The sequence below is a fragment of the Pecten maximus genome, chromosome 10, assembly GCF_902652985.1.
Source record: "Pecten maximus chromosome 10, xPecMax1.1, whole genome shotgun sequence".
Taxonomy (NCBI): Eukaryota; Metazoa; Mollusca; class Bivalvia; order Pectinida; family Pectinidae; genus Pecten; species Pecten maximus.
Genome location: NC_047024.1, coordinates 35,496,753 through 35,568,841, shown reverse-complemented (window position 1 = coordinate 35,568,841; position 72,089 = coordinate 35,496,753). Strand labels below are relative to the sequence as shown.

General features: G+C 36.5%; 2 protein-coding genes across 2 annotated transcripts; both read left to right on the top strand.

Moving 5' to 3' along the window:
- Positions 1-26,814: 26,814 nt before the first annotated feature.
- Positions 26,815-40,972, top strand: LOC117336039 (putative beta-hexosaminidase). The gene is made up of 9 exons (XM_033896375.1): positions 26,815-26,904; positions 29,125-29,811; positions 30,041-30,483; positions 30,947-31,756; positions 33,698-33,944; positions 35,382-35,649; positions 36,450-36,614; positions 38,198-38,246; positions 38,500-40,972. Exons 1-9 carry the CDS (start codon positions 26,847-26,849, stop codon positions 38,932-38,934), a joined length of 3,162 nt encoding a protein of 1,053 aa, XP_033752266.1. The 5' UTR covers positions 26,815-26,846; the 3' UTR covers positions 38,935-40,972.
- An 11,281-nt stretch (positions 40,973-52,253) lies between these two features.
- LOC117336659 (chitobiase-like) lies at positions 52,254-61,180 on the top strand. Its single transcript, XM_033897268.1, has 9 exons — positions 52,254-52,308; positions 53,656-54,354; positions 54,729-55,168; positions 55,542-56,348; positions 56,911-57,157; positions 57,949-58,216; positions 59,328-59,492; positions 59,667-59,715; positions 60,372-61,180. Exons 1-9 carry the CDS (start codon positions 52,254-52,256, stop codon positions 60,852-60,854), a joined length of 3,213 nt encoding a protein of 1,070 aa, XP_033753159.1. The 3' UTR covers positions 60,855-61,180.
- Positions 61,181-72,089: the final 10,909 nt, after the last annotated feature.

Genomic DNA, 72,089 nt, shown 5'->3' with positions numbered 1-72,089 from the left:
TTTAAGTTACAAAGGGTTTGTTTACCATTGTTAAATGTATAAAAATAACATGTTTGACAATATTAAATATGATAATCTATCAAAATGTTTTTGTTATTTATGTTAATATCATAATGAAAAACAGAACTATTGTTTAACGCGGAAAAAAGTCTCAATTTGTTGTGAAGCGTCACCATTGGCTGTTCTAATAATTGACTCCTCCCACTGTGTCCGACTTTTATATGATTTTTTTTATTTACAAAGAAAAAATATTGCAATCACAAAGACTTATAGAAACAACATCCGTAAGTGTAAATATAGGGATTGGATTTCACTTTTATGTTAACCATGCTTTTATGGAGCAATCCCTCTAAGAATATATTCTATGGGGCGCTAAATTAAGTATTCATATACATTCTAAAACCTTATAAAAAAATCGGGGTTATCGATGTATAAAAAAAAACCCCGATTTTTTTATAAGGTTTTAGAATGTATATGAAAACTTAATTTATAGTGTTGTGGTTGTTAACTGATGTCATATGTTACTCAGAAACCCGAAACCGAGCCTCTGTGGTGTATCTATCATTTTCTACCTTGGACAGATACAATACACATCTATCTTTAACAACACCTTGAAACAGGTGTATACATTCTTTTTTTACCTGTGCAGGTGTGTCCTTACTTTATTTTACTGAACGGTTGTGTCCTGCCAAAAAAGCACTCTGTTAAGTTTACAAGATCATTGTAACATGTTCCTATATAACAGCTTCTCCGAGGACATTACACACAATTCATATCATATCGATAAATAATGGAGACATTTTTTTTTGCAAAATTTGGCAGGTATGTAAGACAAATCGACGTCAAATTTGACCTGAAAGTAGCATGATTCTTGCTGCAACCTTCTGCTGAAATCTGACATTAAGTATATAATATCACAGAAACGCATTTCGGAAATAAAATAGAGTCACTTATCCAAACTCCCATTGGCCAGGTGTGTTATTTATGTTTGTCTTCTTTGCTAGCGAATCTGTAAACAAAGAGGTTGATAATTCTGAGATCCTTAAATCACTGTGAGTGATCGGGGAATTTTACAAAGCCATTTTAATGATTCACTGTTTGTGGAAAACGTATTTGGCCGATTATATAAAATATTAGCTATCATATTTGTAATCTCTAAAATAAAACGATAAATGTTATGTAAGAGTTAGCAGTATATATATATATATATCATCGGTATGTAAGACGACGTATCTGCCCCCCCCCCCCCCCCCCCCCCCCCCCCCCTCCCCTTCTATTATGAAATAACTGTAAGCGAAATGGCGTATGATATTTCCAGTATGAGACATGTTTTAAATGTCAGGCGACAGTACTGCACCTCGTCTCCCTCAAAAGATATTCCTCGTGATGATACATTGTTTGCTGATTTGGTCTCAACAGTAATTGCAAGAAAGGGCGGAACAAATTAACGGCTGTCACATTTTCAATTTGTGTAGAGATACGACAAGGTTTCCTGTTTGTTTTCGTTAACGGGATTACCATGGTATTCGCTTATGGCAGTACCTACCTTACGTCAAACTGTTTGTCTAGATGTAGTTTAGCTCGTGGTTTTTACCGAACGACCTTTGTGGTGTAGCTTGTGTATAACCAACAAAAGGAATCTGTCAGCCACCAGGAACAAACCTATGATAGATTACAGACAAACATCAGACTGCCATGTCTAGCAAACCTATAGACATAGGCTAATACGTAAGTCACAAAAGCTGTCATATATTAATCGTCTTTGTCAAATTAAATAGCATAGCCAAAAACACCACGGGAATTTTACTTTATAAATTGCTATGCCTTATAAATCACGGCAAAAGGAGCCAATTTTATTTCAAGTGTCAAATTAGAGAGCGAAGCTTTCAGCATAAGAGTTGGTTTTTTCACGTTAAAATAATTTCAATTTTGACAAATTAAATAGCATTACCAAAAAACAATTGAAATAAAATAAAAAGACAATCTATTTCACCTGAACAATAGCGTTCACAATTGTTAAGATATTGATGATGTCATCGGGGACTTCGCTGAGACGAGTATAAAATACATGCATATATGATTCGGATGCCGTCAGAAAATAGTAATTGTTAGAAATAGCAAAGAAATGAACCATTACTTTTGGAGTCTCATTGTAGTAGCTGGTGAAAACATCACTGAATAATACATAGGATGCCGTCGCATGACATCCAGCGCGGTTTTGAGGCGGGATCTACTTGTAGTAGTTGGTGACTACCTCGCCGAGAAAACATACGAGAGGCTCATCGCATGTCATCCGGTAAAGCATCTAAGAACACAATCACAACACAGACCAACTGTTTCTCAGCTGCCCACGCGAAATACAAACCGACACGGATAAGGAGTGTTGAATCGGGTACTTCAGATCGTCACGTGACGTTACATCGCTCTAACCGACTGAGCTATCGCGGCCGCACTGACAACTGTAAGAGATCTGACGACAGGACATTAACCCCGACCGACGTAGGAAATTGAGGTATCGATTGTGTGCTGTAAGTCCATTATGATTAGGGAGATGATTTGGTTACTGGACCATTATATTTAATCCTATAACGTTTATTAAACGTATCGAATGATTAGATTTCGACACTTCTTTCGACCGATATTGATCAGTCGCCCCTTGGATAACAACACTTTAGACATTTAGTAATCACCATCGAGTCCTATAAGGACAAACCAGTTTTATGATTCAATTTAAATATTTTTGGCTCTACTGTATCCAGTGCCATATATGTATTTAAACGTGCAAATATCGTGTGTGTGTCTTTTGTAGAATGATAAATCATCCTTTAATTTCTTCATCTCAAATTAATTATATCATCTCCAGATAAAGTGTTTACATGATATTAAGTTTATGGTCACGGTAACTTAAACATTTTCTTTTACCTTAAGTATTAATTTATATAATTCTGAGACGCTTGATTCTCTGAAGTAAAAATCCAAGTTAATCCAAGAGCTTTATATTTCAACTTCTGCTCAAGTTGCTTACTGTAGAGTAAATACGTTTAATAAGTATTAATTTATGTAATTCTGAGACGCTTGATTCTCCAAGTTAATCTAAGAGCGTTATATTTCAACATCTCCTCAAGTTGGACTCCAGGTTACTGTAGAGTAAATACGTGTTAACTGTAATATAAGGATTGGATGTCTATTTGGTTGATTTCATGAGTTGATGAATTGAGTTGTTCATCAAACATATATAACATTAACTAGGCCATATTCCTCGAGATGATGTCTCATAAGTAAAGTGATGCTTGTATAGGATACAAAAATTGCCAATGATGAAGAAACGGGGCTATTTTGTGTGTTTGCTTGTTTGCTGGATTTGTCGACCCATAAAAAAACCAAGGTCATTTTGAGGCGGGGGGCTTCTTGTACGTGTAAATGGCTTGCCCAGTGACACAACCACGACAGAACTGAAGGGTCCGTTTCTCGGCTTCCCGTGAAACACATACCAAGATGGGTACGAGGCGTCGAACCTGAGGATGCATTACCAGCTCTCTAATCAATTGAGCTTTCGCAGCCCCCTAAACAGGACGATGACATTTTCACATATAGTAACACGATAGACTTGTGGCGACGAAAAACATCAGATCATTGTAACACATAGCCTTGTGAAACGGAATGAATGAAATGAGTCTACTCCCACAACGAAGATATGGCGGATTTCCTTTGCTGTTCCATTCTCCTTAGACAGCAGCAGGCATAGTTGTATTATCGGATGAGCTGGGCGGATATAGTTATTGATGTAACTTGTGCTTCATTTAATGTACTATCTATACAAGATATATCAAATAGAGACCTTAAACGCTGTTACCAATTATCAACCTATCAATCCTGAGAGAGAGAGAGAGAGAGAGAGAGAGAGAGAGAGAGAGAGAGAGACAGAGACAGAGACAGAGAGAGAGAGAGAGAGAGAGAGAGAGAGAGAGAGAGAGACAGAGAGAGAGAGAGAGAGACAGAGAGAGAGAGAGAGAGAGAGAGAGAGAGAGAGAGAGAGAGAGAGGTCACAATACTATGGCTATGGGGAATATAATTAGGCTTATTACCAACATTGTGGGGAATACTAAAAACAGTAATCGGTTTTATGGGGATCCCTCTGAAACAATGAATATGTGGCTTGGACATCTGTTGTTAAATATATAGTCATGTTAACTGTTAGTATCACAATGAATCAGTGACTAGCTGGGTAACGGGTACATGTTGTGATATAGTCATGTTAACTGTTAGTATCACAATGAATCAGTGACTAGCTGGGTAACGGGTACATGTTGTGATGTAATAATGCTAAGTTGGGAAAAAATGTTGATAATAAATAAAGGTTATAGTTAGGATACAAACAGTAAACTAGTGACTAGACGAGATGAGTCATCAAGGTGTATGTTAATGGGAATCAAATTGTTTTACACCAACGTGACGTGTCTCCTTTTGACCGTTGACAGTAGTATAAGACTGCTAGGTTATGTTGATGTAATAAAACCCTGGATCCATACACGGTAAATGACATCCATGAAAGTGCAATAGTCAGAGGTCAAGAATACTGTATATATACATATGTATGTAGTAGTTTTCTGTGTACCTGGTGACTGATATCAATTTGTCAATAACTAATCCAGCCAGGCGCGTAGCCATCATACACTCCCGTAACTCCTGTGCATCATGATTTCCTTTTTTTTTTTTTTTTTAAGATTGAAATATATTCCGTGCACGTAAAATTCTACAACAATACTATCTTTATACCTGTATCACAATGAGGCGAATGTGAATCTGAATATAAATCAAACTAAAAACAGCCGAATCTGAAATAAAGTACCCATTCAATACACTCGTTTAAAATTACACGGCGGCCTGTATTTAGGTAGACCAAATATCTGAAGGACAAAAGAAAATTACAGACTGCTTCGGTCATTTACCTCGCCAGGACCTGTTGACCGATGAACCTAAATCCTCTGGGTCAGAATCGTTTACTCTGGCAAATTTTTACGTAATGATACCAATAAAGCACAACATCGGACACAACTAATTTGTTTGAGTTTCCTTCAAGGTACAACATGAAATGCTGCATTGTATCCTGACGGTTTTCAAGAGTTTATGCATTATCTACATTCTTGTATTGCTGTTCAGTTATTGTTAACATTCTTCAAGAGCAGACGACGACGACTCAAAAGCCAGATGCTTCAGTTGCGCCATCTTGCAGTTCGAGTTTACAACAGCATTCGTAACAAGCGAACATGTCCTAAGCCCAATGAATCCCTTATCAGCTGTTTGGAGGAAAAGTCCAATGATCTTGTTAAGGCTGCCAAAGAATGCCGTGTTATCATCGAGATTCTGCGAAGCGAACGTGCAGATGACAGTGACGAAGCGAACGTGCAGATGACAGTGACGAAGCGAACGTGCAGATGACAGTGACGAAGCGAACGTGCAGATGACAGTGACGAAGCGAACGTGCAGATGATAGTGTTTGCGATTCTCTTTATGAGAAGTCGATGGAATTAGCAAGGTCAATGATATGGAACCTCATAACCAGGTTGTGGCGGTAGACAACGGTGCCTGATTGGTCAGATGAGAAGATATTACAGATATATGCCTCATATGATGATGACATTCCTGCAGCTGAGGACAGGGAATTAAAACAGGGGGTTCAGCGTTGGTGTGCCAGAAGGGCTGTTGAGCAGGACAACCCGGATATGCTTACATCTGTCAGAGAACCTTGTTTGTACCCTACCATATACAGATGCATGGACATTCTCCTTTGTGTGATAATGTCTACGGTGTCATAGGAACATTCATTCAGCATTAGGCGCCAACTGAAAACCTACCTCAGGCCCACCATGAAGAACAGTACGATGCCAGCTCTTGCCATTTTGCATGCCTATCAGAAACATTTGAATTCACGGATTGCTATCATTATAGTGTTGGCCATGATATGTGGAGTATTAGTCGAACTTATATATCAATAAATGATGGCTATATTGCACTTTGTTAAAAATGGTAATAATTGAGCTATACACTTGGTATATTTTCAAAACAAAAAGGAAGTAACTTTGCTCTCATAACACGGGCAATCGCACCAGAGAGTATCAACATTTAATTTTATTTCCAGGGGGATATACAAGTTTTACAAACATCGTTATCATAGAAAGTGGAAGAGAGTGTACAATAGACACACAAGATAAAATACATTTAAAAACAGAGATAAAGTAGAGCAAACATGAGTTATATTGCATCATACAGCTGTTCCGTCCTTCTATGACTCGTCATTGATGTAATGGACATAACACAACTGTTCCGTCCTTCTATGACTTGTCCATGGTGTTAGTGACATCACAAAACTGTTACGTCCTTCTAGGACTCGTTAGTGACTTAGGGACATAACACAGCTGTTCCGTCCATCTATGACTCGTCAATGATGTTAAGGACGTCACACAACTGTTTCGTCCTTCTATGACTCGTCAATGATGTTAGTGACATCACACAGCTGTTCCGTCCTTCTAGGACTCGTTAGTGATTTTGGGACATCACACAGCTGTTTCGTCCTTCTATGACTCGGCAATGATCTTAGTGACATCACACAGGTGTTCCGTCCTTCTAGGACTCGTTAGTGATTTAGGGACATCACACAGATGTTCCGTCCTTCTAGGACTCGTTAGTGATTTAGGGACATCACACAGCTGTTCCGTCCTTCTAGGACTCGTTAGGGAATTAGTGACATCACACAGCTTTTCCGTCCGTCCTTCTAGGACTCGTTAGTGATTTAGGGACATCACACAGCTGTTCCGTCCTTCTAGGACTCGTTAGTGATTTAGCGACATCACACAGCTGTTCCGTCCTTCTAGGACTCGTTAGTGATTTTGGGACATCACACAGCTGTTCCGTCCTTCTAGGACTCGTCAATGATGTTAAGGACGTCACACAACTGTTTCGTCCTTCTATGACCCGTCAGTGATGTAAGGGACATCACACAGCTGTTTCGTCCTTCTATGACTCGTCAGTGATGTAAGGGACATCACACAGCTGTTTCGTCCTTCTAGGACTCGTCAATGATGTTAGTGACATCACACAGCTGTCCGTCCTTCTAGGACTCGTTAGTGATTTTGGGACATCACACAGCTGTTTCGTCCTTCTATGACTCGGAAATGATGTTAGTGACATCACACAGCTGTTCCGTCCTTCTAGGAATCGTTAGTGATATAGGGACATCACACAGCTGTTCCGTCCTTCTAGGACTCGTTAGTGAATTAGGGACATCACACAGCTGTTCCGTCCGTCCTTCTAGGACTTGTTAGTGATTTAGGGACACCACACAGCTGTTCCGTCCTTCTAGGACTCGTTAGTGATTTAGCGACATCACACAGCTGTTCCGTCCTTCTAGGACTCGTTAGTGATTTTGGGACATCACACAGCTGTTCCGTCCTTCTAGGACTCGTCAATGATGTTCAGGACGTCACACAACTGTTTCGTCCTTCTATGACTCGTCAGTGATGTAAGGGACATCACACAGCTGTTTCGTCCTTCTATGACTCTTCAGTGATGTAAGGGACATCACACAGCTGTTTCGTCCTTCTATGACTCGTCAATGATGTTAGTGACATCACACAGCTGTTCCGTCCTTCTAGGACTCGTTAGTGATTTTGGGACATCACACAGCTGTTTCGTCCTTCTATGACTCGGCAATGATCTTAGTGACATCACACAGCTGTTCCGTCCTTCTAGGACTCGTCAGTGATTTAGGGACATCACACAGCTGTTCCGTCCTTCTAGGACTCGTTAGTGATTTTGGGACATCACACAGCTGTTCCGTCCTTCTAGGACTCGTCAATGATGTTAAGGACGTCACACCACTGTTTCGTCCTTCTATGACTCGTCAGTGATGTAAGGGACATCACACAGCTGTTTTGTCCTTCTATGACTCGTCAATGATGTTAATGACGTCACACAACTGTTTCGTCCTTTTATGACTCGTCAATGATGTAAATGACTTAACACAACTGTTTCGGCCTTCTATGATTCGGCAATGATGTTAGTGACATCACACAGCTGTTCCGTCCTTCTATGACTCGGCAATGATGTTAGTGACATCACACAGCTGTTCCGTCCTTCTAGGACTCATTAGTGATTTTGGGACATCACACAGCTGTTCCGTCCTTCTAGGACTCGTTAGTGATTTAGGGACATCACACAGCTGTTCCGTCCTTCTAGGACTCGTTAGTGATTTAGGGATATCACACAGCTGTTCCGTCCTGCTGGGACTCGTTAGTGATTTAGGGACATCACACAGCTGTTCCGTCCTTCTATGACTCGTTAGTGATTTAGGGACATCACACAGCTGTTCCGTCCGTCCTTCTAGGACTCGTTAGTGATTTAGGGATATCACACAGCTGCTCCGTCCTTCTATGACTCGTTAGTGATTTAGGGACATCACACAGCTGTTCCGTCCTTCTATGACTCGTTAGTGATTTAGGGACATCACACAGCTGTTCCGTCCGTCCTTCTAGGACTCGTTAGTGATTTAGGGATATCACACAGCTGTTCCGTCCTGCTAGGACTCGTTAGTGATTTAGGGACATCACACAGCTGTTCCGTCCTTCTATGACTCGTTAGTGATTTAGGGACATCACACAGCTGTTCCGTCCTTCTAGGACTCGTTAGTGATTTAGGGACATCACACAGCTGTTCCGTCCTTCTAGGACTCGTTAGTGATTTAGGGACATCACACAGCTGTTCCGTCCTTCTAGGACTCGTTAGTGATTTTGGAACATCACACAGCTGTTCCGTCCTTCTAGGACTCGTTAGTGATTTAGGGACATCACACAGCTGTACCGTCCTTCTAGGACTCTTTAGTGATTTAGGGACATCACACAGCTGTTCCGTCCTTCTAGGACTCGTTAGTGATATTGGGACATCACACAGCTGTTCCGTCCTTCTAGGACTCGTTAGTGATTTAGGAACATCACACAGCTGTTCCGTCCTTCTAGGACTCGTTAGTGATTTTGGGACATCACACAGCTGTTTCTTCCTTCTATGACTCGGCAATGATGTTAGTGACATCACACAGCTGTTCCGTCTTTCTAGGACTCGTTAGTGATTTAGGGACATCACACAGCTGTTCCGTCCTTCTAGGACTCGTTAGTGATTGAGGGACATCACACAGCTGTTCCGTCTTTCTAGGACTCGTTAGTGATTTAGGGACATCACACATCTGTTCCGTCCTTCTAGGACTCGTTAGTGATTTAGGGACATCACACAGCTGTTCCGTCCTTCTAGGACTCGTTAGTGATTTAGGGACATCACACAGCTGTTCCGTCCTTCTAGGACTCGTTAGTGAATTTAGGGACATCACACAGCTGTTCCGTCCTTCTAGGACTCGTTAGTGATTTAGGGACATCACGCAGCTGTTCGTCCTTCTAGGACTCGTTAGTGATTTAGGGACATCACACAGCTGTTCCGTCCTTCTAGGACCCGTCAGTGTTGTTAGGGACATCACACAGCTGTTACGTCCTTCTAGGACTCGTTAGTGATATAGAGACATCACACAGCTGTTCCGTCCTTCTAGGACTAGTTAGTGATTTAGGGACATCACGCAGCTGTTCCGTCCTTCTCGGACTCGTTAGTGATTTTGGGACATCACGCATCTGTTCCGTCCTTCTAGGACTCGTTAGTGATTTAGGAACATCACACAGCTGTACCGTCCTTCTAGGACTCTTTAGTGATTTAGAGACATCACACAGCTGTTCCGTCCTTCTAGGACTCGTTAGTGATTTTGGGACATCACGCATCTGTTCCGTCCTTCTAGGACTCGTTAGTGATTTTGGGACATCACGCAGCTGTTCCGTCCTTTTAGGACTCGTTAGTAATTTTGGGACATCACGCAGCTGTTCCGTCCTTCTAGGACTCGTTAGTGATATAGAGACATCACACAGCTGTTCCGTTCTTCTAGGACTCGTTAGTGTTGCTAGAGTCATAACGTATCTATCAAAAGAGGTGACCAAAAAACTCTAAATAAGTCAAAAGAAATGTAATAATATTAAAAAATTATGGTGCAATATACCCATAATTCAAATTTAACAATTATCAGGTGTTCAATTTTGAATACGAAACGTTATGAACATGAAATATTCTTAACCTTGTCAGTATTTAAATGGATTAAAAAGTTACAAGCAGGTAACATTATACATGTATCTTATGTTGATAACATGTGCTTGTTTAACTTTGTGCTCGACTCTATATTTTCTACATAATCTGTACGCCTGTTACGTATTGTCGCACTTATTTCACTTATCAAGGACAAATTTATGAGTGCTACAAGGAAATAGATTTTGTTTGTCTCATAATCAAAATAATGAAAAAAATGTAGGGATTAATTTACATCACAACCCCATTCCCCCAAATCATATACACTGAGTATCCAAGTAATTTCAACTTGTTTTCGGTTCTAGACTTTACTTTAATTTGGCCATTTGTTGAATAAATGGTTTTCAATAGTTGAAATGACTACACCTTTTGTTTGTGTTCATAAATTATTTTTTCGCCACGTTTCCTTGACTGGCATTCGTAATTTTTATATATGAAAATTACATGTAATACAGATAACCGAAATATTTGATATAGCTGTAAAACCGATGATCATTCTTACCTAACAATTAAGCTCTTTAATCATATCTCACATATATATCTACAGAGGAAACCACGATAACTACAGTAGCCTATACTTTCCTCACTAATAAAGTCTGCGTCTACAGAAAGACGTTAAGTTCGAAAAAATCAATCACGTGAGACGGCGTAATTTTTGTCCGTAATACGTAAATATAAACAGTATTGCGCAGATAAGATTGATAAACTTTTGAAGACGTTTCAAGTATGACCTTAGACACGTAACCACTGCAATTAATAAACACTGGGACATGTTGTAAATCTGTGAGTTTGCAGTAAAACCTAGCGTTACTGGCGATGTGTGACGTTTTATAGCCGTAGGGCAGGCCTTAACAGGATATGGCTGTATGTTTAGGTACAGTACACTTCGTGTGAACATAAAAACACATTGTCTTACCACATTTGGCTTGTGTATTAAATGCGATTATAGCAAATCGATGTATTTATGTACTCTTTGAAACACTTGATTGCTTCATGACCATTAAAATGTACTCTTCATTTCCTATAAAACCATAGTCTTAATGTTGTTTCACGTGAAACCCCCATTTCTATTCTAGAGATTCATGACGCATTTCATCTGGTCTTGATGTCTCTTATTAATCTTTGTTTAGCTATCGACTTCAGCACCGAATTGATCAAGATGTACAGGTCATGTGGTATATGTTATTCTTATATATCGAATATGTGATAGTAGTTTGTGATATAGTGTGTCATTATGTGCGGGTTATGTAGTATAGTTTGTCCTTGTGTGCGGGTTATGTGGCGTAGTTTGTCCTTGTGTACGGGTTATGTGGTATAGTTTGTCCTTGTGTGCGGGTTATGTGGTTTAGTTTCTCCTTGTGTGCGGGTTATGTGGTGTAGTTTGTCCCTTTGTGTGGGTTATGTGGTAGTTTGTCCTTGTGTGTGGTTTATGTGGGATAGTTTGTCCTTGTGTGCGGGTTATGCGGTATAGTTTGTCCTTGAGTGCGGGTTATCTGGTATAGTTTGTCCTTGTGTGCGGGTTATGTGGTATAGTTTGTCCTTGTGTGCGGGTAATGTGGTATAATTTATCCTTGTGTGTGGTTTATGTGGTGTAGTTTGTCCTTGTGCGTGGTTTATGTGGTATAGTTTGTCCTTGTGTGCGGGTTATGTGGTATAGTTTGTCCTTGTGTGCGGGTTATGTGGTATAGTTTGTCCTTGTGTGTGGGTTATGCGGTATAGTTTGTCCTTGTGTGCGGTTTATGTGGTATAGTTTGTCCTTGTGTGTGGTTTATGTGGTATAGTTTGTCCTTGTGTGCGGGTTATGTGATACACTTTGTCCTTGTGTGCGGGTAATGTGGTATAGTTTGTCCTTGTGTGTGGTGTTTGTGGTATAGTTTGTCCTTGTGTGAGGGTTATGTGGTATAGTTTGTCCGTTTGTGAGGGTCATGTGGTGTAGTTTGACCTTGTGTGCGGGTAATGTGGTATAATTTATCCTTGTGTGTGATTTATGTGGTATAGTTTGTCATTGTGTGTGGTTTATGTGGTATAGTTTGTCCTTGTGTGTGGGTTATGTGGTATAGTTTGTCCTTGTGTGCGGGTAATGTGGTATAATTTATCCTTGTGAGCGGGTTATGTGGTATAGTTTGTCCTTCTGTGCGGGTTATGTGGTATAGTTTGTCCTTGTGTGCGGGTTATGTGGTATAGTTTGTCCTTGTGTGTGGTTTATGATGTATGGTTTGTCCTTGTGTGCGGGTTATGTGATATAGTTTGTCCTTGTGTGCGGGTAATGTGGTATAATTTGTCCTTGTGTGCGGGTTATGTGGTATAGTTTGTCCTTGTGTGTGGTTTATGTGGTGTAGTTTGTCCTTGTGTGCGGGTTATGTGGTATAGTTTGTCCTTGTGTGCGGGTTATGTGTAGTTTGTCCTTGGGTGTGGTATAGTTTGTCCTTGTTGCGGTGTTATGTGGTATAGTTTGTCCTTGTGTGCGGGTTATGTGGTATAGTTTGTCCTTGTGTGGGGTTATGTGGTGTAGTTTGTCCTTGTGTGCGGGTTATGTGGTATAGTTTGTCCTTGTGTGTGGGTTATGTGGTATAGTTTGTCCTTGTGTGCGGTTTATGTGGTATAGTTTGTCCTTGTGTGTGGTTTATGTGGTATAGTTTGTCCTTGTGTGTGGTTATGTGGTATAGTTTGTCCTTGTGTGCGGTTTATGTGGTATAGTTTGTCCTTGTGTGCGGTTATGTGGTATAGTTTGTCCTTGTGTGCGGGTTTTGTGGTATAGTTTGTCCCTGTGTCCGGTTTATGTGGTGTAGTTTGGCCTTGTGTGCGGGTTATGTGGTATAGTTTGTCCTTGTGTGCGGTTTATGTGGTATAGTTTGTCCTTGTGTGCGGTTTATGTGGTATAGTTTGTCCTTGTGTGTGGGTTTTGTGGTATAGTTTGTCCCTGTGTCCGGTTTATGTGGTGTAGTTTGTCCTTGTGTGCGGGTTATGTGGTATAGTTTATCCTTGTGTGCCGGTTATGTGGTGTAGTTTGTCCTTGTGTGCGGGTAATGTGGTATAGTTTGTCCTTGTGTGTGGTTTATGTGGTACAGTTTGTCCTTGTGTGTGGGTTATGTGGTATAGTTTGTCCTTGTGTGCGGTTTATGTGGTATAGTTTGTCCTTGTGTGCGGGTTATGTGGTGTAGTTTGTCCTTGTGTGTGGGTTATGTAATGTAGTTTGTCCTTATGTGGGGTTATGTGGTATAGTTTGTCCTTGTGTGCGGGTTATCTGGTATAGTTTGTCCTTGTGTGCGGGTTATGTGGTATAGTTTGTCCTTGTGTGCGGGGTATGTGGTATAGTTTGTCCTTGTGTGTGGGTTATGTGGTATAGTTTGTCCTTGTGTGTGGTTTATGTGGTATAGTTTGTCCTTGTGTTTGGGTTATGTGGTATAGTTTGTCCTTGTGTGTGGTTTATGTGGTAAAGTTTGTCCTTGTGTGCGGGTTATATGGTATAGTTTGTTCTTGTGTGCCGGGTTATGTGTTATAGTTTGTCCTTGTGTGCGGGTTAGGTGGTATAGTTTGTCCTTGTGTGTGGTTTATGTGGTATAGTTTGTCCTTGTGTGCGGGTTATATGGTATAGTTTGTCCTTGTGTGCGGGTTATGTTGTATCGTTTGTCGTTGTGTGTGGTGTATGTGGTATCGTTTGTCCTTGTGTGTGGTGTATGTGGTATATTTTGTCCTTGTTTTTGGGTTATGTGGTATAGTTTGTCCTTGTGTGCGGGTTATGATGTATAGTTTGTCCTTGTGTGCGGGTTATGTGGTATAGTTTGTCCTTGTGTGCGGGTTATGTGGTATAGTTTGTCCTTGTGTGTGGTTTATGTGGTGTAGTTTGTCCTTGTGTGCGGGTTATGTGGTATAGTTTGTCCTTGTGTGTGGTTTATGTGGTATAGTTTGTCCTTGTGTGAGCGGGTTATGTGGTATCGTTTGTCCTTGTGTGTGGTTTATGATGTATAGTTTGTCCTTGTGTGCGGGTTATGTGGTATAGTTTGTCCTTGTGTGCGGTTTATGTGGTATAGTTTGTCCTTGTGTGCGGTTTATGTGGTATAGTTTGTCCTTATGTGTGGGTTATGTGGTATAGTTTGTCCTTGTGTGTGGGTTATGATGTATAGTTTGTCCTTGTGTGCGGTTTATGTGGTATAGTTTGTCCTTGTGTGCGGGTTATGTGGTATAGTTTGTCCTTGTGTGTGGTTTATGTGGTATAGTTTGTCCTTGTGTGCGGGTTATGTGGTATAATCTGTCCTTGTGTGCGGGAAATGTATAGTTTGTCCTTGTGTGTGGGTTATGATGTATAGTTTCTCCTTGTGTGCGGTTTATGTGGTATAGTTTGTCTTTGAGTGTGGGTTATGATGTATAGTTTGTCCTTGTGTGTGGTTTATGTGGTACAGTTTGTCCTTGTGTGCGGGTTATGTGGTATAGTTTGTCTTTGTGTGTGGGTTATGTGGTGTAGTTTGTCCTTGTGTGTGGGTTATGTGGTGTAGTTTGTCCTTGTGTGCGGGTAATGTGGCATAGTTTGTCCCTTTGTGTGGGTTATGTGGTAGTTTGTCCTTGTGTGTGGTTTATGTGGTATAGTTTGTCCTTGTGTATGGGTTCTGTGGTATAGTTTATCCTTGTGTGTGGTTTATGTGGTATAGTTTGTCCTTGTGTGAGGGTTATGTGGTATAGTTTGTCCTTGTGTGCGGGTTATGTGGTGTAGTTTGTCCTTGTGTGCGGATAATGTGGTATAGTTTGTCCTTGTGTGTGGGTTATGTGGTGTAGTTTGTCCTTGTGTGTGGGTTATGTGGTATAGTTTGTCCTTGTGTGTGGTTTATGTGGTATAGTTTGTCCTTGTGTGTGGTTTATGTGATATAGTTTGTCCTTGTGTGTGGGTTATGTGGTATAGTTTGTCCTTGTGTGTGGTTTATGATGTATAGTTTGTCCTTGTGTGCGGTTTATGTGGTATAGTTTGTCCTTGTGTGTGGGTTATGTGGTATAGTTTGTCCTTGTGTGTGGTTTATGTGGTATAGTTTGTCCTTGTGTGTGGTTTATGTGGTATAGTTTGTCCTTGTGAGCGGGTTATGTGGTATCGTTTGTCCTTGTGTGTGGTTTATGATGTAAAGTTTTTCCTTGTGTGCGGTTTATGTGGTATAGTTTGTCCTTGTGTGAGGGTTATGTGGTATAGTTTGTCTTTGTGTGTGGTTTATGTGGTATAGTTTGTCCTTGTGTGCGGGTTATGTGGTGAAGTTTGTCCTTGTGTGCGGGTTATGTGGTGAAGTTTGTCCTTGTGTGCGGGTTATGTGGTATAGTTTGTCCTTGTGTGTGGTTTATGTGGTATAGTTTGTCCTTGTGTGCTGGTTATGTGGTATAGTTTGTCCTTGTGTGCGGGTTATGTGGTATAGTTTGTCCTTGTGTGTGGTTTATGTGGTATAGTTTGTCCTTGTGTGCTGGTTATGTGGTATAGTTTGTCCTTGTGTGCGGGTTATGTGGTATAGTTTGTCCTTGTGTGTGGTTTATGATGTATAGTTTGTCCTTGTGTGCGGTTTATGTGGTATAGTTTGTCCTTGTGTGTGGGTTATGTGGTATAGTTTGTCCTTGTGTGTGGTTTATGTGGTATAGTTTGTCCTTTTGTGTGGTTTATGTGGTGTAGTTTGTTCTTGTGTGTGGTTTATGTGGTATAGTTTGTCCTTGTGTGTGGTTTATGTGGTATAGTTTGTCCTTGTGTGCGGGTAATGTGGTATAGTTTGTCCTTGTGTGCGGGTTATGTGGTATAGTTTGTCCTTGTGTGCGGGTTATGTGGTATAGTTTGTCCTTGTGAGCGGGTTATGTGGTATAGTTTGTCCTTGTGTGCGGGTTATGTGGTATAGTTTGTCTTTGTGTGTGGTTTATGTGGTATAGTTTGTCCTTGTGTGTGGGTTATGTGGTATAGTTTGTCCTTGTGTGCGGTTTATGTGGTATAGTTTGTCCTTGTGTGCGGTTTATGTGGTATATTTTTTTCGTGTGTTTGGGTTATGTGGTATAGTTTGTCCTTGTGTGCGGGTTATGTGGTATAGTTTGTCTTTGTGTGTGGTTTATGTGGTATAGTTTGTCCTTGTGAGCGGGTTATGTGGTATCGTTTGTCCTTGTGTGTGGTTGATGATGTATAGTTTGTCCTTGTGTGCGGTTTATGTGGTATAGTTTGTCCTTGTGTGCGGGTTATGTGGTATAGTTTGTCTTTGTGTGTGGTTTATGTGGTATAGTTTGTCCTTGTGTGCGGGTTATGTGGTGTAGTTTGTCCTTGTGTGCGGGTTATGTGGTGTAGTTTGTCCTTGTGTGCGGGTTATGTGGTATAGTTTGTCCTTGTGTGTGGTTTATGTGGTATAGTTTGTCCTTGTGTGTGGGTTATGTGGTATAGTTTGTCCTTGTGTGCGGGTCATGTGGTGTAGTTTGACCTTGTGTGCGGGTTATCTGGTATATTTTGTCCTTGTGTGCGGGTTATGTGGTGTAGTTTGTCCTTGTGTGCGGGTAATGTGGTATAGTTTGTCCCTTTGTGTGGGTTATGTGGTAGTTTGTCCTTGTGTGTGGTTTATGTGGTATAGTTTGTCCTTGTGTGTGGTTAATGTGGTATAGTTTGTCCTTGTGTGTGGGTTATGTGGTATAGTTTGTCCTTGTGTGCGGGTTATGTGGTATAGTTTGTCTTTGTTTGTGGTTTATGTGGTATAGTTTGTCCTTGTGAGAGGGTTATGTGGTATAGTTTGTCCTTGTGTGTGAGTTATGATGGTATAGTTTGTCCTTGTGTGCGGGTTATGTGGTATAGTTTGTCCTTGTGTGTGGGTTATGTGGTATAGTTTGTCCTTGTGTGCGGGTTATGTGGTATAGTTTGTCCTTGTGTGCGGGTTATGTGGTATAGTTTGTCCTTGTGTGCGGGTTATGTGGTATAGTTTGTCCTTGTTGGGCGTTATGTGGTATAGTTTGTCCTTAGTGGGTGCGGTTAATGTGGTATAGTTTGTCCTTGTGGGTGCTGGTTATGGTGGTATAGTTTGTCCTTGTGTGGTGTGTGGCGGTTATGTGTTAGTTTTGTCCTTGTGTGCGGGTTATGTGTTATAGTGTGTCCTTAGTGGGTGTGTTATATGTGCGATAGTTTGTCCTTGTGTTTGTTATTTGTATCTTTGTCCTTGTGTGTGATTTATGATGTATAGTTGGGCCTTGTTGCGGTTATGTGGTATATTGTCCTTGTGTTGATTTTATGTGGTATGTTATCCTTGTGGGTGTGTTTAGTGGTATAGTTTGTCCTTGTGTGCAGTTATGTGGTGGTAGTTTGTCCTTGTGGCGGTTATGTGGGAGTTTTCGGTCCTTGTTGTGAGGTTATGTTGTATATTTGTCCTTGGGTGTGCAGTTATGTGGTATAGTTTGTCCTTGTGTGCGGGTTATGTGGTATAGTTTGTCCTTGTGTGGGTAATGTGGTATAGTTTGTCCTGTGTGTGGTTTATGTGGTAAAGTTTGTCCTTGTGTGTGGTTGATGTGGTATAGTTTGTCTTTGTGTATGGGTTATTTGGTATATCATGTCCTTGTGCATAAGTTATATAATGTAGTTTGTGCTTGTTCTTGGGTTTTGTGGTAAAGTTTGTCCTTGTTTATGGATTATGTGTTGTAGTTTGTTCTTGTTCTTGAGTGATGTGGTAAAGGTTGTCCTTGTGAATGGGTAACGTGTTATAGTTTGTCCTTGCCCGGGTTATGCAGCATGTGTGTTCTTTGTAGATGCATATGTTGATACTGCGGTAACCTTTGTTTAGTGTACATGTGTTGATGTGTACGTATATCATTTGACGTGTCGCGAATCTGTGCTATAGTTTTGTCCTTGTGTGTTGACACTGTGCTTTAGTTTGTTCCTGTTTGTTGACAATGGACTAAACTGTTTTCCCTTTAATGTTGTATTGTATGTGTCCCCCTGTGGTTATATTGTAATAGTCTCCGTTGTGTGTCTTCCTATGCTGACCATATGTGTGTCCTCGTGTGTCAACATTCTGTGATAGTTTGTATTTTATTTCACCACCTGTGTTGAGACTGTTGTCGTTTCCCTTGTATGCCATCGTGTGATGGCATTGTGATATAGGTTCCCTCGTAATTTTCTGTTTAGTTAGTCCTCATTTGTTGACATTTTTAAGTAATATAATTTCCTTTGTGTATTTATTTGTCCCCGTGTGTTGGCATTGTCTTTTAATTTTGTCCCGTTGTGCTGTAGTTTGTCTCTGTAGTGCTGTATTTAGTTTGTCCTCGTGCTCACTCCAGCCGGTTGACACTGTGACTATTTTGCCCTGTACGGCGGTCACACTGTCGTATAATTTGTCTTTCTTTTTTTCCCATTTTATTCTATTTCATTTTATCTTATGATCAATAATCTTTATTTTTGTCAGCATGACAAGCTTTTCGTGAGATTGTGTAATCATCATCTATATAACAGTCGATACAATGAATTAACAGCCCGCATCTGACATTAATTGATTTGAGTGCAAGACGTATGTCTGGGATGTACTTCCCCGTGCCATAATGTTTTCTGTGCACACCACTGCTGCTAAATATTCTCATAAATCTAGAACTTAAGTGTAAGTTGTGTGCCTACACAACCCTAACGACCATGCAACGTGGAACAACATGTGCCTGCACTGCAGCATTCAAGTCAAGTCAAACATTGTCCTCATTTATTTATTTAACCGTTTATTTATTTCATAAAAATAATTTCGTAAAAAGGAGAATATCGGCATTCAAATGAATATAAGTCCTCGATAAAACGAGGGCAAAATATGAACAAAATATAGAAGGGGAACCTAGAGACAGTACCAACGTCTTCTACTTCACCGTCGACTCCCATCACACAAATATCTAGGTCCGAGTTATGTCACAGTCTAAAATCTAATGGTGACAACGGATCCTCTAGACATGTTATCAAGTATCGAACACGTCTCACTTCATATCGCACAAGGAAATAAAAAAATGATATCAGGAAGTCGACCATGAAACCTACATTTCACTCCGTCAGTAGAATATCGAATCAGCTAGGACATATTAACACCAAAGCTAGGGGAAGCAGGGATGTTACTATCAAGAAATGGAAAATCAACATATGGGAAAACGCTTATCGTACAGCTTAATTGTAAGTTGTCGCTGCTGGTTATTCAAAAAAATATATATGCGAGGTGGAGTTTCCTAATATTCAGTTTTGTTAATTAATATCATCCTCAACACTTTATTGGTGATAATTTATTTTTCTTGGAATTATAGGAAATTACGAGCTAAAAGTGATCGGACTTTGATGTGTCTTTAAGAGACTGTAAAAGGACCATTAAAAGGAAAATATCGCGTATTGAGAAATAATCACCTTCTTGATAACATGCTATCAATCTGTCTGTGGTCAAACACTTTTTTTTTCTTTTAAAAAATCAGTACATTAACCTCGTGTTAAGTAGAAGCATACAATTAAGCTATCAGTTAAAGTCAGATTAAGACATCTCTTTCTCGATGGCTGACTGACAATATATTTGATAACACTAGAGACACGGTTCGGCGGTTGTGATGGATGACCCTATACATGGACGCGCTGTCGTGTTGTTTATGTTACAAAGTGTTAAATAGAATGATGTGGCGTGTCCTCAGATTCGGTCTTACATGTTTAGTCTGTTGTCATTTATAATTTGTTAATAGAAATTCAAAACACTCATTAATATTTTGGTGAGCATACATTGCAATTAACATTGTAGCTTTAAAAAGAATTGTATTCATAATATTTTAACTAAAGCTAAATAATAGCAACCAATAGAACCAGTAAAAAAACAACACCTACGCCATTTTTGTGATGGAAACAACACTGGTATTCGCTATCAACCTGCAACAAAGTCAGGGAGTGTACTGGAATCGGCTTGTTCGTCTGTCCATTAGTCTCGCTATCAGCCCCTAAGTTTTGTAAGGAATTGCTGAATTCTGATACCAGATTATCCTCTCTAATTCACCACTTAGGAATCAGACATATCCTACGGACCAAAATTATAAACCTTAATTTTATGTATAAGTTTCATATTCTTCAGATAAGGGTCAGTCTTTTCAGCGAATATTTTCCAAAGCTTCATTGGTTATACGGTAATATACTGCACTTTTCATATAGATACGAAGTATTACAAAAGCTTTAATTTTTCCAATAAACTTGATATGCCTGTGAACTCATGTTTTTTTTCTGTAATGTCCCTTTCAACATATATTCAGTAGAGTATTGGAGAAGGAAGGCAAACCACTCAGCAATAATGAAAGAGTGGTTTATTAGCCAGCTTTTTTGGTGACATGAACACAAATTAAGCAAGATGAAGGGATTTCTATTGTTTAGACAGTTATTACGTAGCATCCTGTTGGTGTGTAGTTATAAACCTGTCAATTCTAGTAACAGTTATGACGTTCATAGTGACAATCTGTGTATACGCGTAAATCGTTTTATCAATTAACCACAAACAACATAAAACCCTAATATCGACGACGCTCTGTCACTGTGGAATGATTGGTAAGACCAACACCATATAAAATACAGCTGAAATTGGATATGTCAGCAAAAACTTCTCTCAGCGATAAAATAAACATTATATTATATGTGCAACGTCATGTAATCCTGATATATTCGATTTTTTTATATGATAGTCCAAATAGACTAATACACTTTTTTTTGATACATATCTTTTCAAAAACGAAGTATATTTCTCAAATAAAATTAAAAAAATTCTGACGTAATTTGTACATTTAATTGTGTACAATATTTTACCTGAAAAGTGGACATTTCCGTTTTTCTTTCTTTTTAGAAAATGGCTGTTTGACCATCGATATCATTTATTGTTTATTACGTGTGTTTATCTTCTTTTATTTTACTTTTCGTTTTGTGTTGCTATTGATGTTGATTTTAATTTCGGAATTTCTATTTTATCTATCAAAGTTTTGTTTTTGTTTTTTATTTATATAAACATAATGTTATTAAATTTAACTGAATTTTTATATGATGTCGTTATGTTTATATCTTACAGCAATATTAACATTAGATAAAAAAAAATCACCTTTGTTGTCGTAATGAGTCTGTACTCCAACCATACAGACGCGTGAACTTCCATACGTCACTATCGCACGGTGTGAAACTGTCATCCCGCCAGCCATAAACTTCACTGAAGCTGACGTCGACATTACGTCTTTAATTGGGTTCGGCGTAATGTATATCATACATATGTAATTCCATTGTGACGGAATGATTATCACCATAAATTAAGAGTTGTATTTGATGAATATATAAATACGTTTGATATACAAGTTTGTTATGATTGATACTGACAGGAAAAAGTATTAAGCCGCTATAAACGTCATTACTAATTATGGAGGAACTTTAGGTCGTTTCTCCTAAATTGCACTCTACCTCCTCGCGTCTCGTGGCGACGATTCCTTTGTTTCCGGTCTATTCTTGCTGTTTTGGACATTTCCTTTGTCCTGTTGTGATGTCATGCTTATAAAGAGATGCTTTAGAAATAGTACTCACTGAGTATATCAGATGTATCGTGATGTTGGTGATATAAAAAAAATATCTACAAAACTATCGATAATATAAAAACGCAACACAAGTGACAATGCCATTGCATTTTTGACATCCTGGTTATTTTTCATTGTGTTTAACATTTTTATCTATTTCATGTATTTATTTATCTATTTATTTGAATTTTTTTGACACCTTAGAAATTACTAATACTCCTGTATTACTTACATTAAAGTATAAAACATCCGCTTTATGGTTGTATTCAGATTTGTAGAGGCATCTATAATAGAACTAAGGAATTGTAGCAATGACACATGACAGTTTATTTCTTCGTTTCCTATAATTTGTCACGTCAGCCTTTTTTTTTTTGTATTGGTTGTTTCCGTGGAGATTCCCAAATAAGATCATCTCACCAATGCCACCGATTTGTACGCTGGACGATCGTATCCTATCCGGTTAGGACACCAAGATAAAACATAAATTCAACATTTTCGTTTTCCTGACATCTTTTGTAGTTTGATGATGTTTGTTTGCCAGCGTGGGTCGCGGTGACCGAGTGGTTGAGGGGTGGCGGTGACCGAGTGGTTGAGGTGTTCCGACACGTTATCACTAGCTCTCCACCTCCGGGTTGCGAGGTCGAAACCCACGTGGGGCAGTTACCTGGTACTTACCGTATGCCGGTGGTTTTTCTCCGGATACTCCGGCTTCCCTCCACCTCCAAAACCTAACACGTCCTTAAATGACCCTGGCTGTTAATAGGTCGTTAAACAAAATAAACTAAACTAAAGTTTTCCACCGTGTACAGAACCATTAAAAATGGAAACACGAATTTACTTATCTGTCGCGACGAACACGCCTGACTTCCTATGGCACATGGAAATGTAATTTTTCTAAATGAAGTCACGATATCGACAAAAATATTTCCCGTGATTTTGATAATCCGGTATTATTTGAAACCCTCTCGGCTTACGATACGTCATTTTCATTTATTCACGGTGTTGTTAGATAGGGTTACTAGCCCAGAATGCATCGCGTCATTAACAGGAACAAGTATATGTAGGTCGGCAATAACTCTTATGAAATAAACAACTTCCGCCAAGAGAGTGTCATTTCTTAAACTGATCAAAAATGTATATAACATTATAAAACAATAGCCAATGCCCGCCTTCAAGTTGGGTATGAGATATAAGGAGTGTTATATAATAAGCTGCCTTTCAAACATTCGTCGCAAGTAGGGTTTCGTTTTAAAGAAGTCCCCTCAACTATATGAAGTACATGAAACCCTACAGTTTCATATGAGCTTGAAATATTGTACAAAAACAAGCATCAAAATATCAGATACACATGACAATTAGATTATACTTCTAAAATGTATATAAAGTAAATTATACTTATTGGTTTTAAAGCGTTTATTGACGACACTCTGTCATCTTCATCAGACAAAATATATTTTAGGGTTCGTTGTCCTTAGTCTTATAAAGTAACTCATCATGTCGTTATCTTGAATAGCAAAATACGAGAGTTCGTAAGAATTTACCTGCTATCTCTGGGGAGATTGAAAATAATTGTAAACCTGACTTAACAAATGTTAAGATGCAGTCTGAAGGAAGGTATGTCTTGTCATTTTCATAATGAAATTTAAAAAAAGGATTTGATCAATCTCAGCATGTTTTTATTTTTTTTATGGATTTTTCGCTCAAATTGCCAAGGGAATCTCCTGTTAAGTAATTTCTCTATCCAGGTGCATTTCGATTAAGCTGTGTTGATGAGTGAAGAAGGTCAGAGATGTGTGTAGAAAGTTAGTCTGTAGATACACATGAGCTATCCCAAGTCAGTCAGGCTGACCGCAGTTTGGACTACGCCTACAGACGAAAGCCAATAAAAATCCTGTTAAACTTTGTAACATCAATTTTCTTTGCTGTTTTGGTAAAAATTCATTGAGTGCACTGAATGTTTTTACTAATTTCAACATCAGCCGAGCCTTCGGTGACAAAGAGTACTGGTTATTAGGTGTACCAGGATATAACTTTATTCGTATGCATGGTCAGAATACTAGCAATATCTAGTGTAATAATTGTGATATCTCAACATTACCATGACCAATGATACTAAAAATGCAAATATCCACGATGAAACGCCAAGAAAATATCACAGTGCGCATGAGTTGTGCAATCAAAGCTCTATTCTAATTGGCGATAGTTGCATTCCGAGCAAAATATTAATCTCCTTGAAGTTTCTTGCTGGATTTTCACATGTTTGGCCCCTGCATCATCTACGAGTCATAAATGGACAAGAGAGCTGTATAATGCAATATCATATTCATTTATTGACATAAATGCATATATATTAGTGTTCTACCGCCAACTTTATACCACACAAAGGAAAATAATACGCAATAATTTTAACACGATGGTGATGATATGTATCCCCCCCCCCCCCCCCCCCCCCCCCCCATTCCCATTATCTGTCTCAACATACATACCGTATACCCTAACCAAAGACACCTGTTGGGAATTTTTCCGTCGGTAGCCAACACTAATCAAAGAATAATCATTGAAAAAAAGCGCTACTTCGACACAAAATGTAAACATTGCAGGGCCAGATTAAACAAAAACAAGGGTCGTCGAAGTGTGATCTATTGAGGTTTCAATTTATGAATAAAGAACATGATATCCATTATACAACCAATAACGGCTAATACAATCAACACAGTTATATGCATAATCATATTTATACATAGATGAACAGCACAAAATAAATATATTACAATATGCATTCCAAGAAAAAGTGAAAGGCATTTTCGCAAGGATGTCCACAGGTGCAAAACGGATCATTGATAAGATTTACTCGATACAGATCATATTTGAGAACACTACATCTGATCCTCAATTAAGGATTGAATCTTGATTTGGTCGATTTCATGGGGTCATGAATTGAGTTGCTCTTGAGACAAATTTAATGAACTGCGAAGCAGTTCATGTTGAATTTGTCTCAAGAGCAACTCAATTCATAACCCCATGAAATCGACCAAATCAAGATTCAATCCTTATATTTCAATTGGGGTTTTTTTTCGAATAAAAAAGTCGGTCTAGATATTATTGTGTCGAAGATTGTGCAAGTCTAAATGTGGAAAAGCCGGAGGAGTTCCGGATTGTGCATGTCTAGTCGGTCGAGTAAAATAGTCCGCAATATTAGGATTAAAAAAAGCATTATTTTGTCAAAATATAAGTATTAAGCATATCTGGCCTTTCATAAAATACAAGAATACATTATAAATTTGGTAATCTTAATAATTATTCCACCATGTTTATAACAACAATGTAGAAAAAGTGAAATCATTCCGCGGAAGGATTTTAACCATGTATTCATACACACTGATCAGTGTTAATCTGGTCAAATTCATGAGCAAATGAAACAGATTAAGTTTGGTAGTTTCATTGAGTCCAACTTGAGTAGAAATTGAAATATTCTGGTATGTAAAATGTTTAACTTTCTTTCGCCATAAGTGCAATAGGAAGGTGCCGATTTTTGTACATTTGAGATTATAGAGCTATTGAAGAAATCCAGGGAAGGCAACGACCGTACAGATAGATCTAACAGGTTCCAGTTACGAATAGTGGAATGTATAAACGAGAGATTTGTTAGAGAAAGCCTAAAAGAAGGAACACGATAATCACTGTTTAATCACTATTTTCTGCAACAGTAGGTGGAAGGAAATCATTTGAATAGTCCGTAGATAACTTATTATGTACTTTATTTTAGAGTTTTTTTTTATGTTTTCGACAATTTGAAAGAGTATCTAAACCAGTTTCAAAATGTACGTGCATACGAAGGAAGGCCTGTTTTATATGGGCAGCTTCTCTTTGAGTTTATCTAACAGTTAGGTTTTAAATCTGATACAACCATCCAATACTTCACACGTATATTCCAAAGCTGGCAAAATAAATGATTTATAAATTTGTAAAAGACTATTTCGATTTAGCAAACATTTCGATCTTCTTAATACATTTATTTTCTTCATAACAGAACTGTATATGGCATTTATATGATCCCCCCCACTAGGCGTTCGCATCAAAATTAAGATACCTATGGCTATCAGAAATATTTAGATCTTCATCCATGTCAGTAGAATTTGAAATAACAAAAAACCTTAGTTTTGTCTGGGTAAAATGTTACCAACCACGTTTTAGACACAAGTTTAGAGATTCCAGACCCCTGTTTAAAACAGTTTGAATTTCAAGACATGATTATGAAGACATTGATAGAGATGTATCATCCCCAAAAAGACGAGCAGTTGAGTCAAGGACATCAGCGATATCATTAATGTAAATTAAAAAACAAAAGTAGACCAAGAATGGAACCTTGAGGAACCCCTACTAAATTCAAACCTTAATGTAAGTAAGAATTGTTAAAATCAATTAATCAATCAATCTATCAGTTAAATAGTTTTCTAGCAAGGTATACAATTCACCACAAATTCCATAAGATTTTAGCTTCACCATTAAACCTTTATGCCGCATACGATAAAGGCCATTGAAAAATAACAATATATTTGAAGATGTCCTCTTCTAATTTGTTCATTTCCCACTCTCTCGTTTTCTTCATTTGGACCAAAACTAGGTCCTAGATATCCAGATAAGTGTTTTTCTATTTTTAATGTAGAATTACAAATTTGAAAAAAAAAAACCCATAAAATTGATAGGTGAATGAGATTTGTATCTAAGCATTATATCAAATTGATAAACACAACATTTAATCCCACAAGTAAAATGGTTTTTTTTTTTTTTTATTTTGCTTAGAGATTTTATTCAGATCGTGCTTAAAATGTGAAATTTATCGATTGTACACTCTCAATACATATTTGTATTCCTGGCTCGAGGAAAAAAGTATATATATATATATCGATAATTTTAAAGTATACAATTAAGATAGGCACTAGGTGGTACGGTTCATTTAAATTGACATATTGTTTCCTACTCAATTTAAGGAAAGACGTAGCCTGTTTTTGATATTCACCGTCTGTTAGGTAAAGCTTAAATAACATTACGCGCTACTTGGGTCACAAGGTCACGCTCCATCACGTGAAGACGGGAGGGCCGATTCGAGTGTGTATATAAACAGGACGGGAAACGTGGTATGGATCATTCCACACCTCCGTAACATCATGGAGGATCTCCAGTCCCGTGGACCGGTGTTACTTCTGCTCCTTGTCACCCTAATCTGTAAGTCACTTACGTAATGCTTTATAATTGGTAATTACAACTAGTACTTCATTCTGATATGACATATAGTCTAGATACACATTGATTAAAGTGCTTTAAGTGTTTTTTCGTCAATATGCTCGTTTTTGAATCGGAACCAATAACAAAATTAATCTAATATTGACAGTGACGCATTTTAACATTATTGAAGATAACATTCAAATCAATAATTTGTATTTAGTTAAAACATTGTTTATACTTTTGTTATTCTATCTTTTTTTTATTTTTAGTTAAATTCCATCACTTCATGTCCACAAATGATAATATTAATACTCTATATTTTATTTATATTGTTGATGTACTTGTTTATCGAAAGTCTTTTTACAATATCTGTCTATTCAGACTGTAATATAATGATGTGATAAAAACATATTCATGTTTATTTGAAATTTCGTCAATATAAATATAAACATTTTGTATTTCAACTTTGTTTGTGACATTCGATGATATATCCTATCCTTAAATCAAACTCAACAATCTTTTTTGTCCAAACGTTTGATCTTAGATCAAAGCTTATTGCCAATAGAAATTAAACTTAAATACATGTATGTTTATTTACATTCAAAAGTGCAATCAAATTGTCGTTAATGGTCTACATCTCAAACGAATAATGACATGTTTATCCCTGTACACCCTAACGCGTTTACTTCAATAACAGTAAAGAAGATACTTACTAGCCGGCCTCTGTTAACATCACGTGATCTAGCAATTTAAATGCAAAAATCTGCTTGGAAATTTCATCACCAAACATTCATTAAAATATACTGTTAATTAGATATGCAAACACCCAGGCTTAATGATACAGCGGTGACAATCTTATTTTTACAAACGTCATAAATTTCCTTTCCTCGGTAGGAATTTTTCGTATTTCAGTCTTTCCTGCAAAAACAGTTTATACTTTTACCATGATACGTGTTAACATATATATGCAAAGCACTAAAGTTTTCCGCAATACAGGTTTAGTAAGGTGTTTTCGCAAGTTAGCACATTTCTACACCTCTCTTCTCATATTAACACAAGATTTAATTAAAGACAACCCAATAGATAACCGTTTATATATCATTAGATATTAAACTGTTGGTGATGTACATTTCCTATCACTAAAGCCTGTATACTACATTTTTTAAAGTCTAAGTCTTATTTGAATCCTAGGTGTGCTAAATGCTACTTAATGATATACAACTCGACATATTTATTTTAGGGAAAAGGTCATTTCCCGGCGAATATCTATAAAGTAGATGATCTTTGAACCGCATGCTCGTATTATATGTGACCTTACTAGTCAGAGACGGTTATTAATGTATCTATTAATTGAACTCTGACATTTAATTGTTCTTTTATGAGCTGTTCATTTAAGCACCATGTTTGTCATTTAACATCATTCAAATGTAGACCACATTAGCCCAGCCTCGTTATTCCTATACCTATGTGGTGTTTTTCCTTGCTGTATATAGTTCTTAGATAAGATAAAATGAAAGATGTCACAACAAAGACACACTGTCAAAAAAAAGTTTAAAATGGAAACCAGGGCACTAAAATATATCTTATCAACACCAACAAATAGCAACTGGGGTATCAAAATTTATATAACTGTCATTAACAAATTGCAACCGGGGTATCAGAATATATCTAACTAACACCGACAAATGACAACCAGGGTATGAAAGGTATGAAAATATATCTAATTAACACCAACAAATGACAACCAAGGTACCATAAAATATCTAACTAACACTGACAAATGACAAGCAGGTTATAAAAATGTATCTAACACCAACAAATGACAACAAGGGTATCAAACTATTTCTAATTAACACCGACGAATGACAACCACGCATCAAAATATATCTAATTAACACCGACGAATGACAACCACGCATCAAAATATATCTAATTAACACCGACAAATGACAACCAGGGTACCATAATATATCTAACTAACACCGACAAATGACAACCAGGGTACCATAATATATCTAACTAACACCGACAAATGACAACCAGGGTACCATAATATATCTAACTAACACTGACAAATGACAACCAGGTAATACAAATATATCTAACACCAACAAATTGCAACCATTGTATCAAAATATATCTAATCAACACCGACAAATGACAACCGGGGTATCAAAATATTAACTGAATTCACATCATATTCTACTACTCTACTTTCAGGTTCAGTATCAGCAAATGTGGCAAATATCGCCGGGAGCTTGACTGCCGAGTACGAGTTGATTAACCACAATCCAGGTGGTTCTTATTATGCCTCCATCATTCTCACCAACCATGGTTCCACGCCATTAGGTGCTACTGGATGGAGCCTTTATTTCTGTCACGAAAATGTCGTCCAGTTTAATAGATTTAACATCAGCAATGGTGAATATCTTGTTACCAGACGTGGCGGCTTTGTATTGTCGCATGTAAAAGGATGCATGTACAAGTTCACTCCATCTCCAGTTGGATTTCAAGCGATAGACATAAACCAAAGAAGACGCCTAACGTTTTTGGCTGCCGCATCTATCAGTGGTATATACGATATATACCCGAATATCTACGTCGCTGATAACACACAATCAGCATTGATAACAAATACAAACAGTTATCGTAATTATGTCGCACCATTTAATAGCATATTCCAATACACACGAGATCCGCCGAAAGACCCAGTATTGCCTGTATCACCTTTAAGAAGTTATGCTGTACTGGTGAACCAAACGTACCCTGTCCTTACTCCAGGTGACATTATTCCGACACCTCTGATGAAGCGTGCTACTCCCAACAAATTGATCATCGACAGCAGTTGGAGATTGTACACTAACATACCTCGTCTGATTGTAGATGGTCTTATGGAATATGTCAAGAGTAGGTTTTATCTACTTGCATAAAATATCGCAGATATCTTCTATCTAGGTTTTAAGTTTTGTTCTATGATGAGTAAATGACATTAATAGATTTCTTAAGGCTGTTTTAAATCGTTCAGAATAACAAATGCATTTCTAGAATGAAAGATTTTTTTTCATATTGCATTACGTTTAGGTAATGGAATTTGGTACATTTTATTAAGGCTTGTTCATTGTTTTTGTTTTTATAGGAAAACTGGAAATGAGTGAATCTCCGAATGAAATTACACAAAATGTAATCCTGTTCGAGCTCGGGAACCCCCCCTCTTTTGTGGAAAACAGCGATGAGTGGTATAATTTAACTATCACTCCCACTTATAGATATGTAAGGATCGTGGCTAACACCACAGCTGGGCTGTTCAATGGTTTTCAAACCTTTCTAAATATCAGAAAAATAAAAACCACAACGAGTCAAAATAAAGTAACTGAGGTTCCCGAATTGGTGATAACTGACTCGCCACGATTTCAACATCGGGGACTTCTTCTTGACGTTGCGTCAAACTTTATGCCTGTACCAACTGTGATGAAGCTACTCCATATCATGGCATTAGTGAAGCTCAACAAACTACAGTTACTATTGGCCAATGACTATGCTGTCAGGCTTGAGATAGACGGCATGCCCACCTTCCATACCGTAAGTACAACAATTATGGTTTATTTGATGTATTTTAGATTTTTTTTGATATCGGTTTTCATATCAGTGTATCAGTACAATGCAGTTTTTATAAAATGTAATTAATTTTCTGAATTGTTATTGTTTCACTCATTTTTCAATTATTATGTTAGGTTAATGGAAATGTTCTTTGATCACTCTTAAATGATTTAGAAATGATTGGAATTAATTAATAAAAATTGATAACAAAATTGCAGTTTCCTCGGGTGTTAATCGCTGATCCCAGTGTAAGACCCCTCCTATGCTTCCAACAAAACCATGAAGTTCCTGGCTACGGGTACATTTAAGCCTTTCCCTACATTTGTTCATTAGCCATTCTTTGATAATTAGATCTTTACATAGAATGGTGAATTATTTGTAGTCAACAAATGTTATATCAATCATTTTATCTGCCGTATTACCTATGCTTTTGCAAAAATTCCAGGTGGGCTCAAGAAGATGCCATGACGAAAGTGAGAATTCATGTTTGTTTTCTCAGCTGGGATCAGATCCCTCAGGAAATGGACTTGGATCGGGATATTATTCTATCCAAGATTATCTAGACATTCTTTCCTTAGCAAAACAGTTACACATTGAAATTATTCCAATGTGGAATTTTGACAGTAACATGAGAGCATCAGAAATAGCCATGCGGGCCTATAGCAAGGCTACCAACGACAGGACAATGGACTGGAGCTTACCACAGTTGGATAAAACATCCCATTTAAAACAAAATATGTTTAGGCTTGGTAAAGTGGACCCGTGTGCGGGGGAAACAGAGAGATTTATAAGGACAATAGTAGCTACCATAAAATCATATCACGCAATAGCGGACTACCCTCTGAAGACATTCAGTGTTGGGGGCGATGATACAGACATTCCCGCCTGGATTGATAAATGCCGTTTACGTAACAAAGACGTCACCACAGGACATCCATATGTGCAAACGAAACTCGAGTTCACCAAAATGCTAGTTAGAGTTGCCATCGAAAATGAAGTTACCCTTAATGCGTACGACAACCAGTTTACAGCCTTCCCGACCCTATGTTTCAATTCCACAGACTGCCCTGATTGGATGATGCCTTTCAATGGCTCAAAATGGTATCCACCAAATTTTGATGTCTCCGTTACTCACAGGGATCCTAGAGTAATATTCCAAAACAGATTGAGACTGAGGGGTCACAATGCTACTGCTAATATTTCTGACCATGAAAATGAGACAAAGTTAAAAATGTTCCAGCGCAATGGATATAAGGTAAGATGATAAAGAATACATACGCGTTTGACATTTGGGGTTGGTAGATCTAGTAAATTTTGAGGGATTCAATGCACTTTGAGATAAAGCGCTGATGGATATTCCGTATTAAATTGAGGGTTTGAATATCCGGTAAGGTTATGAAATTTTGATTAACATATTAAGGATTAACTAGTATCTATAAATAATTCTTTATTCTAATTTTGAAACAAACCTACATTTTAAATAAATTTATGTATGATTGTGTATATAAATAAGATTTAACTTCAGGTTTCATATATACTCTTAGTATAAATGATGGTGGGGGAGGGGTATTTTTATAACGGTTCGTTGATTAAGGTATTGTCCCTGCATCTTCGTTGTCAACCCTCCCTTAAGACTTTTACATTTTTTCCGAGAATCTCGAAACATTCCGGTTAAATGTTTCATATAAACACTGTGTATACACCATGTGGTATGTTTTATATCTACACTGTGTACACACCATGTGGTATGTTATATATTTACACCGTGAACACACCGTGTGGTATGTTATATATCTACACTGTGTACACACCGTGTAGTTTGTTTTATATCTACACCGTGTACACACCGTGTGGTATGTTATATATCTACACTGTGTACACACCGTGTGGTATGTTTTATATCTACACTGTGTACACACCGTGTAGTTTGTTTTATATCTACACCGTGTACACACCGTGTGGTATGTTATATATCTACACTGTGTACACACCGTGTGGTATGTTTTATATCTACACTGTGTACACACCGTGTGGTATGTTTTATATCTACACTGTGTACACACCATGTGGTATGTTATATATCTACACTGTGTACACACCGTGTGGTATGTTTATATTTACACTGTGTACACACCATGTGGTATGTTATATATCTACACTGTGTACACACCGTGTGGTATGTTTATATTTACACCGTGTACACACCGTGTGGTATGTTATATATCTACACTGTGTACACACCGTGTGGTATGTTATATATCTACACTGTGTACACACCGTGTAGTATGTTATATATCTACACCGTGTACACACCGTGTGGTATGTTATATATCTACACCGTGTACACACCGTGTGGTATGTTATATTTCTACACTGTGTACACACCGTGTGGTATGTTATATATCTACACTGTGTACACACCGTGTAGTATGTTATATATCTACACTGTGTACACACCGTGTGGTATGTTATATATCTACACCGTGTACACACCGTGTGGTATGTTATATATCTACACCGTGTACACAACGTGTGGTATGTTTTATATCTACACTGTGTACACACCGTGTAGTATGTTTTATATCTACACCGTGTACACACCGTGTGGTATGTTATATATCTACACTGTGTACACACCGTGTGGTATGTTATATATCTACACTGTGTACACACCGTGTGGTATGTTATATATCTACACTGTGTACACACCGTGTAGTATGTTTTATATCTACACTGTGTACACACCGTGTGGTATGTTATATATCTACACTGTGTACATACCGTGTGGTATGTTTTATATTTACACCGTGTACACACCGTGTGGTATGTTATATATCTACACTGTGTACACACCGTGTGGTATGTTATATTTCTACACTGTGTACACACCGTGTGGTATGTTATATATCTACACTGTGTACACAACGTGTGGTATGTTTTATATTTACACTGTGTACAGACCGTGTGGTATGTTATATATCTACACTGTGTACACACCGTGTGGTATGTTATATATATACACTGTGTACACACCGTGTGGTATGTTTGATATATACACTGAATACACACGTACCAGGAAGTTTGATTTTGATAATCTTTGATATCTAAAAAATGATAACAAAATAATTTCTATGCTATTTCACTGATGAATAAATCATTACTACTTTTACGCTAATCAATTCGTTGTTTGTTTCAGAGTATTATATCGACGCAGGACGTCCTTGACCTTTCTGTGAAGGAGGAGCCGGGTCCGTATGTCCCCGGTGAATTGCCGTTTGGAAGGTCCCCTATTCCAGTTCAACACATATTCAGCATGTGGCCAGAATCAATGTGTTGCTCCAGATACGAGTGTTTTCCTCGAACGAACCCGGCAGGATATATGAAGCTACCGCTGCATCCTGATCCATTATGTCTGGAAGACCCCAGAGCTAAAGGCCCAATAGGTAAGTGAATTGTTGCATTCTGCAGAGTGTTCTCGATGGATGCTGTATCTGACCCCTGCAAAGAATAAACGTTACCAGGAATAATATAAAAAAATTGAATAAATGCAAATGTGTAACTATGGCTTGCAGAATTACTTTTGTAAACTATATGTATATAGCATAAAGCATGAAATAATCATTACAACTATTGAATAACAATCAAATTATATCGTACACGGAATAAACTAAATGCGATTTGATTGGTTGACACGGTGACCTTTGACAAGGAATATGTTTTCATCCCGGGGTTCTATTCGTTTTGATTGGCTTACACTTGAAGGCCGCTTCACGGGGTCCCGGAAATGATAACGTATATTAAGAAGTTCGTAGTTGTCATTTAACCACACTCGATTGGAAAAAATACCACATACCATGACCACTCATTGTGTAGCCTGTAGATATAGAATACAACTGATACAAAATGCGTCTTGAATTACGACATTTTTATATCTTCGATTGTCTTCTATATATATGTCATGCTGTACAACGAAATTAAACAAAGGTTACAAACCAAATTATGTTGTACGGTGAGTGATAGAGCGCTTGGTTTGTGCATATTTAAGTTTGTAGATTACCTGTGCGGTTTACATCGCACAGTTGTGCGGTTTGTATCGCACATCGCACATTTGTGCGCACGATGTCTGCACGGTGTGCGCACGATGTTTTTGGAACGTTGCGCGATCACACAACTGTAGTTCATTATATGGTTCAAGATCTGCATTTTATTCGTCTTAACGCAATCTCAAATAATACATGTGTTTGATTTCGCAACATCTTTCTTCACTTCGGCATGTATTCATCCATTGATAATGCTAAATGTAAAACAAACTGTAGTGATCTTAAAAAAAATATATCCTTGCATTTCATTACATTTTTCTTGAATATACGTAGGTGCACTTTAAGCATATAAGGAAATAACAGCTTTTGTTCGTATTCTTTAATCAGAAGCGTCTAATCGTTGACCAATCTTTAATGTCCTATACTTATATACCATCCTTGTATCGGTATACCGTCCTAATATCAGTATACCGTCGTAATATTAGTATACCGTCCTAATATTGGTATACCGTCCTTATATTGGTATATCGTCCTAAGATTGGTATGCCAGCCTGATATTGGCATATCGTCCTAATATTGGTATACCGTCCTAATATTGGTATTCCGTCCTATCATTGGTAAATATTGATGGCACACTTCTGGTTAACACTTAAATATTGGTATGTTTTTATATCAATCTGATATGTTATAGCTTATAACAGGCTAACAAAAGGTAGTTCGATAACACATAAATAACACGCTGTGGATTCATACTTGTTTGGCTGATATTATTATTGTTTATTTTGATCATAAACTATTCTAAGTACATTTCAGCTACTAATGAACTATTTATATACACAGGAATGCAAGCATCTATATCCACGAGGAAGGTCCGCACCGAATCAGAGCTCTTCCAGCTACTCTTTCCACGACTGTTTGCCGTGGCGGAGAGGGCGTGGCATCGAGGTAATTGGGAAAACACGGTGAGGCTACCGATTAGGAATATTCATGCTGCAAGAATTGCTGAAATCCAGGATTTTCAGAAGTTCAAAGCTATTCTTGGCACACATCTTCTCCCGATGTTAGACAACGAGAGGGCGCTTTATTATATGACTCCCCCCGGAGCAGTGTAAGTATTTGCAAATATAACTGAAGAAAGTTATGTAAATTTATGCGGTCAAAGTAAGTGAGCTTGTCAGATAAGGTATGTTTTTTTACTTGAGGAAAACATCTAATAGTCTCAGGGCTGTATGCAGTTTTAAAGGTACAAAATCTAAACAAATACTTTATTTCATAATATAATTGAGGATCGTTAACTCAAGTGTCGTTTTTAGTAGTAACAACGCCAGTGTTGTAATTTCCTGTGCCGTCCTAACATGTTTGTATATGTATACATTGTCATTAAATCTGTATAACAATTATATTGATAACTTCAACCACAACAACTTAATCCTAATCAATGGATAGATGTAAAAATACCGTATTGACGCGTTTGCAAACATGTAGATGTATGCAATATACTGGCTAAAATGTGTTCTCTTTGAAAATGCAGGCAAATTCTGCAACACGTCAACGTACGTGTACGTCCGTATGGTTGAAATACAAATCTTTTCGGCAGGTTCATAATTATGTGCGGATATATTATTAATATGCGATATACATATCTTCCTATATGTTACAAAACTATAGTTCTATAATAGTATATGTAATCAGAAAAAACACTATGACAAAGGAAGGCAGTTTTTACATTGATCAGACTTCGAAATCACTTAGAAAATAAAATCTTAGGCTGCAATAAATGAGTCGATCAGTGATCTATATAACGTTTTCCTTTTACTTTGTACCGTGACATTTGTCCTGTCCTTAAAATATGAACGTCAAATGTATATTGTCTAGAGGACTCATTCCGTGTCATTCTTGTTACCACAGTATGAGAAACATCACTGCTGACCTCAGAGACATGCGCAGAGCAGTATCGGCCAAGACGGAGTATCCAGGGTTTGTTGCTCAAATCAAGACGGACAAAATGTCAGCCTTTGAGGACGTTGTAGACAACAAGGTTTATGATTCATTACAGACAGAATTTAGGACAAGGTAAGATTACATTGTATTCAAAATCCTATTGTACAACAAACTAGTATTAACTTTACGAAAACCGCAATCAATATTCGTTTAATTACCAAAACATTAGGTGACAGAAAGCTATATCATTTCTTTATTTTGCTTAATGTTGTTAACATCGACCTAAAGCTGACCCTATATAGTAAACCTCTGTCTAAAGAGGTTGCGTGTTTAAACACGATTTATTGTAGCTCAGCTTTTATGAAAAGGCAGTATACTTTACTTTTTAGACCGGTTTCTGGAACAATCAAATTTAACAATTATTACCAAACCAATTGTCTACTATGATATAATATTTTAGTGCCAAACCATCGGTGAAATGTGACATGATATTTTAGTACCAAACTAAAGGTCTACTAGGATATAATTTTAGTACCAAAATAACTTGATATAGTATTTTTGTCTACTATTTTAGTCTACTATGGTATTTAATACTTTAGTACCATGAGTTTATTGATATATATGTAATTTAGAGTTAACTTAGTTTACGGCAAACCATAGTTTTACGGACCTGCCCTGAACTATATGCCCTTCGGCCTAGGGGAATATTGTACTGGACAGGTCCGTAAAACCATCGATTGCTCTCAACCAAAGTCTGTATTTGTATAAAATCGTATGTAGCGACCGGACCTTGGGTTACAAAACAAATGTCTATTTATAGACATATTTTTGTACAATAAAGATTCACACATTGGGTTAATATGCATGCATGTAATTATAATATGCTAATTAGTGTCTTCCCATTGGTCAATGGTCGTTGTGGTCACTGTGGGGCCTCAGTGACCCCCGTGCTAAATACATAACTTTCATTGGTCAAGGGCTCTGTCCAGCCCCTGCAACCCTAAGGTCATCCCCACTATAGAATCCATCCTTTGAAGTTTATGGAAAGTTCCTTAATAAGCGTAAACAATTTTTTATAATGTAGCACAATTCAGGGTTAGAATTATTTAGAAAAGGACATCCCTCCAACCGCCCCTGCATTCCTCCTTTTATGTGTGGATCTTTATATCTAGCTTTTCTTTTTGGTGCTTTGTTTAGTATATTATTAGTATTGTTAATTTTATTCATGTTGATAAGACTTTGTTACTTGATGTGTACCTGTCTAGTAAAGTAAAGTTTAATTATTGCATTGTTATAATACTTGTAAGCGAAGTCCCGGTGCTTCCCCCCCCCCCCCCCCCCCCCCCCCCCCTTTTTTTTTTATCAAGGGGATACAGCCATTTACATTGTTTGGTATTTTATATTCTGCATTTTTGGAGCAAACAGAGCTCGAGGATTGGACCAGTTGATGTAGTAGTTTTATAATCTTTAACTTTAGCAGGACAAAAACATTTACTGTGGTATATCGTATGTAGCGACCGGAACGGACCGGACGTCGGTTACAATCGTAGTTGCAACGTAGTATTCCATATATTTTGATGAGGATAAAGATGAGTTTCAGAACAACAGTATCGAGTTTACATTCGTTTGATCATCGTCCTCTTTAAAAAAAAACAGCCAGTGCAATAGACTTATTCGTGTGAATTAATATGTAATAATTTCTTCGTTCATTCCAGAAACAAGCAATCGACAAGACATAGTAGAAGCGAGATCGTACGCACAACAGTAAGTGAACTCCATACATAACCTAGTTGAGCACATTGTGTGATAATGGTTAAAGAATGACCGATTTGTGGAACGAATCGTTATGAAGTTATGTAAAGAATCCACCAAGTGATTGAGATAGCTTCCAGGTGTTGTCCGAACATTTATAAACATCTCTTTAAATTTACACATTTAAAAACACCTTATGTACAAAACATACTTGCCTATACGTTTGAATATATATATATAGTTTTTTGTTTTCGTTTTTTTTCAGTTCCCTGATAAATACGCTCGAGAACACATGATCATAATGCATAACCTTGCGGCGAACTCGTCATTGGAGTTTCCGATTCAAACACGTTTTAGAAATCAGGACGATGCTACTGGAGTCAATTCCTATTCAATAATACATGGGTTGCCGTTATATTTCGATAGAGATTTCGGAGAATTTTTTAACAAAACTGGATACCAAGTATTCCTTCAAAGGAAACCTGTCCTTATACAACATCATGTGGCGAGGATGCAACAACACCAGAGACAGTTTCTTAATGGACATGGAGCTTCCGGGACTCGAGCTTCTAATCCAAATACGAGGAATGCAGGAGGTCCTGTTCCTATGGGGGCCAATCAAAACATGATGAATGCTGCTGGGCCTGTTCCTATGGGAACCAATCCAAACATGATAAATAGACGTCAAAATGTAGGTTAAGTCAATAGCTGTCTCAAATACCATCCAAACAATATCCATTTCTGTATCAAATGTCTAGTGTTTGAAAAATCTGAAGAGATAATTATAATGGCTAGTGAAAATAAGAGGAAATAAATTACTTTATATCGTTAATAAACAGGGTATAGATAATGTTTCAGTTTCACTACACGAACGCATTCTTTTTAATTCTGTCGATATACCACTTCAATAAACACAGATTCTGGCTGTCAGGATTTTGTTAATTATTTTGAATATTACACATTGTCTCCTTTATGATTTTCTCATGTCTGACAGATACAATACCAATTATAAATAATATGCATGCATATCACATGTTTCTTGTATGCATGTGTGTATGTGTGAATATAAAATGAGAGATTATTATATGTGTAATATAGGGGTTAAACAAAGATTCGTTTTGGATGTGGTGAGTAGTTAACTTTTATAAATTGACTAACGAAAGTGAAAGAAATACCATATCTTACAAACACGAATCTTATAACTTGTTTCAACCACAATAATATGAATCAGAAATGATGGGATTTCGACCCGGTTTGCATACATATGTGTTTGTAGACATATTCTAATAAGGCGTCATGATATTACCATAATGTAAAAAGTCACTAATCGATATTCAAAAATTTCATTTTTTCAAATGTTTTATTTTTTATAAATTTGTTCAGCGTTATGCAAACCCGTGATACTTGAAGTCTTGCAGTTTTAAATCCATTAACTTAACAATCGTGGACTATATGCGCGTATATGGCGGAGGTATCTGCCAAAAAGTCAACTGATTGTGTCAGATTCCACGAGCCATGGTTTTGAACGTTTCTGTAAGATTAACGTATATCCAATGGTTATCATATAAGGGACTCCGTATATAGGACCTCTAAATAGTCACGCAATCTCGGCGACAACTATTGTTTCAATGCTTCGTTTTCTGCCGTATCATTTTGCAAGTAATATCTAACTTTCTACACATAGCCTTCAGTTCTTTTTTCTTTTTTCTTTTTTACCTTTGATGAAATAAAATCATCAGTAGCAAAATCATCGTGAGAGTGAGAATGCTTATTTGACAAGTCGCTAACTTGATTATTAATATATGTTATTTGCAACGGACAGGGAGAACGTGTATGTCACGATCTTGACATGACAGTATGACGTCGAAGCGATTCCCGATATGACGTAAATAAAAGATCACGTGACACAAAGCACATCAGAAAAAAGTAATTCATATAAAAATGAAGAAAAAAAAAAGAATCTGAACCAATCACAAGACTGGACGGTCATATACCACTAGTGGTATACCTATAAGTCTAGCCACGTCAGCACGTTTACACAATGGTCTAGGATTGGAATATGACAGCGTATTATAAGGGTTATTTTATGTATGTATGGTAAAAGCTTACTGTACGTATGTGATAACTGTTTATTATACGTATAGTAAAAAGTAAATGTATAGAAATGTGTATTGCATGTATAGTAAATTTTATAATATGTATAATAAATGTGTATCATGTATGTATAACAAATGTTGATTGTATGTACGTATAACAAAGACGTATGTATGTATGTACAATGATTTTGTATTGTATGTATCTTTAATAAAGATGTATATCCTGTATGGGTGTAATATCAGACTTGGCTCCTACGGAACAACAAAGAGCATGTCTTGTTAAATTGTCATTTTCTCATATAATGTAAGACTAACAGTACCTTATGACAGCCTTTAGCACAACAGTGCAAATGATTATTGGCCAGGAGTCTCGGTCGAGTGTCTTATTGATAATAACTGTGTCGCACCTTACCAAAACACTCATGGATCATTATGTACATTTTAGAGGCTTGGTATGAACTTTTAATCATTATTACTGATTTACATAGGGGCTTGAAGTAACTAAAAGGTAATTTCATGTTAATGATCTTAACCTTATTGTTTGTTTTTACAAAATGATATTGTATTTCATTCATGCAAAAAAATACTATCTTTTGGAGTTTGATTTCAACAAAATAAATAATGAAGTCGGAGAAAACTATACATATGGCGTTGTTGTGGATATGTGTTTCATAATGTAATGTAGGGTACTTGCTGGACATTTGACGGAAAATAGGTATTACAGAAATGCAGAGTTTTTCTATGTGTAAAAGGTAGTCACATAACTACACGGAGTGTACTATGTAAAATACGTAATCACAGAACTGTAGAAGTGTTCTATGTAAAATAGGTAGTCACATAACTTCACGGAGTGTTCTGTGTAAAATAAGTTATCACAGAACTATAGGGATGTTCGATGGAAAATAAGTATCACTGAATCACATCGGTTGTTCTATGTAAAATTAATATCACAGAACTACAGGGGTTGTTCGATGTAAAATAAAAATCAAATAATAACTGCAGGGGTTTTTCTGCGTAAAATAAGTACATATAGTCACAGAACTGCACGGAATGCCTTATGAAACTGAAAGGTAAAAGATGTGTAAAAAATCAGTTTCAAATAAAAATAAGAAAAGCCTGCTTAATTCGGCCACCGCCATGTCAATCTAGATCGAATCAAAGAAACATCACATCAAGTTCAATGAGAATCTGGCAGCTGACAACTGAACCGAAAAAATAACCTGCATCAATGTGTATCGCTCTCAACCTGTCGTAATTTGCTTTATTACTGCCAGTAAGTTAAAATATATCACAGAACTCGTGATTTCCGGAATACTCCCCTTGCAAATGGTATTCATTTTGGCAATAAATCATATCAGATTGGAGAACATGGATATCATACTATCTCAAAATAGAATAAAGACATGCTTACAAGGGTGAAGTATCCACGTGTATCACACAGCTTCAGTTACAGTTCCATTGCAGATACAGCTCGATTGTTGTAGAGAAGTTCATACTGCTGTTGTAATGGAACATTTTCGTTCAGTTTGGTCATTACTAGTATTTGTTTAAGACTGGTGCATGTTCGGAGACTGAAGATCGTTTGTTGCTATAGGTTGACTCGACAAATGAAAATATTATTGTTGTTAAAAGGTCATTCATTGAATGACCGATAAACTCTTGCGAGTCCACAATATATAAATATTCAAAATGAAATTATGTTTGATGTTATGGAAAAAACACAGTATATTTACTTAATATGATGTATAGCAACAGAGTAGAAAGTGGGAGCCTGAAGTTGGTTCCGAGTTCCGAGTTCCGAGTTCCGTTTAAGTAAAACGGAACTCGGAACCAGTTCCGAGTTCCGTTTAAGAAAAACGGAACTGCAATGTATAAGCTTTACGAGTTTTGGTTCCAGATCCGAGTTCCGTTAAAGAAAAACTGAAATATTATGTATTAGCTATATTGGTTTTGGTCCAAGTTCCGAGTTCCGTTTAAGAAAAATTGAAATACTAGGTATTAGCTTTATTGGTTTTGGTCCCAGTTCCGAGTTCCGTTTAAGAAAAACGGAACTGCAATGTATTTTCTTTACGAGTTTTGGTCCCAGTTCCGAGTTCCGTTAAAGAAAAACTGAAATATTATGTATCAGCTTTATTGGTTTTGGTCCCAGTTCCGAGTTCCAAATACTAGGTATTATTATACCTCACTTTTGTTAGAATTCTTTTCATTGGACGAAAACATATCACCTGACATTTTATAAATCGAATATCCCCCGACAAATGCCGTCGCCGGGGTATAACCCGTCGAATAACCATGTAACCATGGCAGCAGAGTATTATACCCCGGTGTATAACCCCTCCGCCCGATGAATAACCCTTCGTCATCGAACGCGCCTGCGTCGGAAGTCGGGCAGTGGAACTCTTTTGCGTTTGTTGTCGTCTGGTTCCAAAAACACAAACAACAACACAGGCTTTTGAAATGGCAGTGTCATCACGATTTGGCCGATCAACAGAAGTAGAAATAACAGCGATATTGGACAGCAAGGATGCTTTAAACACCAAAAAGGCCACAAAATATGCTCTTTTTCGGTATAATAAAACTATTATGACCCTCTGTGTCGGGATATATCCAGAATTATGTCCCTGGGAAGAGTTATTTTCCCTCGGGCTACGCCCACGGGAAAATAACCCTTCCCAGGGACATAATTCTGGATATATCCCGACACAGAGGGCCATAATTGTATATTAGCTTTATTGGTTTTGGTCCCAGTTCCGAGTTTCGTTTAAGATAAACGGAACTCGGAACCGAGTTCCGTTTAAGAAAAATGGAACTAGGAACCAGTTTAAGAAAAACGGAACAACTGTGTATAAGCTTTACGGGTTTTGGTCCCAGTTCCGAGTTCCTTTTAAGATAAACGGAACTAGGAACCAGTTCCGAGTTCCGTTTAAGGACAACGGAACTAGGAACCAGTCCGAGTTCCATTTAAAATATCCTATCTATGAACCAGTTCCGAGGTCCGTTTACGAATTTGATGTAGTTCCCTGTTCCATTTAAGCTTCAAGGGGTTAGGTTAAAGTTCCCAGTTCTTTTTAAGAAAATGTTTTATGTATGTCACCTTAATATGAGCCCCTAGTCTGGATTAGAATAAGTTTCGTTTAGGAAAATATTGCTTGTTTAAATATTTAATTGTATTAAAATAGCATCCAATTCCAGTTCCGTTCAAGTTATACGGAACAAGGAACCAGTTTGAGTCGTGGAAGGGACCGTAGTACCAGAGACAATTACCTACATCAGACACATTAAATGACAACTTCCTTATGATATGCATAAGAATATGCTTCAAGACAAATATATTTGATTGAATTTGAAACAGAGCCCGGTTACACAACGAATCTGATAAAATGTCTCTAACTTTAAGAAGGCAATGTTTAGCAATTCTCCTTAAAACCGATTCAATTCAACAGCAATGCTTCAAAACTTAGGTATTAATTCAAATTCAATTCTTTAACATTCTATTCACATGGCTACGTGTCCATTAGCCTCCTGAAGATTGAGAAAATCTTAAGATCAATTGTGAAACTGTACATAGCGCTGTTAAGTCTACCACTGGGTCGGAATCTAAATTGGACTAAATGGACCAGTTCAATGCTCATTTCAAATGCAAAATGATAAAGTTGTAAAACATGGTAACAACATTTTACTTTTCTATTCTAAAAACAAAGATAATGCCTTGTCATTAGTCGGGGCCTTGCAACAGTTATGAAATAATGCTGATCAAACTATCAGCAGTTGGGTGCTTCGATCACAAAAACAATATTGACATCATTACTCAATATATTGATATCATGTAATTGCAATACTATAAGTGATAAATTTAATTAGAATTCATGATATCAAGAATTTTGGGCATTTAGTGATATTACTAATTCGAATGTGTGATATCATTAATTCCTCTGTAACATGTTTGATGTTGATCCTCGCGTTAATTAATGTTATTATCAAAGTCCCTCGGGCTGATATGGTGGAAGCGGGATAATACCAGGATGATCTAGAAATTCACATGTTCAAATTGTTATTATCTCTAAGTATTCGCATTAAGGATATTATTTGATTCATTGAATAAGCGATATGAATGAATCGAATTAATGTTGCCGATCATTAGTCCGAATTCATGATATAAATAATTGAACAAGGTCTATTTGGAACGGGAGTCGTTACGGAAATTCCACAAAACGCCAGACAGAAATGTTGCGGTTAAGGTCACAGTCTTTTAATACAACTCACACGAAATGCCATCTTAATTGGACCGTGTTAAAATGTTTTGCCAATCAGATCGTACGGCGGCCATGTCGGGTTGGAAGACGCGCAGTAAAAGTTTTTCGTTTGCGTTCCCTCAAAATTATTACATACCAAAGTTTCATCGGGATTCAACTGACGGTTTCAAGAAATGTATCGGACAAGATTCAGACGGAAAAAAAGGAAAATAATAATAAAAGTAACATATAACGTGACCTTTGACCTACGGAATTAAAATGCAAGCCTATGCGTCCACTCCTTATATAGTATCTGTAAGACTAAAGATGGACATAATTGGTCGGTAAGAAAGAAAGTTAACGTGGAAAAAAATCTATTTTTAGCAACAGGTCATGTAACCTTTGACATGTGGACCTCAAAAACAAGCATGTACATCCCCCTCCTCTCACGGAACCTGTGTACCAAATATGGAGACGATTTGTTAACAATAATGCAAGTTATCGCACGGAAACAACCGTATGGATAAATTTAATATTTCCAGTAGCAGATCATGTGAGCTCTGACTTACAAAACTCAATGCAATCTCAAGCATCTCCTCCTCGCGGGAACAAAGCAATATGTCTCTCCGAAACTTACGGGGGAGACATAATTAATGGTTATCATTTATTCGATTTATTTATATAAATAATTCCATTATTTGTATCATTAATTCAAGGAATAGAGTTATATCAATACGAATTGTTGATATAATTTATTCATTAAATGATATAATTATAATTCATAATATCGTTAAATCATTTAATGAATCATAAATTCGAATTAGTGATATCAAAAATTGTAGATTTAATCTAATCATTTAGTCTAATCATTGACAGCAAAAAACAAGGAAAGCCTTTGGCAACAGCTCCTTAGAAGTTTCCTGCTACCCCGCGTATTTCTATGTTTCCAAGTGCCAATGAAAGAACTGTTCAATATTATTCAATGGAATTGTTTTGTTTTTCTTGTATTTGTGTTGAATAAAACTTCAGTAATACCAATTAAAGATTTTTTCCCAGTCGCCATATAGACATTTCACCTCAACAGTAGAAGCCATATTGAAAAACAAAATGGTGTATGAAATATACTTTGCAGTTATTGCTTATTTTGTGTACTTTAACTTCACACATATAGATACATCAACTACAAATAAAAACTCATATCTCCCTCCATGGACTCATATTTCGCGATATCTAGAAAGCTGCTTTTACAAGCTACTTGTCATTTACGAAAGGGTAAAAATAAAGAAATGTACCATGAACGAAAACTGCGTTGTAACATTCTTTAGAGGTTACAACACAACAATGTCTCGTAATTTTACAACACCAGTCGTGTTGTTATCCTTAAACGGAACTCGGAACTGGTTCCTACATATATGTAGTTCCGTTTTTCTTAACGGAACTCGGAACTGGTTCCGCGTTCCGTTTATCTTAAACGGAACTCGGAACTGAGACCAAAACCAATAAAGCTAATACATAATATTTCAGTTTTTCTTAAACGGAACTCGGAACTGGGACCAAAACTCGTAAAGTTTTTACATTGCAGTTCCGTTTTTCTTAAACGGAACTCGGAACTGGGACCAAAACAAATGAAGCTAATACATAGTATTTCAGTTTTTCTTAAACGGAACTCGGAACTGGTTCCGAGTTCCGTTTTACTTAAACGGAACTCGGAACTCGGAACTCGGAACTCGGAACCTTAACTTCAGGCTCCCACTCGGAACTGGGACCAAAACCAATAAAGCTAATACATAGTATTTCAGTTTTTCTTAAACGGAACTCGGAACTGGGACCAAAACTCGTAAAGCTTATACATTGCAGTTCCCTTTTTCTTAAACGGAACTCTGGTTCCGAGTTCCGTTTATCTTAAACGGAACTCGGAACTGGGACCAAAACAAATGAAGCTAATACATAGTATTTCAGTTTTTCTTAAACGGAACTCGGAACTGGGACCAAAACCAATAAACCTAATACATAATATTTCAGTTTTTCTTAAACGGAACTCGGAACTGGGACCAAAACCAATAAACCTAATACATAATATTTCAGTTTTTCTTAAACGGAACTCTGAACTGGTTCCTAGTTCCGTTTTTCTTAAACGGAACTCGGAACTGGGACCAAAACCAATAAAGCTAATACATAATATTTCAGTTTTTCTTAAACGGAACTCGGAACTGGGACCAAAACCAATAAAGCTAATACATTATATTTCAGTTTTTCTTTAACGGAACTCGGAACTGGGACCAAAACTCGTAAAGCTTATACAATGCAGTTCCTTTTATCTTAAACGGAACTCGGTTTTACTTAAACGGAACTCGGAACTCGGAACTCGGAACCAACTTCAGGCTCCCGTAGAAATTATGGCTACAAGTGTGTTTATTTAATACAAAGTATAAGTCTGGCTGAAGTAGACCAAAAAAAAAAAAAAAAAAACACACACACACACACACACAACGTGGAGGCGCGTGGAAAATTCGTTTCTAAATGCAAGATGACAGTGCGTGGAGAGCATCACTGATTAGTCAATAGACTACAAGCCCCTTATGATTGGTCAAGCAGGGCTCTGACACCAAAGATCATGCTGACCCCATGCACTGATTACGCGTGGTGATCCCCTAAGGGATAAGTAACACGTGATATCTATACTTAGCCCAAAGCCGGTCAGTAACTTGGAGATGATCACTAACTGAAATATAGAAACCTCTTTGTCCCGAAGGCTAGAGTCAGCCTCAAATTTAATTAACCATTACTCATGTTATATTATTAGACAACAGACGTTTCTATCTCTTATTTTCTCTCTACCTTTTATTGAGAGGACATAAAAGAGACCGAAATTAGTATCTGATGCTCCCATTACAACACTATGGATTTCCCTTTTCAATTGTTTTCATTTCGTTTGTTTGTATCTGTTTGTTTCTCCTTGGTACCCGTCCTCATATGACCCTAGCTGTTGTTTATAATGAAACAATATTTGCTTCAAGATATTTACGGAGGCGGTATGACAATTCAGCCATTTTAATACCATAGAATCACGTGATTCTCCGCCACTTTAGCTGTCTATTGATGGTGCTCGTAATCATAAAAGTCATTGAAAAAAATCAGTTCAGTTTTAGGTACTAAACTGTTTGCAGCAGTCAGTTGATATAAATACCTCGGGGATTGGAGAAAAACAATTAAATGAGATTTTCAGGTTTGCTGTTATCGTGAATGGTACCTCAGCTGATTTCTGTTGATTTGGAGATTGTGTTGTGTCCTCTATATCACGTTCTTGACAAAATATATAAAAATTTCGATGAATGTCTATTCATTAAAAAAACAAAAATAACAAACCTTAATTCAAATTCAGTATCGATTAAATGAAGGCGAGATACAGGCAAATATATAGATTTGAATGGAGATTCCTGAAAAAGTGCAAGGAGAATAATACCGGATGCTCTTTAGGTACCAAGCGTCTTATGATTCATCGAAGACAACCGCCATATGAATCTATGTCGAATTCGGGTTTAGCCACGATCTCAAATGAGAAGTAGGGTGGTGACAAAGGAACCATCATGCATGTTAACAAACATCAAACACGTCTGGCTTCATGTCGCATAAGAAAAATATTTCCGAATGACATAACGATATCAGAAGTCGACATATCTCACAAAAATCGTGATAAAAACGGAATAATATCAATTGGGAAATCATCACTCTTATTATGCAGGTTATTTGTAAGTTGTCCCTGTCGGTTACGTTGTAAGTAAAGATCGAAGTAAGCGGCTAAGGTTTTTCCGACAGGACATGGTCAATAAAGTTTCTATTGACAGATCAGCAATATATATCTAAGAGTAAAATTAAGGACGTGGGGATGTCTCTGTGGACTCCTCAGATAATTGCGAATTCAGCATTGTCAAAAACAACTGCTCGAGTTGACGAAGAAATGATACGGTTTGTTTTCACCGGTATGTCGATAGTCTATTGGAAGATGTTACCATTTAGCTAAATATACTGCCAACCAGGAATAAAATCATTTCATCCTAAATATATTTAACCCTGGTCTTAGTTAACACCTGCCATTATTGTAAATGGTTATACTTTTATCAGCAAATATACGCTCATAATAAGAGATCTAAGTATCCCCTTAAGTCTGGAAATAGTGAGCTTATGTCCTGACTTTTGTAAAAGTGAGTATTCAGAATTGGTCAAAAGAACAACAGAGTTCTTCAAAATTCACATTCTCTTACATCAACTATCGGTTCATTTAGTATTTCAATGTAACTGTTATCCTTCATAGCACAAAAGCAAAAGAGAATGCCGATATTTAAAAGAAAAAAATGTTCTAACTCGAAATTAATAATAAAAGGGCAAAATAAAAAGAAAAATATATGTTTGAATAAGTACACTTTAGAAATGCAAGAATAAATCCAGGAGTTCCCAAAGGGTACCGTCTTCGACTTCATCGACGTCACCGGTATGTAAATCTAGTTCAAACTCAGGTTAATTCAGAAAAGTATTACCAGGTATATCAGCAAGAAAAAGGACACATCTGACACCTTCCTAGCGTACAGACTTTAAAAATAGCCAAAGTCAGCCAATAAAACCGTCGTTTTCTTCTAGAAATCTTTGTTGGTAGTTTTACTTGTCGGTAGTCGATATCTGTCACAGAAATCGTGATAATAGGGAGCAAGTCCTCGAAACCTCTGGGACATGTATACACCACGCAGAGAAGGCTGGGGTGGCATTTTCTAGAAGGAACATTCACAATTGGTAAATTTTGATATCCCGCTTATCATATAGGTTAGATGTAAGCTGTCCCTACAGCTCGTTACGTTATCAGTACAGCTCGAGGTAAGAGTATGATTTTGAAAAGTATGAAATGTCCCTTGTTTTAAGTTCTAAATATATATCCGATCGGAATAATAGTTAAAAAATGAAAATTAGAAGAATGTTTGAATGTAGTCAGTAAGGCTGAAGCATTATTAATTATTATTTTATCCATAGAAAACAAAGGTTGTTTTACATATCATGTAGAACAATGTGAGGTCATAAAAAACTTAAAGTTTAAAAGCTTATTGGTCTTTCGATTAGGAAATATGGACAAAAGAGTTTGTATCTTATGTATGGAATGTCATTATTAGTAGTGCTGGTTTTAATCCACTCCGCAAGTAAATCCAATGAAGCATTTTCTATTTTACTCACTTTCATAGGTTTCTTAGAAATCCATAAGTGTCCGACGAGTGCAGGAAGTGTCTTCATAAAGGGAGTGTCTTCATAAAGGGTGTGTCTTCATAAAGGACAATTTTCATAAAGTATTTGTCTTCACAAAGGGAGTGTCTTTATAAAGGGAGTGTCTTCATAAAGGACAATTTTCATAAAGTATTTGTCTTCACAAAGGGAGTGCCTTTATAAAGGGAGTGTCTTCATAAAGGACAATTTTCATAAAGTATTTGTCTTCACAAGGGGAATGTCTTCACAAAGGGAGTATCTTCATAGAGAAGTGTCTTCATAAAGGGAATGTCTTCATACCGGAGTGTCTTCATAAAGGGAGTGTCTTCATAAAGGGAGTGTCTTCATAAAGGGAATGTCTTCATAAAGGGAGTGTCTTCATAAAGGGAATGTCTTCATAAAGGGAATGTCTTCATAAAGGGAGTGTCTTCATAAAGGGAATGTCTTCATTAAGGGAATGTCTTCATAAAGGGAGTGTCTTCATAAAGGGTGTGTCTTCATAAAGGGAGTGTCTTCATAAAGGGAGTGTCTTCATAAAGGGAGTGTCTTCATAAAGGGAGTGTCTTCATAAAGGGAGTGTCTTCATAAAGGGTGTGTCTTCATAAAGGGAGTGTCTTCATAAAGGAGGTGTCTTCATAAGGGGATGCCTTCATAAAGGAGGTGTCTTTATAAAGGGAGTGTCTTCATAAAGGGAGTGTCTTCATAAGGGGATGCCTTCATAAAGGAGGTGTCTTTATAAAGGGAAGCTCCACAAAGGGAGTGCTTTTATAAAGGAAAATTTTCATAACGTATTTGTCTTCACATGGGGAATGTCTTCACAAAGGGAGTATCTTCATAAAGGGTGTGTTTTCATAAAGGAGGTGTCTTTATAAAGGGAAGCTCCACAAAGGGAGTGCTTTTATAAAGGAAAATTTTCATAACGTATTTGTCTTCACATGGGGAATGTCTTCACAAAGGGAGTATCTTCATAAAGGGTGTGTTTTCATAAGGGGATGCCTTCATAAAGGAGGTGTCTTTATAAAGGGAAGCTCCACAAAGGGAGTGCTTTTATAAAGGAAAATTTTCATAACGTATTTGTCTTCACATGGGGAATGTCTTCACAAAGGGAGTGTCTTCATAAAGGGGATGCCTTCATAAAGGAGGTGTCTTTATAAAGGGAAGCTCCACAAAGGGAGTGCTTTTATAAAGGAAAATTTTCATAACGTATTTGTCTTCACATGGGGAATGTCTTCACAAAGGGAGTATCTTCATAAAGGGTGTGTTTTCATAAGGGGATGCCTTCATAAAGGAGGTGTCTTTATAAAGGGAAGCTCCACAAAGGGAGTGCTTTTATAAAGGAAAATTTTCATAACGTATTTGTCTTTACATGGTGAATGTCTTCACAAAGGGAGTGTCTTCATAAAGGGGATGCCTTCATAAAGGAGGTGTCTTTATAAAGGGAAGCTCCACAAAGGGAGTGCTTTTATAAAGGAAAATTTTCATAACGTATTTGTCTTCACATGGGGAATGTCTTCACAAAGGGAGTGTCTTCATAAAGGGTGTGTTTTCATAAAGGAGGTGTCTTTATACAGGGAAGCTCCACGAAGGGAGTGCTTTTATAAAGGAAAATTTTCATAACGTATTTGTCTTCACATGGGGAATGTCTTCACAAAGGGAGTATCTTCATAAAGGGAATGTCTTCATAAAGGAGTGTCTTCAGAAATGGAGTATCTTCATACAGGGAACCTTTCACAAAGGGAGTGTTTTGATAATGGGAGTGTTTTCATAAAGGGAACTGTTTATAAAACATTTTGATAGATGATAAAGGTGTTGCTTATCTAAAATGAACTGCTGGAACGTTTTCTTGTATTTATACATTTTACAATTACACACAAAAGCAAGATTGAACTCCTTCGTCTACCATAATCCAGTATTTAGTATTATGTATATCTAGTATAAACTTTCATACCTTATATACCGAATATCAATTTCAATATGAAATATATCTGGAATTAACTTAAGTTTAAATCAAGATAACTTATAGCCGGTATGAACTTATCAAATCCAGTCAATGTAAATATGATTGCTATTTATCAAAACACAATGTCTGCATGTTGGTTTATACTGCGTCCAATCATTTGCTCATTAATGTATGCTTATATAATTTATTTCAACGTTTAGCATGTTCAAATTAAAGTTGAAATGATTAGAAATAGTTGAAATAAAAAAACTAATTGAAAATTTACCAGGTGACCAACATTTGAATGCTTGCGTAGAGATAACCATTTCAGCAGAAAAAAATGTATTATTGTAAAAGTTTTTTTCATTAACGTCTAATGATAATTATCAAATGTCAAGTGCGATTGGCCTAACATTAATTGTGTTTTACCTGTTCTGTCACGTGACGGTAGACTAATGGCGTTGTTTTAGGACAGTGTGTTGTGATGTAGTTCACTCCTCCCTACAGCATGGCTCTACAAACCAGTGGCTCCCTCTGTCTGTTGATTTTACTGAGCGTAGTCGGTAAGTAATAATTAAAAGGTGTAATTATATGGTAATGCATTACGTTAAGTTTACAGATTAAATCATACTGATATCAAAATTCTTTACTTTAATATATAGTTAAAAGTACAAAACCTTGCCTCTCTAGTGATATCGTGTACGGTTTTTATTTATTTTTTATGTTGTACCTTTTTTTTCTCATTTTGAAGCCGGGAAACAACTTAGACGAAGTACTCGTTCTCTATTAAGAGCGCGAAACGTTATGTGTAATTTTCAAAAGTTCTTTTAAACATATATTCAGAGTGATAGATGAAATGTCTGTCACACTTTTTATGATGAAACAAGACGGGATGTATAACGCTGTCTGAGTGTCTGGACACAAACATGAAGGAAACATGTTTTGCCTTAATTGTGTCTAGGCAAACATGTATTTGTTTATCAAGTCATCAGGGAAAAAAAATAAAAGGTTTAAAGCCATATGTCACCGCAGAAGGTTAAAATTGATTGTAACATCAATTGAACATCACAGCAATGTAAATTGTCTCATAACTTGATATTAACTGAAAACCTGAAATTAAATGGTTGATGTAAATTTGTTAGTGTAAAACGTAATGTTACCTAATGGTATACGGGAACTATAACTCGTACGAGTGGCTTTAATATCGAACTGATGTAAAATTCAAAATTGTTTATGAATACTTAATCATAATGTAAATAATTCTTGGAAATCAAGGGTAAATCAATACCATATCCAAAAGATTATGGATGGCAGAAACAACAATCAGGGAAAACACTTAACCGATGTTAATTTATTAAAAAAAAAAAAAAATCTTTTATTTCTTTTCGTCGTGAAATTAAAATGAGTTGTATAGCGAGATGACAAATATCGAGTTGAGGTTTTTTGCAATCTGATATATAATCATAGATAATCATATATAATCCACACTGAAACAGTATTGTTTTATCATTATCTGACCTCAAACTTTGTTGATTCATATTATTCATATCAATTTGTTATGACTAATGACGATCCAAAAACGATGTTGCACTACGCATAAATTGTATACAGTATTTATTTTGCTTGATCCCGACACGATGATGTAGAACGCTTTAATAGTGTGCAAATTGTTTTACCCAGGTATTACGTCAACGAATGGGGATCCCCGTCTGGATGACGTAGTCCGCAGTAAAAGTACACATATACTTTTTCACCCGGGCCCTACGCCAGCAAGTTTCTTATACGATGACGTAGTACACATAGTATTGTACAATTTATATTTTGTTACACAGGCGATGCCTTAGCAAATGGAGATCTCAATACGATGACGTAGTACACATTAATGTTGTACAATTTCTATTTTACATCAGGTACTATATCAGCAAATGTAGAGACAATAGCCAAAAGCACAAAGATTCTTTACTACCTGATCAACCATAACCCTGGTGGATCCTATTATTCGGCAATAATTCTCACGAACACTGGACCTACACCAATCGACCAAAGCGGTGGCTGGAATCTTTATGTTTGTCACGAAAATCTCATAGAATTCAAACGTTTCAACAGCGACACTGGGGAATACGACTTTCCTACCATACGAGGAGGTTTCTCACTTTCACATGTTCAAGGATGCATGTACCGATTTACCCCAGATTCAGATACATTTGGAACTATCGACCCTGGAAAAAGCAGATATATAACGTTTTTAACTTCGGCCTCTATAGCAGGTAAATACGATATATATCCAAATTTCTACTTAGCTAACGACACACATTCGGCGATCATACAAAATACGAAAAAGGACATAAATCGAGATCGTGTTGGACCATTCCAAAACCTATTTCAATACACGAGAAATCCACCACGAGATCCTGAGCTACCGGTGTCATTGTCGAGACGTTACGCTTCTCTGTTTAACACTACCTACCCAAAACCAACACCGGGAGACATCATTCCCACTCCCCGACAGAAGTACGAATCAGCTCAGAGGAAAGTATACATGAACTCGACTTGGAAAATTGATTCCCGAAATGATGATCGACTGTCTGGACTGATGATTTACTTCACAAGTAAGTTGTATGTCTGAGAAAACAAGTGTAATGTTGTCTACATACGAAACAACGAATTACATTATTAGATGTTGTGTTTGTCAATATCTGCCTGTAAAATTATTCATATGTCTTCTTCACAACCAGCAATAGCACACTAGAATAGTAGATAATTTAGTATATAAATCTATATTCATATTTCATTTAATTTATTTGTCAAAGGACTATTCCATGAGGTAGTCAGTCATATTAAATGGCAGCGAAGCACTACACTTTCACGTCTCTAACCAATATGGCAGAATAACCCAGGCAATAACCATTTAGACTGCCATAACAGAACTTAGTAGATGGGTGTTTAAGGACTTGAAGAATATCATTGGTTGTATTTTAAATAGGTACCTTGGATATGACTGAAACTCCAAAACCATTACTGCATAATGTAATACTGGTCCAGCTGAAGGATGCTCCGCCTATTGAGAACGCTGACGAGTGGTATAACATCACGATCAGTGCTGCTCACTCGTATGTCCATATTGTCGGCAGTACAACACACGGATTACTCAATGGCTTTCAGACTCTGTTACATCTCATCGAAAAGGAAGAACATCCAACGCTCGGGAGACAACTGGTGGTTCCTGAAATGAAGGTTGTGGACTCTCCACGATTTCAATATCGAGGACTTCAACTTGATACGGCATCTAATTTTGTCAACATGACAACGTTACGGAAGTTACTTCATGTTTTGGCATTTCTTAAATTAAACAAACTTCAACTATTGTTAGCAAACGATTATGCTGTTCGGCTGGAGATAACAACAATGCCCGATTTCCACATGGTAGGTTGACATACCCGGGTCTGTGCTATATGTTTATTGTATAACGATTGTGAATTATCATCTGTGAAAAGTAAGTCAAACACCCAAGAGAATAAAGAAGTAAAGTTAAACACTTTGTCTCAATCAGAATCGATAAAACGGGAGCGATTTAGTATGAATATGATCACAATAATAGTATATTTCAATTTCAACAAATTTTATTCCAAATGCAAAATAATATGGCATCAGACAAGACCTATAGATGAGTCTAGTGTAATGGTTGATTTACAAGGAGAAAACAATAAAGCTTTTGTTTCATTCACGACACTAACCAGGCAAATGTAGCTCTTGTCAAGTGTATTTAAATGTTTAGAATTCTTGTTCTTGCTTTCAGGTGGGTTCGAGAAGATGCCATGACGAAACTGAGGAATCGTGTTTATTTTCTCAGTTGGGATCCGATCCCTCCGGAAATGGACTTGGCTCGGGATATTATACTGCCCAGGAATATAAAGACCTCCTTTCCTTGGCGAAACAACTACACATTGAAATTATTCCAATGTGGAGTTTTGACAGTAACATGAGAGCATCAGAAATAGCAATGCGAGCTTACAATAAAGCTACCAACGACAGCACAATGGATTGGAGCTTACCAAAATTAGATAAAATATCACGTTTGAAGCCAAACCTTTTCAGGATTGGAAACGTAGACCCATGTGCACTAGAAACAGAGAGATTTATAAGAAAAATAGTATCTACCATAAAATCATATCACACAGCAGCTAACTACCCTCTGAAGACGTTTAGTGTTGGGGGCGAGGACACGGATGTCGACACCTGGCTTGATAAATGTGCTGCAAGGAACATTTCAAACAAACTGAAACACCCCTATATCAGACGGAAGGTTGAGTTTACTCAAATGCTATCCAAAATTGCCGCCGATAACAACATTGTCATCAACGCTTTCGATAACTTATTTACAGCCTTTCCCAACAAATGTCGCGATCCTGACGATTGTCCTAATTGGTTTGTTCCTTTCAACGTCACCAAATGGTATCCCAAGACATTCCAGTTCACTGTCACACACAGAGATCCAAGAGTCTTGTACCTGACCAGACTACAAATGCGTTCTTCTAATGCCACCAACATAAAACCAGTAGACAGGGAGACAAAATTGAGGACATTCCAGAAAAATGGATACCATGTAAGAGTTATCTCTTCATAGTCTATATCTTAATATATAATGAGTGTTTTAAGAGATTTAACGTCCCTGCAACAACCGGGGCCATATGAGGACAGGTTTCAAGGAGGCACTATATAGGCAAACAAAGCACGGATAGACAGAGCAATAAAAAAGAGACCCCTAATGTTTGGGGGTAGAAGAACTATTTTGGTCTCGAAAGAATAAACATGTAATGGGGCCTTATTGCAGGGCTCTTTAATGTCTGTTGACCAAAGGACAGTGGAAAGAAACCATCCCAGACCCTGGAGGGGGATGGGGGGGGGGGGGGGGGGGGGCACAATGAGTCGCCTCTTACGACATGCAGTGATACTCCTGCACGAGTTGCCTAATGAGTGTTTAAGTCTCGTATAAAAGCTTACGCTAGTCTATATTGTAAACTTATGTAAATTTATTCTAATTTTTTTTGCCGTTTTCTTCTTGTGTTGCAGAATGTATATTCTGTGTACCTGTGTATGCGAGAAGAATTTACCTATTGAATATCTATGTCTTATCAATATCTATTATCCTTCACAACTCCTTTCAGTCAATCATATCTATGTTGGACGTACACGATCTTTCAATCAAAGAGGAACCTGGTCCAAACCTTTTGGGAGAGATGCCGTATGGGAGGACGCCGATTACACTCGAGGAAGTATTTGGTACTTGGCCTGAGGCCATGTGTTGCTCCAGGCATGCGTGTCTACCAGTGACAGGTCCGGCAGGATATAGATTCTCCCGAGATCAGCCCCCGCCTGTATGTATAGAGGACCCGAAGGATCCAGGACCATTGGGTAATTTTGTTTTTCATTAGAATGAGCAATAATGGAGTTCTTTTTATATTGTATCTTTCAGTAGATATGAATGCCACAGTTTTTCAGATCCAAACAACTAACAAGGTATGTCGGTATAATTAATGTCACAGAAAGACCAATAAGCAATCGTGTTTAAATTTCCTAAACAATCTGCTTTCCTTCAACATACGAGAACTCTGGAAAGTGTAGTCATATTGCTCAAATTAGATTTTGCTTTAGATTACGTCAAACGATGAACAAAACAAACTTATCCTTCCAGAATCAGTTTCTTCAGAATTAATTTGTAAAGCACAACAGTATGATGTATTTTGGTTTTATATTGATACACAAAAATGATGTAAGTAGTGTATACCAAATTGAAAATTTCCGAACTTACTGCTTTCTAAATTAATATCTCAAAAACGTACGGCAATCTTAATAAGTTATTAAAATCTCAAACCGTAGCGCTATCAAATTAACTCAGAAACGTGCTGCTTTGTTAATACCTAATTAAAATCTCAGATTTCTGCTGCTATCTAAATACCTAATTAAAATCTGAAATCCGTACTGATTAGATAACTAGCTGATTTAAATTTCAAAACCTTTCCGTTATGTATATAACTAATTAGGTTATCAAAACGGTACTGCTATCTAAATAGCTAATTAAAATCTCAAAACCGTAGAGCTATCTAAATAACTAATTGAAATCTCAAAACCGTACTGCTATCTAAATAACTAATTAAGATCTCAAAACCATTTTGCCTCTTAAAGAAATGCTGCTTTATAAACAGGTGTGCAGGCCACACTATCAACATCGAAGGTTCTAGATGAAGAACAATTATTCCAACTTCTCTTCCCACGTCTAATTGCCTTTTCGGAGAGAGCTTGGCATCGCGCTCCTTGGGAAAACACTGTACAGGAACCCATCAAGAATATGACGGAAGCAGAAACTGAGGAAAGGAAGGATTTCCTGAAATTTAAAGCTATTCTTGGCGCCAAAACACTGCCTAAACTTGATATGTTCGAGGTCGGCTATTACCTGGCACCCCCCGGAGCTATGTAAGATTGTTATTTATGGCATTGTCGTATTTTTTATTTCAGCGTTCTGTTATTTTGGGTTATTATTGAGGAAACCATCATACAATATCATCAAAATAGCGTTTAATTGGTTATATTTACCACAGGAAACATCCTGCGTTTGATATCATTTACACCGACATTACTATTTGTAAATATATATCCTAAAGGGGTATTTAGTTATTTAATTATCTTTTGTTATTTCTTCATCTTATTTGTTTGCTATTGATCGCTTGTACGAAATCATTTGTTCAATGTTTCATAACAATTTGAGTCATGTACATTGTATACAATGATATTTTTTCAAACAAAATGTTTTTTTTTCAAATGATTATATTACTATAATTTATTTTCCATTGCTTGTACGCAGAATGCGGCTTTCTGATTGGTTGAGGTCTTTTTTCATACCACTATGAAAAAAAAATCGAGAATGGCGCAAAAAATGTGGCGTCACAATACGACAATGAGAAAAAGAATCCCATATAAAACCATAAAAATTGTACATAAAACATGTTTTAAATAGAAAATCATTTTCAAAAATTAATTATAAGCGTTGAAGTCAATTATTTTTAGTTTCATAGGGGTATGAAAAAATGAAACTGAAAAAATGACATCAATGCTTAAATAAACACAACGCATGACAGTTAATAATGTGTATTAGAAATATATAACTCATGTAGATAATGGTTCATATTGTTATTCCCTACAGGTAAAATTGGTATTGATACCGATAACGTAAAAAATATCGTATGATACACATATAATAGCACTGATATTATTGACACGAATTCCGTAGGAATAGCATTGAGTTTGTTTAACTCATTTCATATTACAACTACCAGTAAAGTATATACTATATGCATGGCCACTTTTATTGTTGTCCAGTTTCGACATTAATTGTTCCACTTTTTTTTTTTTAAATAATCTCGAATATGTGCTTATATCACTAAATATATAATTTCTTCAAATAAAACAGAATAAAGATGTTTATCAAAACCGAATACTTTCTGGAAATATATTTACATAGAAAAGTTTATGAAGTATATGTAATACTATTATTTCGACCGAAAAAAATACTGTTTTCAAAATTCAGACTGATGAATGTCACTGCTGATCAGAACGACCCGGATAAGACGCTATCTTGGCTGACTGACTACCCAGGGTTTACAGCTCAAGTGAAGACAGATTTTATGGTGGACTTTGAGGATATAATAGACAGTAAAGTGTACAGGGGGATGCTGCTTGAATTCCGGACCAGGTAACATGTCTAACACAACAGAATAGACTGAAATATATTGGCAAAGTAGAACACTGAACATGTGATTAAGCCTCATTTTTATATAACAGGGATGATTCAAAACGTGTAATGGTATCATGAATGATGTATAAACGTACTTATCAAACAAATACTGAAAGGTAGATACAATTTCAGGAACAACGATTCAACAAGGTTTAGTAGAGTGGAGAGGATGTCGACACTGGTAAGTAAGGACATTGTTTACTAGATAATGAGAAATTGTCCAAGTAATAATTAACTCGATATTGAGAGGTATACATCAGACTGTCCAAGTAATAGATAACTCGATAATGAGAGGTTTGCATAAGACTGTCCAAATAATAGTTAACTAGATAATGGGAGGTATACATAAGGTTGTCCAAGTAATGGTTAACTAGATAATGAGAGGTTTACATAAGGTTGTCCAAGTAATAGTTAACTAGATAATGAGAGGTTTGCATAAGACTGTCCAAATAATAATTAACTCGATAATGAGAGGTATACATCAGACTGTCCAAATAATAGTTAACTCGATAATGAGGAGTTTACATAAGGTTGTCAAAGTAATAGTTAACTAGATAATGAGAGGTATACATAAGGTTATCCAAGTAATAGTTAACTAGATAATGAGAAATTAAAAAAACAAAAAACTGCCCAAGTAATGGTTAGCTAGATAATGAGATCATTCAAAGTATTCAAATACATTAAATATTATTAGAATTGTATCGATTTTCGTGGTTAGTAAGCGTATTTAATTTTAGTGAAACAATTCATCAACTGATCTTTATAGAAATTTGAAAAGATAAGGCATTTAATTAAATGTGGATACGTCACGTGTTACTTTTCGTTTTGGTTTCCTAGCACCCTGATCCATATGCAAGTGAATATAAAGCCATTATGAACAACTTTACCAGAAGTCCAGCCCTGACCTTCCCTATTCAGTTAATGTTCGGACACTTTGCGGACCCTACAGGACGGTTCTCCTTTGCTATAACAGAAGACCTCCCCTTATACTATGACACGGATTTCAGAAGATATTTTAACCAGACTGGTTTCCAGGCTTTCCAAGAACGCAAGCCGATGTTGTTAGCACAGCAACAACTACAAATAGCAATCGTGGAACAATACCGATGGGAAATGCAACTTAGAATGCTCGCATCGTCAATGGCAGCACGCCAAGGTCAGAATGCTACATCTCAAGGTCAAGCACCTAGAAGCCAACCCGATATAGATAGTTTTAGAACTTCCCAATCAGGATCAAGACAAGAGAGAAATAATCTAACAATGCAAAATGAAGCCGTTGTACGTGAAGGAACGAATGGTCCTAATCCTCCGCCAGGGTGAATAAAGAGTGACGATTTACTTTATCTACGGCTACCTCATGTATACATCAACTTTGTTAAGTCGTTTAAGACTTGTTCTTCTATTGCATTCTTACAACAACCGTAATGAGGACTATTCTTCCTAATTTGACTAACTTCATTATGTCCATCACGACATTCCACCTTGATTGAATAAACGCTTTATTGACACATGGCTAAAAGGTTCTCAAATGAACAATATATTTTCTTTTTCCGTAACAGTAACCTTTATTTGGAAATCTGCTGTTTGTGATTAAAACATTTATCCACATAAGGAAATCTACAGCTTGTTAATTAAAACATTTATCCTTTTAGGTAACTTACATCATGGTGATTAAAACAGTTATCCATATCGGGTAATTTACAGCTGGGTGATTTAAACATGTATCCATATAAGGAATTATACAACTTGGTGATTAAATCATTTTTCAATATAAATAAATCTACAGCTTGGTGATTAACACATGTATCCCTATAAGGAAATCTACAGCTTGGTGATTAACACATGTATCCATATAAGGAAATCTACAGCCTGGTGATTAACACATGTATCCATATAAGGAAATCTACAGCCTGGTGATTAACACATGTATCCATATAAGGAAATCTACAGCCTGGTGATTAACACATGTATCCATATAAGGAAATCTACAGCCTGGTGATTAACACATGTATCCATATAAGGAAATCTACAGCTTGGTGATTAACACATGTATCCCTATAAGGAAATCTACAGCTTGGTGATTAACACATGTATCCATATAAGGAAATATACAGCTTGGTGATTAACACATGTATCCATATAAGAAAATCTACAGCTTGGTGATTAACACATGTATCCATATAAGGAAATCTGCAGCCTGGTGATTAACACATGTATCCATATAAGGAAATCTACAGCCTGGTGATTTGCATTATGGTGATTAAAACATACATACTTATCAGGTAATTACAGCATGATGCTCATTTTTCTATCAGGTGATCTACAATACGGTAACTAAGAAATGTATCCGTATAGGGTAATATACATTACTTAAAGGCCGGGGATGGGGTATAAAAGGGAGACAACTCAGGAAAATGGAGGAATATGCAAAACTTTGGCTGCCTTCACTTCAGAGAAGGATTTTCTATAAATTCGTGTTTTTCAATAAAGCTTATATTACTAATTTTGTTAGGGCTGTAGATATTCTTGTAAGGAATCTGAATATGGTTATGATTTTCTTTTTAAAAATCTAATTAAGTTTTAATCCTGGTATAAAATATTTATTTGTCAATGTTGGAGGCTGTCAATCAAATTTGAAATTTGAATTTGCCTCACCGGAAGTTGATACCGGAAGTTTACATACAGAGCGTTGCTATGATCCTAGCTACGCATGCTGAGTAAACAAAATCTCCTACCTTATCAACATTTTGGCGGTAATGTCCAGAAACTAGATCCCTGAGGCACATATATATTACAGGAATGTATTAATCCAATTATCTCACACATTTCCTAAACAAATATGTATAAAACAATCATCACCAGAGTTAATCTACTCCATCAAGATTTATAGTCTGGAATAAGAACCATACAGGCTCTCTCGGCTAGGGGTGTGAGATTTAGGCCCACAAATGACCCATGTACGGAACACCATCTGGATTAGGATACCAGCTCCTCACTAATTGTATGACACAGTTAGGCATTATGTCACGTTTATGCCACACAAGTTTCTGTGTTTGACTTTTCCTCTCTAGGGCTTGTTTTTTCTTTTCTAAGTATTTAGCATCTTGCCAGACTTGTCTATGTAGTAACATAACCCAAAACCGTTTGTACATTTCTTTCCTACAATGATGATTCCGTGCATGCTGTGGTTGGTTTTCAGTTTCCCACCACATCTGTCTGAAAGTTTCGTCGGTGACACATGGTTGACTAAAACAATGAGGACACTCATTTGATAGAGGATCTTTTGCAATAGTGAATTCTGCATATTGCTCTAGTTGAGATGAATCACTGGTTTCGTCATACCCTTCCGACATATTCTCAGGTTATGTCATTGTGGCTTTACATCTGTTTTCAAATTCATCACTGGCAGCAGAATTTTCATTATAAACACTTTCCTCTAAATCCCAGTCATAATGTGCGAACAAACTAAAAATAGTGTCTCTCTGTTCCTGGTTCACAACTAAACAGTATTTTCTTTCACTCGCCATGTTTATCTTGCCACACCTTACAAGTGACTAAGAGACCTACCGAGAAGATTTCCCTCCAAACACTCCCCAGATTGGTATCTGTTTGACCAGTGAGCTGGAGGTCAGTGTTTCCTGTTGCATCATAGCATGTGTTTGGAATAAGGTATCAAATTCAGTTTTCTCAATATACCATTTACAATACAAAGGAATCCCTGAGCAATTATAAAATGAAAATAGGCATGAAATAAAGTTACGCTATTCTTAATCCAAAATTCATTAACTATCAAGTTATCTGACATCCACTGTGGTCACAAAGCTAGGTGTCCCGACAGTTATGAAATTTATCACACCTACTGCACTGGGATAGCCCGAGTAGCATCTAATCGTAAAACTAACCCCAGCATCTGAATGAATTGACTTGACCTAAGGGGTCGGCTTTTACTCTAACATATACATGTACACAAATATATCTCACGATATTTGGTTGATTTATGATGTGGTATAATTACACACACTAATAACATTGATTGCTTGATAGCTCAATGTAAATACGCCCCCTTTCTAAACACCATACCAAGCAATGGACCATTCCATTATATTACAATTGGGATAAACCTTTCACACACAAAAGTGCAATTAAGAACCTGAACAATATCTTTTTTATTAGATTTTATGACCTTAATCATTGTTAGATTATATAAGTTATATATACAAAGCAATAACCTTGTATGTTCTGAAATATATTGTACTCATGCCTGGAGTAAGACACCTTCATAGGTACAGCATCCTGTAATACCCATCATAATAAATGGAGTCAATATATTGATGCCAAATTGTATATTCCCAAGTCATATAGTGAAACAAAAGCATCTTAAGAAAATGGCAGCTGAAAGAAAACGTGCATCAAGTTTTAAGATCGAAATTCCTGGTGATATCAACAGAAAAACAGAGTTATTGTCAAAAATACACGATGTGAAACAGGTGCTTTATAGGAAGTTGAACCGACCTGTGAACAATGGTGACATATTGGAACATGCTTTGGACGCATTTATGAAGCAGCATGAAAACGAGTCTGATCACACAACCACAAACACGGCAAATATGTCCACTTTTCTTCAAGTGCCAAAAAAGGATGTAGATCAAACTGTGTTTCTGACAGTAAAAGCATCTCTGCTGAAGTTAGTTGAAGTCACTGAAAACCATGCCCGACTTTGTAATGGTATCCTCAGTAACAACACCATGACCAGTAAAGGACATGTTGCTGTAATACGACTAAATTGCCAAAAAGAAAAACATCATACTATACTTTGGTCATCATCACCATACTTACCAAATAATGAGTATCTCATCAACCATCGCGTGATGCATGGATTTGTATGCAGTGGAATGCTACCTGTACACTATACCAGGTTTTGTCGTGCCTCCAATATTGGGCACATGAGTAAAGAAAAGAGAAACTACATGTTTAGATCCTACAAAGACCATATCGAATCTCAATACAAAGACAGTATTGAGAATGCACTACATGAAGAAATTGGTATGTATGATGACCTCGACGGTATTGACATCATGACAGATGCCCGGCATGGCTGGCGAAAAAATGCAAAAGATTCCAGTGTTGTGGCTATAGGAGAACAAACACACAAGGTCCTTGAGTGTATCCATGTGACAAAGGCTGACGATGTTGTGTCACAAAGACATGAACGACTCGGAACTGAAAAACTCTACCAATATTTTGAAGACAAAGATGTAACTATAAATGTTCACACACATGACATGAATTTATCCATCAACAAGTATGTGAAAGACAACCATCTCTTCACTGTTAACCAAAATGACTCGTGGCATGCTGTTAAATCTGTCAAAAAGGTTTTTCAAAATGTATCTAAGGGACCAGTATACCTGAGAGGGAAAACATGGTCAGAGGAACTAGTTGACAAAGTTCAACCAGTATGTACTCATTTTCACTGGGCAATGGAAAATTGTGAAAAAGATCCATCTAAACTACAAGGATCCCTGACCAATGCTATTCAACATTATACCAATAAACATAACAAAACTGCTAGATGTCAAAAGGAGCAAAAGTATGAGTCATCTGTGACTCTTTTGAGGAGTCCTTTGGCAGAAAAATTACTCCTGAAAGTAATTACAAATTCCGCTGTGTACAAACATCCGGAGAACTATGTGCTTGCCCGGAATACGTATTATGTGGAAAGTTTTAATAACACAATGAACATTTTCCAAGACAAGCGGATATCATTTAGTGACAGTCAGTACCTCGCAAGGTCTCAGTTAGCAGTCTGTCATTGGAATGAAAATGTGGACAGACCCTACACCTCAGTTTGGAACCCTCGTAGGGCACAAGCACCTCACAGCCAGCGAGGAAAGAAAAACTATAAATCCCCAACACACAATTATAGAAATTCTGTTTGGAACAAATTTATAAATAATTTATTTCGGTGATATAAGCTATACATGGAACAAAGGAATACACACATGAGAACAATCATAATGTAAGTGATTCAGTGAGCATTTGAATGTGACTAAGTGGATTAATGATTTGTGATTATGGTATAGGCATATATACTATATAATAAGGTCTTATTTATCCTATTTATTCAGATATCTAGAATGCTAGATATGGCACAAATTGATCTCTATTTCATGACAAATATTCAGATATAATGTACATGTTTGAACTGAATACTGAAAAATCTATAGTACATATATAGGAGCCCTATTTATAAAGATATCTTTACTCGTTTATATAAAAGAAAAAGAAATGTCTGTATTTAAAATAAAGATATGTACTGTATTTAATAGGGTGCTTTTGCATGTCAATAGAAATGTCTATGTCTAATTTGAATATTTCTAAATAAATATGCAGGCTGTATCAAATCATAAATTACTTAGTTATTGTGCTTCTGTATTGCTATACTTTAATAAGAAGGTATATTCAACAATACATTTATAAAATCTTTATGTACATGCCAGTATGTAGTGATTAGTTTACACTATGTACAGTATAAACACTGACCGTGTACACGTGGTTTAGGCCCATGTGGTTGTGTTTACAGCAGCAGCAAAGGCTGTTGTAGCCCCTCCTACTCCCTTATCGGCTTAATTGCTAACCACCCGGTTTTTTTATGTAGGTCATCCCCGGCCTTTAAGGTTATCTACAGTATGGTCATTATGACATTTATCCTTATACATCGTAAGGTCATCTTCTGATAGGGAAAACTACAATATGCTTATCATGCTAATAATGACATGCATCCTTACATGGAAATCCACCGTATCGTCATTAACACATTTTTATTGATAAAGTAATTTAGTACTTAAGACATTTGTCCTTATATGGTGATCTACAGTACATCCTTATAAGGTTATATACAGTATTATCAATAACATGTTTTTCCCTACAAGCTAATCTACATTGACATTTATCAGTAAATGGTAATATATAGTATAGTCTAATAAATATCTATCCCTATATGGTAATCTACAGCACCCCTAATAAGGTTATTAACAATATGGCCCTAAAGACATTTACAACATGGTTATTTAGATATCCATCCTTATATGGTAATCTACATTATGGTTATTTAGATATCCATCCTTATATGGTAATCTACAACATGGTTATTTAGATATCCATCCTTATATGGTAATCTACAACATGGTTATTTAGATATCCATCCTTATATGGCAATCTACAACATGGTAATTTAGATATCCATCCTTATATGGTAATCTACAACATGGTTATTTAGATATCAATCCTTATATGGTAATCTACAACATGGTTATTTAGATATCCATCCTTATATGGCAATCTACAACATGGTAATTTAGATATCCATCCTTATATGGTAATCTACATTATGGTTATTTAGATATCCATCCTTATATGGCAATCTACAACATGGTAATTTAGATATCCATCCTTATATGGTAATCTACAACATGGTTATTTAGATATCCATCCTTATATGGTAATCTACAACATGGCTATTTAGACATCCATCCTTATATGGTAATCTACAACATGGTTATTTAGATATCCATCCTTATATGGTAATCTATATTATGGTTATTTAGATATCCATCCTTATATGGTAATCTACAACATGGTTATTTAGATATGCATCCTTATATGGTAATTTACAACATGGTTATTTAGACATCCATCCTTATATGGTAATCTACAACATGGTTATTTAGATATCCATCCTTATATGGTAATCTACAACATGGTTATTAAGATATCCATCCTTATATGGTAATCTACAACATGGTTATTTAGACATCCATCCTTATATGGTAATCTACAACATTGTTATTTAGACATCCATCCTTATATGGTAATCTACAACATGGTTATTTAGACATCCATCCTTATATGGTAATCTACAACATGGTTATTTAGATATCCATCCTTATATGGTAATCTACAACATGGTTATTTAGATATCCATCCTTATATGGTAATCTACAACATGGTTATTTAGATATCCATCCTTATATGGTAATCTACAACATGGTAATTTAGATATCCATCCTTATATGGTAATCTACAACATGGTTATTTAGATATCCATTCTTATATGGTAATCTACAACATGGTAATTTAGATATCCATCCTTATATGGTAATCTACAACATGGTTATTAAGATATCCATCCTTATATGGTAATCTACAACATGGTAATTTAGATATCCATCCTTATATGGTAATCTACAACATGGTTATTTAGATATCCATCCTTATATGATAATCTATATTATGGTTATTTAGATATCCATCCTTATATGGGAATCTACAACATGGTTATTTAGATATCCATCCTTATATGGTAATCTACATCATGGTTATTTAAATATCCATCCTTATATGGTAATCTACAACATGGTAATTTAGATATCCATCCTTATATGGTAATCTACAACATGGTTATTTAGATATCCATCCTTATATGGTAATCTACAACATGGTTATTTAGACATCCATCCTTATATGGTAATCTACAACATGGTTATTTAGATATCCATCCTTATATGGTAATCTACAACATGGTTATTTAGATATCCATCCTTATATGGTAATCTACAACATGGTTATTTAAATAACCATCCTTATATGGTAATCTACAACATGGTTATTTAGATATTCATCCTTACATGGTAATCTACAACATGGTTATTTAGATATCAATCCTTATATGGTAATCTACAACATGGTTATTTAGATATCCATCCTTATATGGTAATCTACAACATGGTTATTTAGATATCCATCCTTATTAGTTAATCTACATTATGGTTATTTAGATATCCATCCTTATATGGTAATCTACAACATGGTTATTTAGATATCCATCCTTACATGGTAATCTACAACATGGTTATTTAGATATCTATCCTTATATGGTAATCTACAACATGGTTATTTAGATATCCATCCTTATATGGTAATCTACAACATGGTTATTTAGATATCCATCCTTATTAGTTAATCTACATTATTGTTATTTAGATATCCATCCTTATATGGTAATCTACAACATGGTTATTTAAATATCCATCCTTATATGGTAATCTACAACATGGTAATTTAGATATCAATCCTTATATGGTAATCTACAACATGGTTATTTAAATATCCATCCTTATATGGTAATCTACAACATGGTTATTTAAATATCCATCCTTATATGGTAATCTACAACATGGTAATTTAGATATCAATCCTTATATGGTAATCTACAACATGGTTATTTAGATATCCATCCTTATATGGTAATCTACAACATGGTTATTTAAATATCCATCCTTATATGGTAATCTACAACATGGTTATTTAAATATCCATCCTTATATGGTAATCTACAACATGGTAATTTAGATATCAATCCTTATATGGTAATCTACAACATGGTTATTTAGATATCCATCCTTATATGGTAATCTACAACATGGTTATTTAGATATCCATCCTTATATGGTAATCTACAACATGGTTATTTAGATATTCATCCTTATATGGTAATCTACAACATGGTTATTTAGATATCCATCCTTATATGGTAATCTACAACATGGTAATTTAGATATCCATCCTTATATGGTAATATACATTATGGTTATTTAGACATCCATCCGTATTAGGTTATTTACAGAATCGCTATTAGGACGTTTATCTCGATTTGTTCATCTACAGTATGGTCATTAAGACATTTATAATCATGGTTATCTACAGTATGGTCATTAAGACAATGATAATTATATGGCAATCTACAGTATGGTAATCAAGACATTTATAATCATGGTTATCTACAGTATGGTCATCAAGACATTTATAATCATGGTTATCTACAGTATGGTCATTAAGACATTGATAATTATATGGCAATCTACAGTATGGTCATTAAGACATTAATAATTATATGGCAATCTGCAGTATGGTCATTAAGACATTAATAATTATATGGTAATCTACAGTATGGTCGTTAAGACATTTATTTGGTTTGGTTTGGTTTGTTTTTGTTTAACGTCCTATTAACAGCCAGGGTCATTTAAGTACGTGCCAGGTTTTGGCGGTGGAGGAAAGCCGGAGTACCCGGAGAAAAACCACCGGCCTACGGTCAGTACCTGGCAACTGCCCCACGTAGGTTTCGAACTCGCAACCCAGAGGTGGAGGACTAGTGTTAAAGTGTCGGGACACCTTAACCACTCGGCCGTCGCGGCCCCAAGACATGTATAATCATGGTAATCTACAGTATGGTCATTAAGACATTAATAATTATATGGTAATCTACAGTATGGTCATTAAGACATTGATAATTATATGGTAATCTACAGTATGGTCATTAAGACATTGATAATTATATGGTAATCTACAGTATGATCATTAAGACATTAATAATTATATGGCAATCTACAGTATGGTCATTAAGACATTGATAATTATATGGCAATCTACAGTATGGTCATTAAGACATTGATAATTATATGGCAATCTACAGTATGGTCATTAAGACATTGATAATTATATGGCAATCTACAGTATGGTCATTAAGACATTAATAATTATATGGTAATCTACAGTATGGTCGTTAAGACATTTATTTGGTTTGGTTTGGTTTGTTTTTGTTTAACGTCCTATTAACAGCCAGGGTCATTTAAGGACGTGCCAGGTTTTGGCGGTGGAGGAAAGCCGGAGTACCCGGAGAAAAACCACCGGCCTACGGTCAGTACCTGGCAACTGCCCCACGTAGGTTTCGAACTCGCAACCCAGAGGTGGAGGACTAGTGTTAAAGTGTCGGGACACCTTAACCACTTGGCCGTCGCGACCCCAAGACATGTATAATCATGGTTATCTACAGTATGGTCATTAAGACATTAATAATTATATGGTAATCTACAGTATGGTCATTAAGACATTGATAATTATATGGCAATCTACAGTATGGTCATTAAGACATTGATAATTATATGGTAATCTACAGTATGGTTATTAATGCATTTATAATCATTGTAATCCTCATTATGATCATTAAGACATTTATATTCATACGGTAATCTACAATTTGGTCATTAAGACAATTATCATGCGGTAATCTACAGTTTGTTTATTAAGAAATTTATAATCATAAGGTAATCTGCAGTATGGTTATTAAGAATTTTATAATCATGGTTATCTACAATATGGTCATTAAGACATTTATAATGATATCGTACTCAACAGTAAGGTCATTAAGACATTTATAATCATATGGTAACCTGCAATTTGGTCATGAAGACATTTATGTATAAATGGTAATCTACAGTTTGGTCATTAAGACATTTATTATCGTACGGTAATTTACAGTATGTTTATTAAGACATTTATATTCATATGGTAATCCAGAGTATGGTAAGTAATGCATTTGTAACCATGGTTATCTACAGCAAGGTCATAAAGACATTTATAATTATATTGTTTTCTACAGTATGGCCATTAAGACATCTATAACCATGGTAAACTTAACTGTAGTTTGGTAAGTTAGGCATTCATCCTAATAAGGTAATCTACAGCATGGTCGTCATAAAGACGATGTGTGTACACATTACTCTTGTTTGTATAATCTAAAACAAAAGATGTATTTGAATTTTCACCCACCCCCTCACCAAACACCAACACCCTAATAACTGACTTCTGCAAGTTAATAACCCCCTAGTCTTCCGAATTTTCAAGAAGTTACAGTTTAATTAGTTTATTGTTTCATCCTTAACAATATGAACACAATATAGCTTTAGAAAAAAATCTCATTATTTTCATACAAAGGGTCGCCTTGTCGCGTCATTGTTTACAATTAGTTTTTGCTGGGAATACGTCGTTTACCGCGTAATGATATTTTTTTATATACATACGTACATATATTACATGTTGTTATTTGTTTTTCAAGATACATGCCATTTTTAACCGAATTATGACGCTCCATTTTTATAGTGTTACGTCTATTCGGTCCGGGAGGAACGGAACAGCTGTATGATGATGCGTATTCCTTCATTTTAGGTTCTTTTCTCAGTTTAACGGATATGTTTACCTCACTATATATATACAAATTTACAAGGCAATTGTTATTCTTAAATTCCTGTAAACGAAAGTGCAGTGGCATATTCGATGTATGGAAACAACCATTGATTATATTTGTACCCTTGAACTTAAGTATTCGTATAATACACAAACTAAAGAACAGCAACCTTTTAGTATAGTACTGTTGCACTCTGCAGAATTGACGAACTACAACCCATCGACAAAAAGTCTTGTTTGTGCTTTAAAGTATTGTGCAAAAGAGACTCACGGTGTTTGCACCTGTCAATAGCAATGAAGTAATGAACGTGTTGACACTTTGATCGGAAGTCTTGTGGCATGCAGCAAGTTAAAGAATCTGACAATGTGACATTGAGCAATCCTCTTTTATAGAAAGTCTTGTGGCATGCAGCAAGTTAAAGAATGACAATGTGACATTGAGCAATCTTCTTTTAACGAAAGTCTTGTGGCATG

Coding starts and splice junctions, on each gene's coding strand:
- LOC117336039 (XM_033896375.1), top strand. CDS start 26,847: ATGGAGGATCTCCAGTCCCGTGGACCGGTGTTACTTCTGCTCCTTGTC. Junction 30,484..30,946: donor GCATGCCCACCTTCCATACC/GTAAGTACAACA, acceptor CAAAAATTCCAG/GTGGGCTCAAGAAGATGCCA. Junction 36,615..38,197: donor CAGACAGAATTTAGGACAAG/GTAAGATTACAT, acceptor CGTTCATTCCAG/AAACAAGCAATCGACAAGAC.
- LOC117336659 (XM_033897268.1), top strand. CDS start 52,254: ATGGCTCTACAAACCAGTGGCTCCCTCTGTCTGTTGATTTTACTGAGC. Junction 55,169..55,541: donor CAATGCCCGATTTCCACATG/GTAGGTTGACAT, acceptor TCTTGCTTTCAG/GTGGGTTCGAGAAGATGCCA. Junction 58,217..59,327: donor CTGGCACCCCCCGGAGCTAT/GTAAGATTGTTA, acceptor TTCAAAATTCAG/ACTGATGAATGTCACTGCTG.